The sequence below is a fragment of the Tinamus guttatus genome, unplaced genomic scaffold (genome assembly GCF_059628265.1).
Source record: "Tinamus guttatus ecotype Peru unplaced genomic scaffold, ASM5962826v1 Tinamus_guttatus_pri_ptg000153l, whole genome shotgun sequence".
In the NCBI taxonomy this organism is placed as follows: Eukaryota; Metazoa; Chordata; class Aves; order Tinamiformes; family Tinamidae; genus Tinamus; species Tinamus guttatus.
In genome coordinates, this window is record NW_028288687.1 from 686125 (window position 1) to 757613 (window position 71489).

A 71489-nucleotide genomic window follows, 5' to 3' on the forward strand; every position below is an offset into this window, starting at 1 on the left:
GTCAGGGAATAAGTCTTTAAACAGCGACGGCTCATTTTGTTCGGCTTTTTAATACATAGCCTATTTTTCCCCATTCTGCTGACAGCTATTCCTAATTACACCACCATGAATTGGCATCTCTTTTCTTGCTGCATTAGTTGTGTTCTCTGAACTACTGGTACCATTGATGGAGAGGGAAAAATTGAATAGTTGGTGACAATTTAGCCTGCAATTTGATTTATGGTTTTTTGTTTGTTTGGTTTTTGAAAGAGCCACATGTTGCTTTCTATTATGATCCGTTTAGTTCAGTTTTTATTTTTTAGCTTTTAGTTTAGTACAACTAAGTTATTTTGGATAAACTTTTTTTTCTTTTTTTTTTTTTTTTTGGTCTGGCTCCCAGCTAACATGCAAAACCAACGTACTTTTCTTGCTACACTAACACTAATATCTAACTCTGCTGAAATACCTCAACTTCACTGTTACTCTCTATGGAGTAGCTGTTAAAAACAGCAATAGGCTTTTCTAGTTTTGTTAGGAACAACTCTTGAGCCTAATGTAAGACTAATATATGTTAAGACCACATCATATCTGCTGATCTGCAGGAAAGGAAAAGTGTGCTCCAACCCTCTACGTAACACAAGGACCTTTCCCTTCTCAAAGGCTAGACAGATCCCAACTTCCAGGCTTTTCTAGGGCTTATGTTATTCTTCAGCCTTCTGCAAGTATTGGTACTGTAGAGAATAACCCATTTTAACATAAAAATAACTTTCATATCAACTTGGACAGAAGCCTGAGATGAAGCTGCTCCAGAATGATGGTCCTTACAGGCTGCAGAACTCAAGTCCGTCTCGTGGCTGGCTGGACAGATCTCCTACCCGTGATCTTGACCGTTAGGTCCTCTTCCCTACAGCACCAAGTTGGAGAAACAACTGCTCATTTAGACCAAAACCTCAAAAGAGCCACTCCAACTGCTACACAGCCCTGTCAGGAGCTTTGATAGCGCAGTGCGTTATAGGAAAGAATGAGAGAGGACAGAGACAGAACATACAAGACAATTTATGCCATAAAACAACCTCTCGAGAAAAATTGGAGTTTACAGTCAAGAGTCATTATTTAAACTACTTCAAATTGCTTATACCTTTTATACTGGGGAATGTGTAAACTTAATGCTAGCAAAACAATATGCTGTTTTGCTAAAATATCCTAGCTGATTTACTGTAAGTTCAAAATTTGGTCCTTCATTAGAAATTTTAGGCAAGTATTACAATTCTGAAGAAAACTCACCAAATACAATTTCCAATGCTCCGTGAAATATCTTTAAAACAGTCTTTAATCATTTCACGTTTAAGTGTGCGTAATGTGTTTCCTGATTTTCCTTAGAGCACTCAAATTGTGTTACATCAAACAGTTGATCTGCAACACCAGACACGATCCACTGAAAACGTCCTATCCATTTAGTTTACTCCTTGATTTTCACAAGTCAACTCATTTTCTTCTGACTTCTACTACTTTTTGAGTCCCAGAGTATAACAATGTTAAAATACAGCAAAAAGAATAAGAAGTGTAAGCAGGAAATAATGGACACAGCGAGGGGGAACAAATCTGGTAACCGCTGGGGAGGAGTCATCGCAGCACTCAGTAAAGTCAGGATGGCCATCACCATTACTGAAAGCAGAAACTGCAAGATAAAGAAAGATGGTGATTTAACAACGCCAGAGCAAGCAGTTATTTTCATTGCTTGCAGCCCTGTATTCTTAATTCTGTAGCAAGATGACACAAAAAGTGTTACAGCCTCCCTCTACACTGAGGGAACATGGCTTTGCCCTTATGAGGCCTTATACAAAATTATGGATGCTACACTGGTTCATATGTGTATTTTAGTACTACGAAGAGTTACAAGGAAGAGCTATGAAGAATTCAAGTTACTTACCAGCTTCTTAACAATCTTTGGAAATGACTTAAACCAAGAAACATATCCTTTAATAGAAAGGGAGAACGATTTCAGCTGCAAGTCCTCTGCTGAAGTCTTGTCGAATATGGAAAAGGACGTGACACAAGCGGACAGAAACGCCAGGGTTGTCACCGTGTAGGCGAACAGGAGCCCATCTTTCAGGAGCAGGGGCAACATGCTGGTAAAACAGAATTGCCCACAGGAGTGAGTTGACATTCCAAGCTGTATTTCAAAGAATTTAAAGAGAGGAGAAAAAGAACCCATTTGTACTGACTAGACTCAGGGGAGAATGCTATTTTGGAAGAAATGAGACTCACCTGAAGGTTGATACAAGTAAAAACCACGTAGCCATAAAAGGAATTTCATTTATGATTAAGCAGACCGGTCTGAAACGAAAACAGTAAGATAACAGTCGAGCTCCGCAGCGACAGCACTTTGTTATCCCAACCTTTCCCATGGCTGCTGCAGTATCCCCGGAACCAGCAGACCCACGAGTCCAACCCGCGCAGCCGGGACACGCCGCACCGCCACCCGCGTCCAGCAGACCCTGCCGCTGCACAGGCAGCAGAAACCAGCACGGCTGCTCCTGCCAGTTCCAAGTGACTCTGCAAAGTCACTGCGGGTGCTGAGCAGAGCTTCTAAAATCAGGTATATTTGTAAGAAAGCAGCATGCAGTAACACACACGCTGAAAAACCAAGAACAGAACATGTGTATGGATAAAGAACATACTCACGTTGACACCAGAAGAATGGATTTTTCATGTACTTGAAAGGAGAACAGGAAGAACGACAACGCACAGCTAACCTGGGAAGAGGAAAGCAGAGCTTTCGTGTACTTGGCTGCAGCACAAAGCACTGTGCTACCTTCGCAGCTGGCCTCAACTGCACATAAATGTACTGAGTAAGTTTAACTAAAAAAAAAAAATTATCTAAATTTAACTAAAAAAAGTTTGTCTAAAAATACATCATTTTTCTAATTCTTGTGCCATCTAAAATCACACAGTGCCGCTCCTGTAACCACCTATACATATGAAAAATAGTGTTTGAAAGTTTACCCAGAATTATTTAGAAAACATTTCACATAAGCAAAGTGCCATGTTGCTGAACTTGACTTAAATATCATCCCTGTGGAAGTAAACAAATATTCCCACACATGAACATCACCAGAGCTAAGTCGCAGTCAGAACTATGCAATTTTTGAGGTTAAATTTTGTTAATCACCATCAGTAACAGTCAATCCCACAGTAACAGTCAATCCCAAAGTAAACAAAGTCATTCTTCTTTTTCCCAAATAAAAAATACTGTGAAACACAAACCAGTTTTTAAGGAAGCTAAATGGTGGTTGTGGTTGATGCTACAATAAACACTCAAGCAGAAGTTAGATTAAAAAAAAGAAATTATTTGATAACTCTTGAAACCTCAGCACTATTTTCATATAACTTTGATTTCAAAGAGAAATCATTTTGCATTGAAGTGATGCTACTCTGCCTAAATTTACATTCCAAGATCTACGTGAAAAAGCAAACATTTCAGTAAAGTGGTACAATTCTCTCTGCAAACCACTAATGAGCTTGCAATGCCCATCGTGGGAATTTTTATTGAATTTTGCAGCCAATACCTTAAGAGAAACTATCGCTGCAAACACAACAAAACAGAAGAGAAATTTTAACTCTATACATGGCTTTATTGCATAGGGAATCTTCTAAAGGCTCTTCAGAGGAAACTAATAAAAATACAGCATTAAATAAAGAAAATGGAGGCTAAGGGAAAAAGTCTGGATTTAAAAGACTAGTCAGGCTTTGCAAGACTCGCTCTGATACTCGGCCTAAGAGCAACGAACTTCTCAGCCAAATCTTTTCAGCAGAAACAGCACAACATTTAACAGCGGACATTTGGCTGCACGTGCTGATGATCCTAGGAAAGGAGCTCCTGTAAAACACCAGCACTCAGTGGTGCATTTAAAATAGGAACGATTAAAAATATGCACTTACCAAAGCAAACTTAAATCCTCGGAGAGATGGCTCAAGGGTCAGTTTTATACAAGTCGGAAGCAAGCTCAGGAATGTCACAGCAAAACTAAAATAAAAAAATTCATCCTTTAATACATGAATATTACAGAGAATTTTCTAACTTACAGTTTCAAATTTCAAAATTACAAGTTAAGAATTTAACAGCAATTTTCAAATGCATAAAGTCACTTAAGAAGCCTCAGTCACAGGAGGGCGGCACTTAATGATCTTCAGTACCATGAGTGGTTTTGAAAATGCAATAACAGTTGTGTAGCTTAAATCACTATATAAGAAAGCAGAAAATTACTCTAAAGAATAACTTTAAGGAAAATATCACCTGGGAGAAAAATATAGCATAAGAAAAATGTTCTTCAGGATTTTAAGCATCTCTGTTTTTTTGAAAAAACACCATCTTGCAAATATTCATTCAAATAAAGAACTTGCACTTCAATCATGTCTTACCTGAGCTTGAGTTGAGTTTGAGGTGATACAATATTTTTTATCTTTATAAGGACACTTAGACTGCACCAAATATTGGCTACTTTATCCTGGGGAAAAAAAATAGCACCCATTTTAACTTATGCTGGTGACAACGAGGATGGGAGACTCTTGTTTCTTTACCATCATACTGCAAAAAGATACTTGCAGATGTATATCACTCATATACGTAACTCATCTGTAACTATTTACATCAGTTTCATCTTCATTCAGACATAGAAAATAAAAAAAGGCTTAAAATATGCTAAAATAACTGAGAAAGTTATTTGAGACTGCATGTTTTCACTCATAAGCCCACTAACTTTAGGAGAATAAGCTTTGAAATCCTCCATCTCTAGGAAATTTCTGATCACGTGATAGCACACGTGAATTTTCCTTTCTGATGTGAAGACATTCTCTATATTGTCACATTTCATTACCTATCTGAATGTATTTAGCTGCACTCGCTGCTTGCTAGCAATGACAGAGTTAACCGCTAATAAATCAAGAAGTCTAAAGACATTAGCAGTTGTGCTAGGATCACTTTCAAAATTAAATTTGTAACTACAGCTATCACGCTCATGAAACTCATCCCTAAACAGCTGCTTGAATCACAGCTGTGTAGACATAACAGCAAGAAAGCTGCTAGCACCAACAACTGAGCCATCTTCCTCGGGTGCCTGCGAGCAGCGCGGGGCCGGCAGCGGCGCGCGCGAGACGCCGCCGCGCAGCCAGCACGACCCTGCGAGCGCCGCATTTGTTACCGCTTCTCTAAATGGGAACCGATTCAAAGAACCTGTTACACGCACCCCAGTATAAATTTACTGGGCATTGCTTACGTGGACAATTTCTCGTTTTATCTACATTAGCATCCAGTAAGTCACTCCCCCGCGCAGAAAATATTTGGACTAATATTAGACTAAAATCCTCAGGCACTTTCGGACTCATCCATTCTTGTCATTTACAGATTTTGATTTTTCTAAACTTTATGCTGGATAAAAAGTAGCGTGATCAGAAATATTTATTGATAAATTTCAGGCAGTACCAAAGCAGCAGGGTCTTGTTGGGGGAAAGGGGACATTAGTTTTTTTCTGTTTTTTTTGTTTGTTTGTGGTTTTTTTTAATACTAGGGGCTACATTCTGAGAAGAATTTTATACTGCAGTCTAAACAAAATGCTGCCTTTGGTACATCAGCTTTTCAAGGAAACGAGTGCTGTCTGTGCTGTTGTTCACATCTAAAGATTAAAACCAAATTTAAAAGTTAGGCAGGCTATGTAAGTATTTGCTTCAATCCCTGGGAAATCAAACATGGAAAATTCAATGCTTCATTTTCTGTTGACATTTCTGTCAACATTTGAAGTTGAGAATCTGCTTTCAACGGATGGAATATTAAGCCTCATCCTGACTGAACACAATACCAGTCACTTTTACTTGGAAAAAGTGGATCCTTTCTCTTATGAGCCTGTGTCATTAGCTTAGGTAAACGGTAATTGCTCTGTGGGATTAGGGCTGTGGCACTCAGCACCTGCAATTGTCAGTAATCTAAGTATAAGTAAAAGCAGAGCTGGTCTAAAATCCTTGGAAAATACTGTGGAAATTTGTACTGAAAAAACCCCACGTTAGGTCAAAAAGGAAGCTCTTGGTTCCACCTAAAACACTATTTTTTTTAGACTAATCCTGTTAAAAAAGCTGAGCAGAACCAGAAGACACACACTGAAGTTGTTAACTTTTAAGGCTGCATCTTCTGACACTGTCAATTACTATGGAATCCATTTCAATGGAAAAATGTATGGATTGAAGTATGGGTTTGATGATGGGATAAGTGTTGTCTACTCATATAATATCCTGGAAGATGCCAGCTGAGCTGGGGTTAAATACTGGATTAAATAACTGGCAAGAAATGACTGCTGAAGAAGGCATCTCAAGTTACTAGCTCTGTGGTGTGTCTCCCCACATGAAATCCCGAAAGGTCACGATGAAGGTTTCTCAAGGGATCTAAGAATACGGAACATTTCCCGGAGGGAGGGGGAGAAGCAAACAGGCATACCTCAAACAAGCCTCGATCGATGGGAAAGAGCCTCCGGAGCACTTGCATGATCTGTTCCACGTCCGCGCAGAACGGGAGCCAGCAGACAGCAAAGGAAGCCACCACTGTCCCGCCTAGCTTCATTAACAATATTAATCTGCAATAAAAAGAAAAGCTTCCATCAGAAAAGATAGAGCCAGCCTGCAACAAAAGTCAGCTTCTTCATTTAGTACTTTAAGTTTTCTTTTTCTTTTTTTTTTTTTTTTAAACAGATAAGCCAAAGGTAGCAAATCTGAGTAACAAAAGCTACCAGCCCTACAGGGCAAGCCCTTCATGCCCAGCCTGGTGAGAAGAACTGTCAGAACAGCCACAGAACTACTGCTGTTGGGCTGATTTGGTTGCCCCTCGTAGCTAATTTAGATTACAAAGAGTGCAGGGGAAGGACAGCTTAATGTAACTGTTTGTTATCCAGTGGACTAAAAAGTACCATTAGATTTTTAATGAGGATCTCCTCAGCAAGAAGTACTTATTTTGCACGCAAGGAAAACGCTCCGACAATGTGAGCACCTTCCACCAGCTCATTCAGAAACGACCTTCTCACTGACAGGCTGCGCAGCTGCAGTCTGGAGCAAAATAAAATGGTTTAAAATCACTTACCCCTTTCCTCTCAGTCCCTTCTTGAAGCACTTTCCAAGTAAATAGCAGAAGAAGGGTGCAGAATGGTAGAGTTCCATTTGCTTGTAATTTAAGGCCAGGCAAAATGCCACTGAACCCAAAAGGTCCCAGTCATGAGACAAAAGCAGTATTCCCCACAAGGCCAAGCCAAGGCTCACTGAGTTGTATATGGTTTTTTATGTCAAGGACAAGATAAACAAGAAGCAACAAGAAGCAACTCTTCATACTTGAACTTAGTAAATAAATGCCCTGAAGGACAAGGATAAAACAGCATACAGAATACATTTTTTTCCAAATTACTTTTTAAAATGCATTGCCACTTGTGACTATTTTGCTCACAAACAGAAATAATTTTACTTCTAAGGCCAACTATGTGGATGTCCAAGGATTGATTCGAACTTTGCACAGACAAAAAATGAGCATGAGTTTTGCATCTGTGTGTCTTAAACATGCATGTGTATTGTTCATTTCTTTTCCTTGATTTTTTCATTATTAAGAGTAAGGCTTTCAAGAGTCTCTCCTTCCTTGCCCCAAAAGATGTGTATGGAATATTAAGATATATTACCATTTAAAATGCATTTTTCTCTAGTTCAAGGACCACTGTGTGGGGAATTATCACACTCGCAATGCGTCCTCATCCGTGCCCGATTCCCTCAGCTGCCAATACTACACAGTGAGTAACAGCCACCACCTAAAGCAGCGTTACCTCCTCCTCACTTTAGGAAAGGGTTCCCAAGCTCAGTAAGGCCTAAGGAGACCAAACTACAGTTACTATTAAAATACAAACTTTTTATTTTTTTTGTACTTTCTACTTTTAGGCAATAAAAGAAATCAGATAAAAGATACTTGTATCCTCAGAGATTTCCAAATATTTTATCTTTCTCAATATCACTATGACAATACATTCCGACAAAGTTTTTTCAACCTATCAATTTCCCACTCAAAAAACACCATATATTTTCAAATCTCCTCAGCTTCACATCAACAAACTGTTACACCAAAAGGCTGTGACCTTGCAAGGACACGCAGCAGTTAAATAAATCTACTGCCTTCTTAGGAGCAGCCACAGGTAGCACAGTTATTCATGCCAAGTCACAGGGCTGGAAGTCACCTCAGGAGACTACGTAGTCCATCTGCTCAACTGCTGCGTCGACGGTGCCTGTGTCACTCCTGGCACAGTGTTTGCTGAGCCTTTTCTTAAAGACCTTCATGCTGCCAGTTCCACAACTTCCACAGGCAATCAATTCCACCATTTCACTGTAATTACTATTTGAAAGATTTTTCCTTAGATTTAAAACCAAATATTCCCTGCAGTAGTTAACAGTCTTTACTTCTTGTCCTACCCAAGATAAGTTACAGCAAACACACTGCTGCCTTCCTCTTTGCATATCTTTGACATACTCCAAAGCTGTAATCCAGTCCCTTCTTCCATCCTCTCAGCTCCTCTAAACTGAGGTGAAATGTGTTCATTCACACTCTTTCTCCAAGTTCTCTACACCTTTAAGGAGTCAGGGCAAAAAACATAAGTTCAGAACATCTGAACTTATGCAATAATGCAAGTATCCAATAGCACTTGCTCTTACTTAATGCAAGTATACAATAGCATTTATTACTTTTTTCCTTCAAAATCTTATTTCTAAGGGACATTATTTTCTAGGCTAATCACATGCTCTCTTGGAGGAAAAAAATAAGTTATTAAATTACATGATCATCAAAACTTATTTTAGAAGATGCTGTGAATTAATATTCCCTTGGGATATTTAAATAAACCTATTTATCATAACTCCAGGATTGTGTCCACATAACATTGATTTTTTTTTTTGCAATAAAGTGACTGACACTAATATGAGCTTGAACCTTTTTAGTAAACAAAACAATATTTTGATTGATTGTCCCAATATCAACAAATTATCTCCAATGAACATCAACTAATTATCAGGGTTATAATTTTTGTTAACACCTCTGCTTTGCTCTAGGCAGAAACCCCACTCATGGCTTCATATACAAAGTTAACCTTTTCCCAGCTAAAGACAAGAACAGTGTTACTCACAAAGTGAAATTCTTTTCACTACAAATACAAGGATACTGAAAATGTCCATGGTCAATAAGAATTAGGCCTGGATAAAGCAATATACAGAGTGCACTGGAAATCTGGAAGGAAGGATAAAAAAAGAAAAGGAAAATAATTGTTTAAAGGGCAAACATATTGCAATGCATGCTACTTCTCCAGTGCAAATATTTGTCCTTCAATAGACCCTCCTCAATGAGAGAAACCTTCTCCGATTAATCTTATGACAGTAATATTTTGAAGAGTTAAAAAGAATAAAGTTTTTCTATACGTAAGAGAACACTGAAAGGAGACTGATCCTTTCTTTGCCAACCAGCTTAAAGATGAGCCCCATCCACCTTAACCCCTGCAACTGCTCAAAAATCAGGAGACTTCTTAGTTCAAATTATATGTGTCACCTTGAGGAAAATGCACAGCAGAAGCTCCCAGACTCCCCCATGTCACAGCATAAATCCTGCTTTTACTATGCAAGTAATAAATTTGGCCAGAAAAATAATTCAGGAGTTCATGACTACTAAACTTCAGTGCATCTTGTTATTGAATGCATTAAAATAATTGCTGTAAAATAAGTTAATGGCTTCTTTTAACTGAAAAGTCTTTAATACAAGATACATTGATTGTCATCAGCTTTAAGTCAACTGAAGTCATTGTGATGTTCTGTACATTAACCAACTCACAGCCTGTTAAGTTTCTCATAGTTTAACTGTATGTTTGTTTAATTTACACAGAGATATCAGATACTTGCCTTCTTTTTTGTAGATGTTTCTCTTAAGCAATTACAATATAAAACAACTGCAGGAATATAAATCAGCAAATCTGCAATGAATACTGAAAAAAGGATTAATTTCATGTTAGAATCTGCCCACATATCTTACTATAATGCAATAAACATTGTCTATTCTCATCTGACATGTGAATCTTTGGTCTTTGAGTTTGCTTGCAGTTTTACCCTGTTAACTCCTCACATCTTGGTTGGATTTGGTATAAAAACCTCAACTATAACAACTACAGAGTTGCCTCCCTTTCCCATATGAGTTTTGCACCTATTTAACCTGTAAACCTCAACTTAGTCACTCGCCTTGACTGAAATTCAAAAGCTGGGTGGGATATGATTTTACGATTTTTCATATGTTGCATTAGAGTACGTTCCATCATATTATTTTAGAGATTGTTCAGGCTTGGAGGTCACACTGGAGCTGCTTTTAAGTGTTTTGCAGAAGAAAAGGGAAAAATTAAGCAAATAAACACCACAACATCAGGAAGATCATCAGAATGACTGGGTAGTCTCCCTTTAAAGGACAAAGAGAAGCAGGTCTACAGAATTTGATCTTGTTAACATTTCTATGGCTATCATTTCTGATGCCCCAAAGCTGCTGCTTCCATGCGTTCAGCTGTCTTGGCTGCTGGCACAACCTCAGTCAATAAGGGAGCACACGCTAGTTCCTCACATGCCGGAACGAGGGAAGGCATTCTGAATTCCCACAGAAACCAGCTACAGTTAAACTCAGGCAAGTTGTTGGAAGGCACTGGTAACACAGAGAATTAAGAAGCTCTCAACTACGGCAATCTCCAATTTATTTTTGTGTGAACGTAAAGTGGTCGGTAGTTTAAAATTAGTCATTTGTTTTTGATTGTCTGCCGATAGCAAACATATGCTACAGGGCCAACAAGATAACTGGACCAGAAGGTTTGCCCATCTGGAATTATGGAAACTCCTGTTTGTGCTTAAACCACCAATTTAATTCTCAACTGTCCTCTTAAATGCTTGTCAAATTCTTGGATTATTTCTATAATTGTACATTTTCAGAAAAATGGATTATTATAAGAAGAAAAGCATACTTTAATCTTTTTCTGGGTCATAATCTTTCAGAGAAGATGCTTAAAGATACAATATTTTATCCATATGATGATCATTTTGCAGGCTCAAGCCACAGCTAAACGAATGTACCCAAGGCATTAGCAAAATAAATATACCAACACTTAATGCAAAGGTGTAGCACCAACAGCTGCCACTCAGCATTCCAAGCTATTTTAATGCGGGATTTTAATGGCTATTGTTGACAGAACATTATCAGTTCCCCTAAATTATGCATCAGTGGTATGTCAAGTTATCTGCAATATTAATAAAGAATATTTCAAGGGCAATTTAGTACTACTGATTTTTTTTCAAGTTTGTTTCCATCTTAATCAATTATTAGGAGCCAGATTGTGAGGCTTGTGAGGTTCAGAACTGCCTTGATGACCATCAAGTTCTGCCAACATAATCAGTAAAAAGGGGACTCGACCAAGAGAAAGCATTTTATAGATCTCTACAGTCACATGTAGCAAATGACAGATCTAGAATGAAAGAAGACAGTAAAAGGACAATTTGGCATCTGTCATCACCCAGAGAACTAGAGTTCACTGGCCACATCATTCATTTCTCTACAGATACAGCTGCTGAATTAGACTATTTACATTTTTCTGCACTTGTTTTATCCTTTTCATTGCAGAAGCAGATCAAAATAGTCAAGTGGTCAGAAAGTGACAGAATGAAAGTGAGATTTAGTACAGAACTGGTAAAACATACTTCTATTTTTCTGTTAACATATTTTTACTTTTCTGTTATTATGAGTTTATTTCCAGAAACTTGTTAGCATTTGATAAAAATTACATCTTTAAAAATATAAAGTAAGTCCCCTTTTCAGATAAAGTATAAAAACTCCTAATAAAGATCTCTGAGAGCCTGCTAAGTAAAGTCAGTGAAGGCCAGTCAATTTGCTAAGTAATTTTACAATAAAAGCTAAGCTAAACATAAAATAAAATCTGTAACTCTCAGAATAGAAAAAAAAAATGGGTCTGAGCTACCAGGAAGTAGCATTATTTTAGAGTTCCTACTAAACCAGTCTAGTTGAAAAATTCTCTGTACATTTAACATTATCAGTTTCACATATGAGAGCAGAAGTGAAAAGAGCAGCTCTGTTCATAACACTTATATCTGCAAAATCACCCAAAGAATTGAACAGAAATTAGTGAAGAGAGAGAAAAGTTGCAAAAAAAATTAAAAACACTAAATTTGTAACCTAGACAAATTTGTAAGATCATCCTAAGGAAATAAAATTTTCCTACCTGTTGCACGCATAAATAACTTATGTGATTGACTCTCATACCCCTGAGATGTGTGCAGAGCAATCCAATCAGGATTTATTAACTTTGCACTGTAAAACAAAGTACAGGCACATCAAAATGTAGACAGTTCTCATTTCCCTTTACATTCCTTTCGGCAATAAAGATGACATGTACAAGAGCATATTCAAAGAATTAGGATGAATGAAAAGAAATATTTCAAAGAGCAATAGTGACCAGTGAAAGGTTTCCCTCACCACTAGATGAGTTTACACTACAGAGATTAGCTGCTATGCCACAATTAAAAAATAAAAAGTTGAAAACAGGAAAAAAATGGAAAAAAGGAATACAATATTTATCAGGACAAGATAACTACTTCCAGCCTAGTCCCACTGACTTTAAGAAAAAACAATTGTAAATACCTTTCATATTCAAGTATTAAATATAAACCATTTACAGTTCACATAGATGTCCCACATAACTGTGCTATGCACTTTAACCTACATTCTTATTCCATAAGTCTCATTCCAATAGCAGTAAAGCCCCTGTGGAAAAAGTATTCCAATAACAGAATGCTATCTACATGGTATCCAGTCATCAAATGTCACTGCAGCTCTCAATACAAGGGAGGTTTCCCATGGGATGCACCCGCTCCCTACAGCCCTCTTCTCCCTGCATCACTGGCCTCACAATGGCTCATTTGGAAAGCTAAAAATCTAAGTCACACTTAAATCAACTAATATTTAAGAAGCTGACAAAAAGAACCTACCCCTACTGTCCTGCCACAATAACTTCAAGACAGAAAAATAGCAGTATTAATTTTAAAGCTGCAAGGAAACATGTGAAATCTATTTCCCTAGCTTTAAAGAAGCAAAAAGCTATTTCATCAGCTGTCCCAAAATGGCAATTTCTAGCTAGCAGTTTCTCTCCTAAGATGGGGGCAGGAGGGAAGATGTAGGGGTGAACTTGATGTTTTACACTCTCAACAAAAATAAATATTTTAAATCATGAACTTACACATAAGCACAGAGAAAACTGTGATAGGCAGTAAGTGGTGGATAATCAAGGCCCCAGTACAGTAGATTGTTGTCACTTGTATTGAAGTACCTAACAAAAAAAAAAAAAAAGAGAGAGATCTACATTTCCAGCATAGTTTCAGACTGAGAAAAGGTTGAACACTAAAGCAAAGTTGGTGTGTGTGTTTTTTTTGTTGTTGTTGTTTTGACCAATACACTCCAATGGAAGTGAGCACCTTCTATATCTGCCCTATTTTCCTCTAACAAAAAGTCTCGAGCAAGAGAACAAAAGCAAAAATGATGCAAAATACTTACTTGTGTTTGCAAAACAGAACACAAACACACAAAAACAGCTAGTGCCTACTTGTCTGAAGAGAAAAAAAAAATCTTAAAATTATCAGAATTTGAGAAGAACTGAGAAGCTCTTCCACAAAATGAGCTTTGCACATCTACTGTAACTCTAGGTATTTTTATTTCATGAGCTCATCAGATCCTCACCTCCATCTACCAAAAAAAATCTTTATCTTTCTATACGTGCCATTATTCCAGAAGATAGAAGTCAATTTGCCAAATGCAAAAAGAAGATACAAACCATTTCCATTTCAATTGAGAGGTCAAAATGATTTTAATTTACTAGTGATTTATAGTAATCTACTATACTATACACTACTTCCTTATAGTAATACTGAATTCCTTTTCGGATGGCACATTTCCTATGCTACAATGACTTCTGGGCAGCTAAACTTCACCTGCTACATTTTCAGGCTACATTTTCAGGCTACAATGTATTGTTGTCAGTGAGGAACACTTGGGATCCACTACCTCTGTTCCATGGTCTTGATATGAAAACTTGGAAAAAAATGTTCATGGAAGTTAAATTACTGAGAAGTAACTGAGCACTAGGGAAGCAGGAAAACATAAAGGTATTATACGGATGGACGAAAAAAAAAAAAAAAAAAAAAAAAAAGCATATATCTGCAGGAAATAGTGCCACAGCAGGTATATCGAGATTTTTTTTGCCTAAAAGGAAAACTGAGTTATTGGACTAAGGCCCCCTGACTAGCCAGCAAACATGAGGTTGGGAACCCGAATGAGATCTGCCATCTGCAGCCACCTTATCTAGTCCTAGCTGGGAAGACACCCAGGAGAACAAGAGGGATGGGAAGGGTTTTCCCCTGAGCAGTTCTGCTGTTGCTATTTCCATGAGAGGTTGGCTGCAGCTAGAATTAAGCCACCTCTTCCAAATGAGAAACAGAAGCTTTTTCCCAAGGAAAACAGAAGTAACAAAAATAAGACATTGGCCCTTTAAAATCTCATGGTAAAACAGATCGACTAGTCTACTGTGATTGCCAAGGGGCAAGGCTCTTGGCTTTTCCAGTTCCTCCGCTCAAGTGCAGCCCATTTCTGACATTTATTATAGTAAATGATATTTCTTGAATTCCATATGAGCTGCCTGAAGAATCTTACGAACAACTGATGATAAATCATATTTCTTTAAGATGCATCTCTACTACTTATCCTACTATCCAGGATTGCTCATGCCAAGGCAGTTCAGATTTTTCATACATTTTTAATATTCAGCAGTAAGCTCTCCAGTTACATTGTATGTTTCTTACTTTCACCTTCCACAAATTCAGAGCTCCAATAGAAAAAAAAATCTATATGCAATAATATTTAGCAAAAATCTATCTCCATTTTAATTAATAAAAATATCTTTTTATTATACTTTTAAAGTACCTTTTAATAAATATGCCATGCCTGTAAAAAGCAATGAAAAAAATGCAATTTAAATTCTGTCCTCTGGCTCAGAGAAATCTCATACAAGGAAAACAAATACAAATCATGCTGTAGTTTACTGTAATATGTTTTAAAAAACATAATTTGTTCTGAATATAAGAAAACAAGCATGGAATATGTGATATTATTCCCTATATATGCCTGTTTAATATTAAAGTGATACTGTAAATATCAGAGCCCAGTCAGTAGGCAACAACTACAGCAGAGACTAACACAGATAACAGAGTTTGGTAGCTAATAAGATAAACTTCTGAACATTAGTATGTTTCTATTGTGAAGAAAACTGTACCTCAGTCTAAGAACAGGGACAGCATTACCACAAATGGGTTTTTAGAATAGCTCAGAGTGGATAGAGAAAGAAAAAAAAAAGGCAGAAATCTTAAAAGTGCTACTTTTACACCTTTGCAACCTGGAATATAATAGCACTACGTACCATTGCTTGATGGGTAAATTGTAAGTAACTTCTTGCCAGTGTCTCTGAGCTTCATAGTCTCCATACATAGGTGGCTTCCCTGCACCTAAAGAGATGACAAAAAGTATTTATAAATTTATTTTGTTTACGCACACTGTTTTTCCTCTAATTCTGTACCTGCGTATTAATATACCATATTTTATTCTCCATTCTTCTGTTATATTTGAGAATTAAAGAGGAGAAACAACCTGGTAGGGAGTCTAGAAGGGAAGAAAAAAAAAATATTCCTTCAGCTTTCAGCGTATTTCTGTGATGAGCACTTATCAAGATATTCTGCTGCAAATGGAGAAATACAGTGGCTCGCTCATCTGCCAAAAATATCACATGGAAGCATAGTATGAAAGCTGAGGCACTTATTTGAAATAAGAAAATGCACATAATTGACATCTCATACTGATTTTGTGTGAATATGTTTTCTGCATACACAGGACAGTCTTCTCAGTTGCAAACATGTCATGGCACCTTGCCATTAAAATTAGCAGCCAGACTTGTTTTAAAATTTACTTACCAGGAAACAGAGAAGCAATAAAATAGGAAAAGAGCTGAAGCAACATTTTACTTCCTTTTATGATTTTGCATATAAGTTTATTTTAACTTAGCATAAGCTCCTTCATCTGGCTGTTTAACAAACTATGGTATCTGTTACCTGAGTAAGAGCCAAGGGATACAGTCCAGCGTACAGTAAGTCCTAACAAAACAGCAATCGTCATTAAGCTCCACTTTTCCATGGCTGGTCTTTGTAACAATCCAGATGGTTCCTGAAACGACAACAGAAATATTTCTACAATACTGTCTCTGCTTTGGTTCCTTAGATAGTTAATGACACTGCATAGTCCCAGTTTTCTCCCCATCCCCAGAAACACTGTTTGCTACCTTGTTTCTGCAAGTATGTTCCAAGCAGGAGGGTTTAAATATTGAAAAATTTCTAATTACAAAGCCAAGTAATGGCCAGAGGCAATCTTACACATTTCTGAGTCACAAGCTGATCAGAAATCTGACAAAAAAAAAAAAAGCAGAGAGTGAAAGATTTCAAACTACTTAAGAGAATCCTGATACAAAATCAGCTACATACTGTACATCCATGCTTCATCTTAATGTACTTAAGCTTTATCTTAGTAAGTTCCACACAAACTGTTATGCAAACATGTTAGGTGGGTTTTTCTCTATAAGTGGTAACTGGAAATCTGCAGATTAGTACCTACATTTGGTTGGCTTTCTAGTGAATTAACTGCACAGATTAATAAATAAATAAATATCTGCATTAATGCCATCTATTTTCTGCTTATGTCATTTGTCTTACTGTATGCCTGCCCACACATTAGCTTTTCTGCACCAGACAATGTATTTTAATTCTGTCTCCTTAACAGAATGTTCACATTGTTTCTTCATATTCTCCCCCGACTTGGTTAACTTTAAATGTGGCTAAATCTGAATTCCAAAGACCAACAAATACTAACACTTGCTGAAAGAAATGACAGTTTTAGGCAAAAATATAGCAAAAGAGTTTCTCTATCAGAAAAAATGAGAAGCAGGAGGCATATGGGGAAAAGCCCTCAATAGGCTAAAACAGATAGTAAGGTAAGTAATGAAACATGAGTATATAAAGCAACAGAATTATGTATTATTTCTCCACGCTGAATGCCGACAGCTTCTGGCTGAGCAACAAGAAAACACAGGAGCGACGGCAGTGTTATGTGAAAAGATCTCCCCCCTCACCTTATTAGGAGGGCAACTAGACTCATCGCTGTCTTTAAGCTATAGAATAAATCCAACTTTAGGGTTCCATACACTCTGTCGGTTCAAATGCAGCCAGAAAATTATTTACTAATTACCTAGGGACTGGCAGGCTTCTCCTGCAGCCACTGTAAAAGCACATTGCCAGGATAAACTCTGCCTCATGTGCTCTAGCTAGTTCAACATACAATATAATCATCAACATAATCAAAAACAAATTTGTACCACTGACCTAGGAATGAAAAGGTACGGCCTTTCTGATCAAAAATCACTGATTGGAACCTTCTTTCCATCTCCCAGAAACTCAAAAACAGGCTTGAAATTCTACTCCTCCATTCCCAAATATAAGCACACTAATCATCACAGATTCTTCTCCCTAAAGGGTTCACCAGCTGAAACCTTCTACCAGGCAAGAGAAAACCTATTCTGCATCCTTTTACACAAAAAGGCAGAACATCTGATGGTCTGCTTGACCATGATCAGATACAGTGAGAATAAGGAGTGTTCCTAGATTTGTCAAATTAAAGGCCCCATGCACCAACTTCAGAATTCAGCTATACCAAAAATAGTGATGCTACTCTGTGCAAAACAAAAATAAATAAATAAAACAGTCAAAGAATATACAAACCTTGACTCAGAGGACCAAAGATATTTGGCCAGAGTCTGGAAAGGTGGCAGTAAACCTAAAGGCTGAATGAGCAGCCCCAGTAGCACCATTCCCTCCTCAGTCAGCAACAGGTATGTTCACACAGTGGACAAGTCTGGAAAGAACTGTCAAGGACTTCCCCCTAAAAAGGGGCATCACCAGTTCAGGCGAGTTCAGCATAGCTATCCCACCAAAAAAAAAAAAAAAAAAAAAAAGAAAACCCACAGCAGCAGTATTGCAGCTTCTATTTTATTAACAGACCAGAAGCACCATAAGGCATCCTCAACTAAAGTCGTATTCATTTGTCACTTACTGAAAGCTGTAACTCACCAACTCCAGGGGAAAAAAAAAAAAAAAAAGGGAGAAAAAAGTTCTCTGAAGAACATAAATCTGTGACAACAGTAGACCATCCTCCATAGACAGCAATATGGACACTACTATTGGCATGCTTTCTAGGTTAGGCACGTGCCTAAGCCACAGGATAGGCACATTTAGCTAAAAAGATACTGTGCTTTAGATAACTGACTTGCAAAATTAAATGTGGGCTTTCCTTTTCATAAAGCACCCGCATCTGCCCTTTCTATCTCCAGCTAGAACCAATGTCTTCTCACCTATTTTGGCACCGGCAACCGAGACCAAACTCACCCACTTTTCTCTTTTCCCAGGTTATTTAGGCTCCCCCACTGCCCCCCTCTTCACTCCACACGCCCAACCACCTACTCCAACTTCCCCATCTCACCTTTCTCTCTCTCGCTAGTTTTTTACTGCTTACCAATTCTCCTAGTGCCATTCCCACGTGAACAAAGCCTCCCACTTTCCCTGTTCCTCTCATTCTGTTGCCATTCCCTGTTTTTGGAATTGCCATTTTCCCGCCTTTCCAAAGATTCTTCTTTCGCTCCTCCCATCAAGCAACTCAACCAAAAAGTACTACTTTTTTTTTCTTTTAATTTCATTAGCAATTCCTCCATACCTCCCGAAACAACCCAGACCAGGTACTAAAACTGCGGTCTCTAAGCTTCACCAGGTAACAATCCTACAAACCAAACCCCACATTTCAGGAGAGGGCAGCTGGTTCCAGGGCTTTCCATTTAAACAAACAAACAAACAAAAAAAAGCTTTTGGCCTGCGGACAGGCAGCACCGGGGGCTCTCCGGGGCTGCCCACGAGCACGGGTGAGAATTCACCTCGTTGCTTAAAACAGCTCCTCGTTTCCACGGCCCCGCCGCTCTTTCCCTCAGCGGGATCACTTATCCCTCAGGATCCCTCCGTCTCCCGCTCCCTGTTTAACGGGCGGCGCGACAAGCCCCTACGCTGCCCGCTCCGCCCCAACCGCCGCCCCGCGCGCTTCCCAGGGGCTCCTGTATCCCAAGGGCTCCTGTATCCCAAGGGCTCCTGCTTCCCAGGGGCTCCCGCCGCGTCTCCTCACGGGCACAGCGCAGCGCGCGCTCCCCGCCGCCACACGCCGCCGCTTCCGCCTCACGCGCCGCTTCCGCCCAACGCCGCCGCCGCCGCAGCGCGGGCGCCGCACTGCGCATGCGGGGGCGGCGGGCGCGGCGCATGCGCGGCGCGGGCGGCGGGAAGGCGCCGTGTGCGCACGGCGCGGCGACCGTTGGGGCCGTTGACGCGCCGAGAGGAAATGGCGGGCGCTGCTGAAGAGAAAGCACCCTGTTAGCACAACCCCCGGTTTAATGAGGGGAGGGCTCCTTTATATTTTTTTTTATTATTACTACAATTTTTCACTGAAGGAGCAGAGCAGGTGGAGGTGGCTGGGAAGCAGCTCCTCTGAGGGGATGTCTAGGAAGCAGCTTGGAGAAGGAAGATCTTACCCAGGGGCCTCTCTTTTACTACCCTTGGCTTCCTATACTCTTGTTTTACCCTCAGTAACACTTTTAAATATCATAAATAATCCAAAATAAGGCTTTACACAAGTTACCCTTTAAAAGAGGGCAGCCTGTGACAAGCTTTTCATTGCAATGTTTTTCTCCTGGCTGCATGTCCAGATGAGTTTGGGTTTTGAAGTTGGTTGAGCACTAAGCATTTTTTTAAATGTTGATGTTAATGTTAATATTGAGGTTTTCGTGCCCAGACCATCCCAATCACCTGAAATGACACTGTCTTTGGAGTGGGATCTCAGGACTGAAAGATTTAAACCATTTAAACTAGGCTCTACAAAACAGAAATACGGTCAGTGGGTACCTGGTGGGTAGCATGTATCGTATGTCAAAATAGAAACATTAAATGAACTAGGTGACAGGAAAACAAAACCCTTCATAGATTTTCTAGCATGTACTAGCTCTTTGCAAAATATCTAAACATGAGTCAACGTACTTATTTGCGCTGAGTGTTTGCTTCAGTATTGTGAACCACTAGCAGTGGCACTCAACAGTCTCAGCTATTGGCGCTCCTGGGTCAGAGAGCGCCTGTAGGTAAAGGAATAAGTGAATGCTTTGCTGGCCTCTCAAGGGGTATCGCTGTGCGTTTGGAGCCCTATTGGAAATGGCAGATGAAAACCATCAAGTCATTTTACAGATTGTACACAGATCTGTTAAATTCAATGACTTTATTGTCTCAGATATTAGAGAAAATGCCATGTGAAACGAACACAGACCTACAAATCCATCGGCTACAGAAGTAAAAGTAGAAGACATGAAGTGGACAAGATGCTTTGGGGCATGAAGACCACTATCTAAACAACTGGCACGCAGCTCGAACTCACATCTCTATTCTTAAAATGACTTGACTTCAGTTGTAGGAGAGTTAAGCCTCGTGAATCCCACAGCTGCTTGACCGTAGGGTGTTATGCTTAGAAAATGCACTATGTGAAATGAATTCCCTGTCCATCAGCCTCGCTCCCTCGGCGTTACCACGTAAGCAGGAGTCGCAGAGCTGTTTCTTCCCGGGAACTTCCTAAAAAATACATGGACATTTGCCCAATGGATTGGATGGAAGATTAGCGAAAGGGAGAGCATCCACGGTAAATCAGGATTTTAATTTCTCTTCCCACCTCCTGTAGGCTTCCGTTCTGCTTTTCCCTCAGTATTTCGAATGTCCACAACTCACTGGTGCCTATTGCGGGGAGACCAGGGAATGCAGCAGGATTAAGCGAATCTCCAGACCCAAATTCCAATTGCGCCCCCCCCCCCCAAAAAAAAAGGGCAGTTATGTTTTACCTTACCCGTTATTGAGCATTTTCCCTACGGCTTTTCGCTGTGGAGCAATCTCCAAGGAGAGCTGGCACCGGAGTGCGCGCTGCACATTCAAGTGCATTATTTCAATTAGCTCGGCTCTCTTTGTTGCAAGGTGAAATCATTCACTTCCCGGGAAAGCTTTTTTATTGAATGCTTTCTAAATACTCGCATTGGTCACGTTGCCTGAAATTGAGTCTCTGTCACTAGTATTTCTGCAGTGACTTTGACCAGATCAATGACTGGAAAAGGCATTAAGGACACATTGATACAGCGGGGTAGTAGACAAGCGGGGCTTGATTTTGGTTCTCGGTAGTAAGGAGAAGCCGATAATGATCACAGAAAGGGCTTTTCTTAACCCTTTACTTCCTCGGGAAGTTTGCAGGCTCTTTCCCTTCCTTCCAGCTCCAAGGGGTGATGTGAAACTGAGCGGTGGCAAGTCAAATATCTCCCGGCTATTCCATAAATCCGGAGTGAAATGCGATGAGAATAATGCAAACGTCTTTGCTAGGGCAGGCGGGAGCCGGGGACTCTTGGAAGCATCTCTGGCTGTAAAAAGTTGCTTCCCAACTCTGCAAAGATTTAGTTCCCGGGCTGAGCCGCGATACGGGAGCGAGTGGGGAAACAAACTCCAGGGACGTTTCCAACTGCACATTCACAGCCTGACCTTTTCCCGGGCTCTCAGCACTATAAAATCGCACGTAAATTAGCGGGCACGTTTGGCAGGCGGCAAAGGGAGCTGGTTCAGGCGGAGAGCCGCAGTGTGAGAGCCCTCGCACTGACACGTCCTTCCAGCCCCAACCCCTTCGCGTCTTCATTTTTGGAGCAAGAGTAGGAGCAAATATTTTATTTTCGGAGCCACTAGCACAGCCTGCACGAAGAGGGATTTTTGTTTTGTTTTGTTTCTCCCCGAAGCGTAAGCATATAATAAAGTAGTTGAAGAGGCTCGGTTTTGTTTTCTGAAATCCACTGTAATTCTCTGCACCAGCCTCGGCCGAGGGACTTCTCTGTCTCACGCTGGACACTGGGAGCCCTTCGTGAGACAGAACCTGTCTGAGACCAGAAATTTCACCGCTTCGTTTTTTTTTTTAATATATATACATATATATATATATACGAGCCTTTTCTCCTTTTTTTTTCCCCCTCCTCGTCTTCTCTCCCCCTCCCCATGTTGTTGAAGCCCGAGAGAGCGGGGATTTAATTGAACCCGGAGGTCAGGGACTCTCCTGCTCACATCCCGTGGTCTTAATAAAACATCGAGGTGCCTGTCTCCCCGGCGTGCTTACTAAACCCCGAATTTATAAAGTTTACTTAGTTATTCAAAAAGATTAAATATCACCTTTTTTGATGGAAGGGGAAGGCTCTACCTTACTGACCTATTTTTCATTTCCGATTTAGGAAAAAAAAAAGGCAGGATTAGCATGAATATTGCATTTCCAAGGACCTCGCCGCTATTAAATAGACTGTTAAGTGCATTTTATGGCTGGAGAGCCTGTTCCCTGTTCGGTCGGGGGGACGCGCTAAGTTCATCTCTAGCTGCTACATTGAACATTCACTGCTTAAAATACTTCCTGTGCATGTAATGCCCATGCTCTGCGTCTCTTAAGTACATAACGCTTCATGTTTTAGGGCGAGGAAAGCGTAATTCAGGGGAATCTCGGCAGCGACACCGTTGTCGCTCGAGGAAACGGCCGCGCAAACGGCTGCGCTCGCCCAGCCGGGCGTTTGTCGGCGGGAAACGCTTCACAAACGCGGCCCTTTCCCGGCGAGCTCGGAGAGAGGCAGATCCCGTCTCGGAGCGGCTGGAAAAGGGGGAGACCCCGGCTCGGAGCTGCTCGGCCCTTCCCCAGGACACGAGCAGCAGTGACCAGGGCCGGGGGGACGGCGGGGGGGTCCAGGCCGCCCTCATTCCCCCGGTGCGGAGGATCCAGTTACTTTTAATACACCCGGGAGACCAAACATGACACGTCTGATACTAATAGGCATCTGTCACCAGCGCTGTCAAGTTTTGCCATATGCGCCGGCCTCTTGGTGGAAGTAAAAAGAAAAGAGAGAGGAAAAAAAAAGAAAAAGAAAAAAGAAAGAAAGAAAATAAGAAAACGGGACTCTCCGTTGTCCAGTCGCGGCGCGCCCGCCGAGGGGCACGGGGGGCTCCCGTGCCGGGGATGCTCCGGCCCCGGGATGCTCCGGGCCCCGCCGCGCCCCCTGCAGGTCCCGGTTCGACACTGCAGCGGCGGCCGGTGCTCGCCTGCCCCGGCCCGGCGCGGCCCGGTCGCCCGCAGCGAGACCGAGGCCGGGCCCGAGCCCGGGGCGGCCGCCCTCGCAGGGTCCGGGTCCCGCTGCGGCCTCACTGCTATGCGCGCAAAAATGAGGGGTAATTTTATAAGGAACAAAAGCCCGGCGCAGGAATGAGGCCCGGCTCTCCGGTGTCGCTGGGAAGCACCGGATCAGCAGCTTCCCGAGCCCGGCCGCGCACTCGAGAGGAGCCTCTGCCCCTTTTCCCATGGGAATCGGTTAAAAATAGCGGCGGCCCCGCGCGCGTTGCGCGGCGCGGGCTCCATTTGCTGCTTGTGCAAAACCGATTAGCCGGACACAAGTGGGGAGCGACCCGCGACGTTTATAGCCGCCGAGCACGAACGGATTTAGACCCGTCGAGTTTTTCCTTGCGAAGAGAGATTAAGAGGGTGCCCATGTAGGGCCCGGCCGCGGCGCCCGGGACACCCAATCGCTCCCCGCTTAAGATGACGGTTTTTCCTTTTCGTGTCAGATGATTAGCGAGTCCTTATTTATCAAGTTCAAGCAAGCTCATCGCCGGGCTGCTTGTTTTATTTTAGAATACACGTATGCCGAGGTATAAATATTTACTTTGGAAGAAATAATATTTACTGCTTTTGGAAAGCAAGGGCACTTCCCCCCCCCGCTTTTTCCCCCTCTTTTTTTTCCTATTGTTTTTAAATGCATATCTCTGCGGATATAATACCTGAAATAAGTGATATATTCTGCACTTTCGGGAAGGAAAAGAAAAAAAAAAGAAAGAAAAAAAAGATAAAAGATGCCCGCTTGGTCTCGCATGCATTTTATGCAACCGATTTTTTTTTTATGCGACCGATTTTTGTTAACAAAGCTGGCGTGTTCCCGGGCGCAACCGCGGCATCCGCGCCTGTTCTCGGAGGCGACACAAATTAAACGTTTCGGGAAAAAAATGAGCACGGAAAATTGCCAGTGCGACACTAAAGGACAGATTTCCCAATATCTCGCCTTCGTTTTGCCGAACTATAGTAAAAAAAAAATCGGTGTTTTAGACACTGTAAGGTGCTGCAGCGAATTACTTTCCTTTTGGAGTCGTGGCCCCGAAAATGCTGGGAATCCTCCCTTTTGGCGGCTCGCCGGGCCCGCGGCGGGACGGAGCGCGCCGTTCCCTCTCCTTTTGGTCCGGCCACCAACGAAAAATCCGCGCTCCGACCCCGCATGAGGCGCCGCTTCCAATTCGCCTGCAAAATAAAATTAGTGCCGTCGTTTGGGTGGCCCACGGGGAGTTTATTTAAAACCGTTTCCCTTAGAAAGAGCGGAGAAAACTGCCTTGGAAGTGCCGATATTCCGGCTGGGAAGCGGCCGCCGAGATCGCGCGTTGCTGATCGTTAATATAGAAACCTGAAGTCAGTTTTGGAAAAAAAAAAAAGAGAGAGAGAGAGAGGAAAAGGGGGGAAATAAAAGAGTACATTTGAGGGAATATTACTCCCCGTTTTAGCGCTGTCTCAAGGCTCCCGGTGGGAGCCAAGGTTAATTTTAAGCCGCCGACCCGATACCGCGGTGGCCCGAGCCCAGTGAACTGCAGAGATTTCTCCGCCCGCTTCCCGGCAAAGCTCCGCGCCGGAGCTGGGACCCCCAAAACACCCAAACGGGGAGAAAGAGGCACTGGGGGCGAGGAGGAGATCCCACGGTTCCCCCGGCCCCTCGCTACGCGCCGGGCAGACACACACGGAGCAGAGCGGTTTAAAAATTTATTTACAAAGTTGTGTACAACACGAAGGGATAACATTTAGAATACATATATTCATTCATATATAAACAGACTTCTATAATAGAATGACAGGGTTTTCGCCTTTTTTTTTGCATTTTCTCCAAAATTCTTTTTTTTTTTAAATTTCCCCCACCCTCTCTCCTGTTTGCTCGTTTGATATTTAAAATCTCCCCCTCTTTTTTTTTTCCCCCCGATACCACCATCCGTTTAAACCTGCTCGCTCGTTTCGCACGAAGCAGCCGGGAGCGTCGGAACCTTCAAAAAAAGCGAAAGTTCGTAGCCCCCTAAACCCCTAACCGTGATGCGGCCTCATCATTATTAATTATTATCATTAATTATTTTTTCCTTACAAAAATAAAAACCCCCGAAAGCGACGTCAGCGGTTTCCCATACAAATATGTACAAGGGCCGGCGTTGGTGCCCGGCGTTACCTGTGCCGCTCGGCTCCGCGGCGCCGTCGGGGGGGCGGCCGGGCCGGGCCGGGGCAGGCCGAACCGGGCCGGGCCGCGCAGGCCCCGGGGCTCCCTATTGCGCCGGCCACTTGGCCTGCACGGCGGCGGCGGCAGCGGGGGCTGCGGGCTGCAGGAACTGGCCCGAGATGATGTTCGTAGGCACGCTGAGAATGGGCGCGATGGCCGCCGTGGTCCGCGCCAGCGCGAGCGGCTGGTGCGCCACCAGGCCCGACTGCACGGTGACGGGCGGCCGCAGGAAAGTCTGCGCGCTGGCCGCCGAGCTGGCGGCGGGCACGCCGATGATGTTCTCGATGCTGAAGGACGGGCGGCTGCTCGGCTCCGACTTGATGATGGAGCCGGCGGCGCCCAGGCTGTTGAGCTGCAGCTGCAGGCTGGGGCTGAGCTGCGAGTTGAAGGCTTTGCGGCTCAGCTCGCTGGACGGCAGCAGCGGCACGGCGGGCGGCAGCATGGGCCCCACGGGCGGGATGTAGGGGTACTGCAGCGCGGCCGGGTGCGCGTAGGCGCCGGGGTGCAGCCCGTAGGGGCGCCCGTAGGGCCCGGCCAGGCTGTAGGCGCCGAAGCCCTGCATCATGAGCGCCGTCTGGTCCCGCAGGTGCTCCTGCTGGTGCCGCTTGAAGCGCTTCCTGCGGCGCAGGAAGCTCCCGTTGTCGAACATGTCCTCGGACTGCGGGTCCAGCGTCCAGTAGTTGCCCTTGCCCGGGTTGCCCGGCTCGCGGGGGATCTTTACGAAGCAGTCGTTGAGCGAGAGGTTGTGGCGGATGCTGTTCTGCCAGGCGGGGAACTTCTCCCGGTAGTAGGGGAAGCGGTTGCTGATGAACTCGCAGATGCCGCTGAGCGTGAGCTTCTTCTGCGGGCTCTGCAGGATGGCCATGGTGATGAGCGCGATGTACGAGTAGGGCGGCTTCACCAGGCTGCTCTTGGGCTTGCTCTGTCCCGCGCCGCCGCCGCCGCTCGCGCCCTCGTCCCCGCCGCCCCCGCGGCCGCCCTCGGCCCCGCCGCCCGGCGCCGCCTCGGCCGGGCTGCCGCGGCCACTGCTGCCGCTCTCCGCGCCCGCGCAGGGCTCCGCGGGCAGCGCCGCCTCGGCCGCCTCGTCGAGCGGCAGGCGCGGCAGCGCTCCGGGGCTGCCGGCCTCGCCGTCGCTCTCCTTGCCCAGCCCGTCGTCGCCCTCGCCCACCACGTCGATGTCCACGTCCTCGGCCGCCAGCACGGTCTGGCCGGACATGTCGCCGCTGCCGCCGCCCGACAGGGTCATGCCGGGGCCGGGCGGGGGGCTAGAGCGGCGCGGCGGGGCATGCGGCGCCCGCGCCCCTCACCGCCGCCGCGGCGGCTCCCGACGGCGCCCGGCCCGGCCCGCGGCGCTGCGCGGCTCCGGCGCTGCTGCCTCTGCGGCCCCGGTCACCTGCGGCTCCTCGGCCCGCTCCTGGCCGCCGGCATCCGGGAAGGCGGCCGGGCGCCCGTCACCGCTGCGGCGGGGCGGCGCGCATGGGGCCGCGCCGCCTCCGCGCCCCTCCGCGTCTCCTCGCGATTATTATTATTATTTTTTTGGTGAATTCCTCTCCCCTGGCGGCGGCAGCGGCGGGCGGGGGGGGGCGGGCAGGGGGTGAGCGCAGGCGGGGGCGGGGGTCGCGCTCGCCCCTTCGCAAGTGCCGGTGTCCGGAGTGCTGATAGATTACTTTGCCGTTAAAGATATACTCGGCGGCGGCGCCACGTGACGCCGTGACGTCACGGCGCCCCGCCGTGAAGTCATGCAAAAACTCGGGTGGCTTCGTGCGCTGTCAACAAAGAGCCGCGGCCCCCGCGCCGCCCCCTCGGCTGCAGCCACGGCGGGACCCTCGGCGACGACGAGCGAGGCAAGCCGCAAAGCTGCGCGTTGCCCTGGCCTTCATTTATTTATATTTTGCCATATTTTCCTCCTTTTTTAATTTATCTTTTCCGCCTTCCCCGCGGGGCAGCGCGCTGAGCGGGTGCGTCCCCCCTGGGAGCGCTTAACCCCCCACCCGCCGCGCTCTGAACTCACTTTTCTGCCTTATTTTATTTTTCTTTTTTTCCCCCAGACCTAGCCCCAGCTGCCGACGGCAGGTCCGAAAATGGCTATCGATTAATCTATTAGCTTAGGTGCGGAGAGAAATAATAATAAAAAAGACGTAAAATAACAAAGGGAAACTATAAATAAAGAAGCCTCTAGCCGCTTCCTTTTTCTGTGTATGTATGTATGTAGTTATTTATTTGTGTCCCCCCCTCCCCAGGTGTTAACGACTTAATCATTGCGGGCGTTAGCATGAGAAAAAGTCGGAAATGAGGCAGCGCGGGGGGATGCGCGGCCGCTCGGGGCGGCCCCAGGTGAGCGCGGGCCGCGGAGGGGGCGCGGAGGGGCCGCGGGCTCCTTTGTACCGCGCGGGCCCATCGGAAACGCACCCCCTCCCCAGCCCCCCGCGTTATTGCGATGGCCGCACGTGTTGTTGTCGTTTTGGGGGGGATTTAAGTAAATACAATGAATTAGGGAGAAGGGGGAAAAAAAAGTCGCGCGGCCGAACAATTTCCAATGTGTGGATTTGTTTTTTGGACGTTTAGAAAAAGGCAAATTGGCGCCCCGCTCCAGCCGGGTTCGCTCCGCGGCAGCGCAGCGCCAGGTCCCCTCCTTGCGCCGCTGCGCTTCTCTCCGCGCCCCCTGCCCCCGGCTCATTTGTTGCGCTTTTCCTCGACACCGTAATAAATAAATAAATAAAGTCCATTAATTAATTCGCGCTGCTAATTACGGTACCGCGGCGTGGGAAAGCGGCGCTTCCCTCCGAGCTGCTCCGCACCCCGGACTTCAGCTGCCCGGGCCAAGTTTACAGAAGGATTTAGGAGCCCTTCGTGGGGGTCGGACTGGACACGAAGGATCCTTGCTGCTAAAACCATCAATTCCCCTCAGCAGAAGCAGGGAGAGAGGAAGGAGGAAATCGCCCCACTGAAATCCAGACCCCAAAGTTTCCCCGCTATAACGCGGGGGGTGAGGGGGGGAGACAGCTAGAAGTTTGGCCCTAAAATAATAAAAGCAGAGGTGGGAACCGCTGCCCTGACAGCGCCAGGGAGCGGAGAGAAATATGGATAGATGGATGAATAGATGGATGAATAGATGGATGGATAGATAGATGGATTTAGCAACAGGAGAAAAACAAACTGTACCCGCGGATCGATATGGAGTCAGATAGAGACGCGGCTCGCACCGGGGGAAGAGCAGCCGCAATAAGTTATGATCGAGAGGGGGGATTAATTGCAACTCGATTTGACTCTGCGATTGTAAAGCCGGGGGGCGAGAGAAAAATAAACCCGGAGGCTGCAGCGTGGCGGGGCAGAGCTGGGGCAATTCCTGCTTCTCTACTCGTTGTAAAGGCGGGAGAGAGCAGAGGTGCCCCCTGCCCTCGCCTCCAGCCGGTTACTTTCACTAATGACTTATATAAATCGTTGACCTGACCTGGATTAAACCTGCGCTGTGGCCGGGTATAAACGTGCGAGGGAACAGAGGCGCTCGCGAAGCAGCAGGGAGGGAGGTGCGAAATCCTGGCAAAACAAACAGACCCGAGCGGGGAAATCCCCAAATCCCTGGGCCGGCGGGAGCAGCGGGACCAGTCGGGCCTGGCCGCCCCCCGCACCAGCCCGGTGTTTTCCCAAAATATGCAGCTTTCCAATCCCCTTCTATAGATGTTCTTTATCTATCTATAAAACCTGCTATTTGCAACCAGTGTTTTTTATTTTTCCCCGACTCACTTGTAAAGCAGGGCGACCCCGGCATTAAAAAAATAATAATAAAACAACAAAAACAAAACCCCCCAAACGAAATCGGCCGCGTTTCCAAAACAGCGCCGGATTTATTTGTATTGGAGATGTACAAACACCCATTCCGCAAAAGGCAACACGTTTAATTAACGATGAGAGAGCAGTTAGGGGGCAGAAAGCTAGTAAAATTGCGTGATAAATTTATGGCATTGTTAGCGTGCTTTTAATTATGGCTATTATGTTAATTATTTCGCATTAGCATGGAGTTATCAGCGGCGTGTCAGATTTAATCAAAACGAGCCTTTCTCTCGGAAATTGCGCTTTTCCAGCCGCCGCGAGGAGGACGGGGGGTCCCGCGCCGAAGCCGCTCCCCTTTTATTTATTTATTGAAAAACGCATAAATGAAGGGTTGTGTTTTACAGCGAAGCGAGGGGCTGCGCTTGCAAGGAGCCGAGCGGGAGCGGGCGGGTTTTGCGCTCCCGGAGAGCGTCGCTTCATCATCCCGGAGCCTCCGGCAAAAGCCGGGAATGGGAGAGGAGGAGGAGGTTGGGGAGGGGGGGGCTCAGGATCCCCCCCGCGCCAGAGGGGGCCCCCGGCTCAGCCCTGCGCGCCCGCGGGGGTTGCGCTGCCCGGGACACCCGCGATGTTCCCCGCGGGGGGTTTCCACGCACCGGGGCCGCCCCCGTGGCGGGGGTGGGGGGGGGAGGTCTCCGCAGCGCCGCCCCCCCCGTTCCCACGGCCGCGGCGGGGATGCGGCCCGCGCAGCTGCTCGCTTATTTTTAGCGCGTTTCCATTCGGCCGCGTAATTTTAGAGCGATTCATTATTTAGCCCCAGGTCGCCGGCAGGGAAACCCAAGCTGGGGGGCTGGCACGGGAGGGGGGGTGTTTGCTGCTCCCCTCCCGCATGTCCCCCCCCAGTGCCACCACGGGCCGAGGCGACAATGTGGGTGACCGTGGACCCGTGCACATGAGCCACGTGTCCTCACTGCCCCGCGCAGGGCTGGGCCCCCCAGGGCTCCCCCCGAGCCCCATTTAGCCCGTTTTGCACTGCAGGTTTTCATGCCAACACTGGGGCCTGCAGCAGCCGCAGCCTCAACAGCAGCAAGGCTGGGAGTGACAAGGCCTCCGCTGGCTTCGCTGTCCCCATCTGAGGCATCGCTAAGTGACAAAACCCCTTGTCCCTCCCAAAGCTGCTCCTGCCCCATCCCGTCACCTCTGCATGGGGGCAAAGCCCCAATAAACCCATCTGCCAACACCAACACACTGGAGTTTTACCCATTACAAGGGTAGATTCCCTGGATACCCACCCAAGAAACATTCCTGTTGCATTCAGGATATGCCTGTGTTACCAGACCCCCGTGCGCTCATGACTCCCGGTTCAGAAGGAGCCTCCGCACGTTGCTTTCCCCGCGCTGGCTTTGCAGCCGCTGCTCTGCCTGGCGCGCAACACCCCCGCTTCCCTTTATTAACCACGGCGAGGCGAGCAGTGAGTTATCGCGACCGTTAATAAAGTTACTCCGATAATATTTTTCCCCAAGACGTCGACTATTATCGATAGGGAGCGGCTGGCATCCCCGCTCGTGCTGGAGGCCAGCGCAGGGCCCATGCATCAGGCACGCGCCGCAAACGGCGCCTTGGTGGGACGTAAGTGCCGCACGGGCCTTTTATGGGCCTTCTGCCGGCGCCTCAATTTTACCCAGCGTGCAGGTTAAAACCCAGCCTAGGCATTTATGCAATCAGGTCCGTTTGGAAAACTCCCCGTGCGCCTCTTCACCTGGCAAACCAGGTCGCTCTTTACCTGGAGAGCACCGTAATGCGGTTTAGGGGACTCTCTTTTTCTCCGTAAGGAAAACACAAGCTGCGGAAGGTCTGCATGACATGGCTTGGTGGCAGAGCCTTGTGGGGACCCTTCCACCCCTTTCACGGGCTGGTCAAACATTGTCCTCCCCCACTTTCCAAGTAGAGAATTGGGTTATTGCAACCATTTTTCTTTTGAAAAACAGATGCCTTTGGAGAGGCTGTTTCCAAGGGTCTTGGAAAAAGAAATGGCAGCTTCAGAAACAAAATCTCTTTTATTTTTTTTTAGTCCAAACCACCCCTTTTTTGGCCACCGTTGATGGTTTCCATTGGAACTGCTTCCCACCGTTCCCCAGGAAGCTTCAGTGTCCCTTTGACCATGTCGATGCTTCCAGAAATCCAATTTAGATCCTTATTAGAGGAATCTCGATTAAACGGTTTATTAACGTGCTTTAACGCCTTCCAACGAGTGCGGCAAAACGCAGCGGATTCCAGCAGCCTCCTGAGGCCTCGGGGGCATCGCACGGCCCGGCGGGAGGCTCTGCTACTGCTGCCACCCGAGCAAGACGAGCAGCTCAGCCCGGGTCTGGGATACAGGGAGGCGTTCCCTGCCCGGAGAGGGAAGGTGGGAAGAAGCAGGGTTTATTCCTTAAAACACATTATTTTTTGTTGTTGTTGGAGTGTGGAGGCAGCATTTACAGCCTGCTAACAGAGCTTATTTAGTGGCTCTTGTTAAAATATTGCATGACGGAAGAGTTCAACAGGCTTGCTTAGATGGAGCCCGAGCAACTGGACAGAGAGGAAATATGCCTGCAGGACCATGAAACATTCATCTGCCCAGGAGGAGATGGGGGGGAAAAAAAAGAAAGAAAGCCGGGAATGATCTATCATAAGGGAGGAAATCTGCACCTTGGTGTTTGCCAAAACGTCTTAATTGCTTTGTAAACTCATCTAAATAAATAAAATGCAGCGGGCTGCCGAGCTCCGTGCGCGTGCCGGGGGGATGGAGCTGCCTGCGAGGGCCGCATCCTGCCCGGGGCTCCTCGGCGGAGGGTCCGGAGCCGGCGACCGTCTTCCCGGCTGCCTTTGGGAGGAGGATGCGTGTCCGGCAGAGCTCTCGCCGGCACGGCCCGCATATTTTACATGTTTCTGATACGTGTGAAATGTAATATACAGCTCTGTTTTCGAGTCCTGCCTATAGATATCGTCTCATACAAGTTTGGCAGATTAATATGTTCCTATCATGTAGCGCTGACATATTTACTTTTCACGTAGGACTGCTTGTATGCAAGGACTTACTGCTGCGCTTGGTGGAGCCAACGGGAGCCTCGGCAACGGCTTAGTCCAAATTTTCCCTTCCACTTGTTGCCAACCGTTTAAAAGAAAAACACATTAAGGAATTCCATGCTCTCAGAAAAATGTTTTTTTTTTTTTTCTCCAAAGAAAGGCTCTTCTTTACATGATAAAGCTGTACATTGAGCAAGGGTGAGATCCTCAAGCCGAAGGAAACCCTTCTGGGACATAAGGGATTCTCCACATTTACGTTTGCCTTAAATGCTAGCGTTAGATATGAAGCCTCTCTGTCAATGGCAAAAAGATTTATGCTTGTCTATGTGAGACTTTGGTGTAAAAATAGTCGAGAGTGCTTTTAAACAGGGTCAGGATTTAATTTTCCAGCTGCCAGGATGGGTCAGTAAGCGGCTCGGGGGTCCGGCGCCTTTGCAGCCGGCCCAACGGGACCATTGGTGCAATGTTTGCTCTCAGTTTCCTCCGGGAAAGTTTGTAGATCCAACTTCAAGGAAGAAAAGTTTTTCCCGTAACGCCGTGCTGACCAACCTGCTGCAGTGAATCGCGGCCCGGCCTCGGCCTTCGTGGCAAACGCGGAGCAGATGAGGGCCTCTTATTCTGCTTAATAAACTGTAATTTCTGGCAAAGGTAACTGTCACCTTTTGTTTCATTCTGCGCGTTTATTTTTCAAGCACCAGAGCCGACCTCTGAACTCAATCTGCACTTGCCTATTGATGCATAAATATCTGTAATATCACAGTAAATTAAATTCAGCTTTAAAGGGTTTCTATTTAACAATCTGTCAGAACTTCCACAGCATTTGATTTCTGGTTTCCTCTGTCCACTGACAGGTTTATCTCAATACGGCTTGATTAATGAAACCTTTTATTTGGCGTAAGCACGGCTGTTATTACCATAATCTCTTAATGCTTGCTTAGGCAACATTGTGTCCTGACAGCAGGGCTCCAAAAACTTCCAGCCCCTCCGCTCGGGACGGGATAGTTTTGCTTTGCGTTGGCCAACACATGTCTCATTTGTCACTGGTGTGACGCTAGGGAGCCAGCGGGTAGTCCAGAGATGAGTTCTTAAGGAGAATTTATTGAATTTAGGGGAAAAGGTGCTTTTGTGTTGCCTAAAGAAATGTAAATATCTAAATATACATATATATATGTAGCCCTGCGAGGGTTTGGAAGTGGAGTGTGCTGAGATTTCTCTCCTTCTGCGCTGCCAGAGCCTGGCGTGCCTAAAAGTAAAGTCCTTGACTCCCTGCTCGAACCCTGAAGAAGAGGTTGAATCACTTCACCTCAGAGGTCATTTAATTCTATGGAATTAATGTATTTCAGAACTTAGTTTTCATGAAGACACCGGCCAGCTTCAGGCATTGCATTCTCTGTTCTGCAGTAAGATCCCAATGACCCACTGACTTTCCTATATCAATAACCCCTCTGTGAGGATATATACATACCTGTATATATATGGAGTAGGATGAAAGCACGTACAGCATCTTGCACTCATACATTCAGTCACGGAATATTTTCCTGGTGCAAAACATCAGAGAAGCTCATTGCAGGCAAATTGTATATTTTCAATCAATAAACGCAATCCGGTTCAATGGCAGCGCGCACGACGCGTGCTCCTGGCATCGGAGGTGCGATGCCCTCAGTGGACGGACGCTTCGCTTGCCATAAAAGTATTTATTTGCTAGGAAGCCCGGGCTGCGGCTCACAAAATCCTCCTGTAGGATCATTCTTATTCTCCAACATGTTTCCGACTTTTTGGGTTGTTTCACACCCTGCTTTTTAACCTTCAACAACAAATATTGTTGTATCATGAAGACAGCAAATCCAAACAATTACATATGTAGTCCAAAGGCATACACAAGAAAATCAATATTTGACATCTTCGCAACTCCCTCTTTGGAGCAGCGCTCAATAGCTCTTATTCATTATACACTTATATCTCTTTCAGATTCGCCTTTGTCACCAGAAACCCATTTTTTTTTCTCCTTTGACTTCCACATAACTTCTTTGCCCTGTACTTTTACAGATGCCTTCTGGCTATAAATACTAATGAAATCTCTTTGCTTAATTCAATTTTGCTGGTACACTTACAGTTATGACCTAACTTTCCCACGAGAGAGACTGATTGCACATTCCAATACCTTATGGATGGGAGCAAACATTCGACAGAACTGGACTGACAATTTCCATAATTATAGAATTCGCCGCCTAATGACCTTAAAAAACAATAAAAAAGATCTCTTGTTAATTCCATTTCTGTTACTGACATTCAAGATATTTCATTTTTCACAGGACAACAAATTTACTTTTTATTTTCAAAAGAGCAGCCTATCCTTTTACCCTAGATTAAATTTTCTGAATATTGAAGGATTTCATTGAATATTTAGCATTTCTTTGTCTTTTAAAAGTTAGAATATTTATGATCCTTAGAATGCCTCTGACTGATTTATAGCAATCAATTATAAGAGTGCGTTTTCAAATAGCCCTTTTAAAAATGAAGAATAGAATAATTAAAAAGATCAGAAGTCCTCCCTTGCATATAATTATTTCATTATTTCATTACAGTGCAGAAATTGTTTTTGCTGACTGCGAGCAATTTTAATTGAGCAAAATCTGTATTAATATACGATAGCAAGCAGTTCTTCCTAAGAAATAAGATCCCTAATTGCCTAAATTTTTATTCAGCACGGTGAGCCTTAAAAGCCACATTGTAATATAAACCTAATTGTGGGGTAGAGCGGATATCTTCGCCGTAGAAGAGACATCCTCAAAGCATAACCTTGCTGTACCGCTAATTTATTCCTTCAACAGGTTTATGGCTGGATTAAACACTTGTTTGGGCGCTGAGGGGCTGAGTGCTGGGTCCCTGCGTGCGAGAGCATCCATGCAACGGGCCCTGGGATCACAGCCATCCTTGGGAATGGGTTTGGGGACGTCTGCGGGGACATCGTGGTGGGTGGCCACGTTCTTCCTCACCCCGAGTTTTCCTGCTGCTCGTTCGTGGTGTCCGGCTGTTCCCTTGGCACTTCGATTTGGACACTTGTGTTGGGAGTTTTATATACCCTGGGGATGGAAAAAGAAGTGGATGGAAATGAAATGCGGGAGTCTGATGTTGGTGTCTTGGAGAGCCAGGCCAAGCTCTGATGAGCAGGACTTGTCTTCAGACCCTTGGGCACCAGGCTGGCCAAGCTGATGTGTGCGAGCTGGGAGGAGAGTCCTTCAGCTCCAGCCCCTGCGCCTCTTTTGGGAAGGAAGTGAAGTGTTTTTAATAAGTAACAGCACCTCACCCAGCCCAGCGCCCGCCGAAGCGCCGCAGGCTTGGCCAGGGGCACAAGGCGCTGTGGCGGTGCCGGGCCTGGCCGTGTGCGTGGGCGGTGGGGAAGCGGCGGCTGCGGGACGCTCCGGAGAGCGTCCATGGGGCCGGCGGCCCCCAGGCCCGGCTGCGTGCACGTGGGTGCTGGTGACAAGGCGCCTTGTGCAGCTGCGTGAGCAAGGCCTTTGGCCAATGCCCAGCCACGGCGCCCTCCTCTCCAAGGCTCCTGAAGCCCATGCAGAGGGGGAAAGTGGGAATTAGGATGAAAATCTGGGCCGATGCATGAGGGGAAGAGAAATGATTTCTAAAAGTTCCTCAGACAGAGGCTGGAATTTTCCTCCTGAGCCCATGGCTTCTGGGTCCCACCACGAAGCCTTAAGTGCCATCTGGGTGGCAAATGGACACAGAGGTTTTAACTTCAGAGCGGCAGAAGCAGTGACAGCCATCAGGGCCGTGCCAGCGGGGCGATGTATCCGTCGGCTTGTCCGCGGTGTGCGCCGGTGACTCCTGCGAGGGCCGACGACAGACTAAATAGTTGCAATCTGTCATGACAAGTCTTCAAGGTTGGGCTAAGGATTTCGTGTCATTTCCAGCCTGGTTAGGGGGAAACTGGGAGCCCGGCCGCTGGTGCCTGCCTGCTCTGCAGCTGGCTGAGACCAAGCAAATGGTTTTGCCTTTTGCCTCAGTTTCCCAGTCTGCAAAGCAGGCAGAGATGCTGTCTTTTCTGTGGAATGATTTTGACCTCCACTTTCAAGCTTCTCTCCTGCCCAGAATTGCTCGAATACCCTTTGGAGTGTTTGCTGGAGCTGCACTGCTGGGCATTTCTCCTTCAGCGAGCACTGTCGGTGCTTCCTTGGCCACACTGGGGTCCGTAGCAGGTCACTGGCCTGAGAAGGGCTGGTCCTGGGGCAGCTGTGACCACCACGCTGCCCCTTACAAGGGTGGCGAGTTGCCATCTGCATCCTTGGTGCTCGCTCGTGGCTTCGTCCCCATGCCCTGCATCCTGGGGAAGGTTATTTCTTAGGAATGTCTTCTCTGTCCCCCTCCATCACACAGCAGCCTCAATGAGCAGTCACTGGTCCCCTTGGCTCCTCAGGTCCCCACCAAGATGCTCTTGTGCTGCCTAGTGCAACGGGGTGCTTGGAAAGATTGGAATTACTCTCAGGACAAATGGCTGGGGCAGTGCAAGATGTGACCGGCTGTGGGACACACATGGGGTCTGAGGTCTGGAGGGGCTGAGCTGCTCCGAGGAAGAGGAGGAGGGTGGAAGGGCCCCATCTGCACATGTTGCAGCCATCAGCACCCAAACCGGCTCCTCTACAGCTGACCTCCCGTTTGCACATGCTCTATTGCCCTGTGCAACCTTCAGGAACACGGAGCAGCTTTTCCTCTTTCACAGCAACGATTTGAGGCTTAATTCATTAGTGTCTATAGGGTGCACAGATGCTCTGTTGGTGTAAAATCCTATTTTTTTGGCATGTTTTCCACTCCAGTCGATTGGAAGAGAGTTGCAGTTTCACTCTCGTGGATGCAACGAGTGCATCCCCATTGCAGCCAAAACCTTGCGATGGAGAAAGGCCTCTGCTTTGGGTCCAGCTTCCCGAAAGTGACTTTGGAGGTGGGAGACTCCGTAAGGGCCCTGAGATTGAGGGAGCTGCCAGCTCGATCCGCTGCATGCGGCCCATGCAGGACAGGCGAGACTTGGTGGCGATGCACAGGGTTCATCATGGTCATCTCAATGTGGATCCATCGAGGGGGCCAAGAGAAAGCTAGGCAAAGGCAGAGCAAAGACCACGGCATGGATTTTAGCAGCAGGGCTAGCAATTTAGCAAGAAGGCCAGCAGATTGCTTTTTTTCCACCCATTTTATAATGAGGACCTTCCTCCTTGCCAACACGGCACAGAGAGGTGCTCGCGCTGCACCCCCAGCAGCAAAAGCTGCAGCACATCTCAGAGAGAGGCAAAAAAATCCACTTTTCTTTTATAATAATATTTCCACAGGCCAAGCAATTGATGGCTGGGCTAGGGGAAAACATACATCTCTGCTTCCGAGTAATAGGCTGCAGATTTGCAAGACTAAATCCTTTTAAAGAAGCAGAATCACATCCATTCAGTCCATAAAAGAGAAAGAAGTCTAATTTGATAACATTATACGTAAAGCGCTTTCTTGACTTGGATGTATTTTAGGCGTGTCAGTTATATAATACGGAACAAGCAGGGGGAAAGGAGTTGATCACATTCGGATGATACTAAATTATCTTATGACACAGGCTGTATCTTTTTTATAACAGAAAATGGAAACAACTGTGTCCTTGACCTTCAAAAAGGAATTGACTCCCCTAGCTTAACTATTCAAACAAACAACTGTGTACTCTCCTCAATTCCTGTGATAATTTTGATTTACTGTAAATGACTGAATTTAATGAACTAAATTATGCTATTTAAATGCATTTTGTGAATGGTAGTGTAGTTTGTTCTTGAGCATTATGTCTATGCTAAAGTGTGCTGTAAATGATATGATATGGAACATATGTGCCGTATTCATAATTTAACTGTTGCTATGGAGTGCCTTCTTCAATAGGTTGCCTTGAAAAACGAGTCCTGTATTTACCTGGCGAAATGAAGGTGATTTCTCAGCAAATCTCTAGGTCTCTCTGACCTTGCCAGAATTACAGTGCTAATATTTTCACATGGATGAACTGTTCTTCAATATATTTTTCTTTTTTCTTCTTCCAAAATAGATGGCACAAATAGGTTTCCCATTAATGCCGGGACGCATTGCATGTTTTCTAACCTCGCTTTTCTTTTTTTTTTTTTTTCATTCCCTTGGAGCAAATGTGTATTACAGCTGTTGCAAAACGACTCTCATCCTCATTAGTGCCAGCAGGTTTCGGAGCGCGGCGCCGGATCCCGGGGGCTCCGGCACGACTCCCCCAGCTGCCCGGAGCTCCGCTGGAGCCACCAGGTGCCCGGCTCCTTTTTCCGCCCCGCAGGAGCTGCCGCCGGGCACTTTGCTCCTTTGAGTCTCCCTCTTTGGTTATCGAGCAGAAGCCCTCGAAATCCCTTGGTATTGTTTTTGCCAAAGCTTGGAATCGCGTATTCCCGGACGGACGCGTGTGGTCTGTCCTCCTCACCCGCTATCGCTTTTGCAGCTCCGTTCCTAGATGGCAGCACAACTGAATAGCTGAGGTGGGAAAACAACCCTCTCCTTTGGGAATGCACACTAGAAATTAGGAAGTAAACACAAAGACCCCAGTGGTTGCTCTGGATAAGTTTTTATTTTACAATCCTAACCCTGTGCTTGAGCCTTACTTTCAGATTCATCAGTGACCTGGTGTTCAGAGAGGGTGGAAATGTGCTCATTAGACAGGCTATCATTAATAAAAGACCAAATCCGGATCCCACCCAAATTAAAAAGTAATTGGATGTGGCAGGAGCCCATTTCTTTAGCTAACTAGATGATTTACTAGATGCCAGTACGTGGAGTTTGGTTAGAAGTTTAAACAAAACGCACAGCAATCCAAATATAGCAATACATGGGGTGCGTTTCCTTCCCAGCGGCTAAATGCACCTCTTTGCAGAGCTCCTCTCCAGGTGGATGGGAATTCAAGCCTGGGAATCCAACATGTGGTTTGCAAGCTGGTGTTATGTACAGCAGAAATGTTACATGTCATGAAGTGTCACATCTCCAGAGTAAGAGAAATGGATGTTTTGGAAACTGAAGCTTCAAATTTGACCCTATTTTGTTGTTATTGCTATTTTTTTTTCCTTTAAAGCCCAGGTTCAGCGGAACTAAATTCAACATTTCTCTTTGGTCCTACAAGTGTTCGCAAATGCTCTTTAGCTACACAAATGTCTTCCTTTAATGCTTCTGTGTGAGAGCCACGTAGCCAGCCCTGACTAATTAAGTACGTTATACGTAAAATCATACATAAAATTAATTCTAATACTTGCAGAAAATGATGAGAAGTTGAGTAAAGTCTCTAGGACTTCAGTGGGTATTTCAAAAATCATCATTAAAATATTACTTAAGAATTTTCTTATTCTTTTTCTCCTTCCAAAGGGAAAGTGATAATACTTTCTGGCAGCTACTAACAACACAAGAAAATCCTGGCATCAGCAGGAAAGGATTTTTACACTGTCCTGGAACACACCTGTCTTCAAACAATGTGCATTTAATAGGTCAAATAAGGACACTCTTTAAAGTCCTGGTGAAACACTGAGCCATATATAATACCGCCTTACAACTAATTTGAGCACTCACAATAAATTATGGCTGGATTTCATAACTGTTCATCAACCATCAGCTCCCAAGGAGAACAGCTGAATTTTCTGAATATTGATTCTTTTAGAAAACCTGGCTGGTTTCAACTATATTTTGTGTGCTACCATTGCAAAAAGCTGTAGCTGATATTGTGAGCTTTTTTTTAATAGCTATATTTCAAACTGTGTATATCACTGCTGGCATTTTTATACGTGCAAAGGCTCCTCCTGGAGGTCAGTCGTGTTGTTAGATGCCCCCTCTGCAGCTTAGCATACTCGCATGGAGTCTTTGCAAACCGGTCTGGCCTCCTGCACAGGTTGGAAAATGTGTCTAAAACTCAAAATGTCAAAAATATAAGATCAAACACATGCTCTGCTTTTACAAAACTTTCTGAAAGGCACATTCCTAAATCTTTGCTAACCAAGTGAAAGAGGGTCTGTCAGTTTGGATGTGCCTGTAGAGGAAGGAAGATCTGAAGGCAGCTTCATATTCTAATATTCTCTTGGAAGAAATAAGGGGAAAGACCTGCTAAAGGAATCATGCTCTGCATTCCCAGTGAGATAAATGCGGGAAATGTTTCCCAAGGCTGGGAATTTTGTGGAGATTTCCAAGCCGTGCGTTGCTCTTGCTCCTTTCCCGGCCTGGTCTGCAGCCCACCTGGCTTCGGCGCTGGAGCTGGCAACGCGGTGCGGCCAGCGCTGGGAAAACGCTCGGTGGCAGGGAAGGCTGTCACCATCCGACTGGGAAAGCCAGAAAAGGCAAATGGGGAGAAAAACTCATGCTTGTTTGCACTGTGTTTTTCAGTGGTAGTCATCTGCAAGCCTCTTATACAGGGGAAAATGTTGCCTTTTGGTAAGAAACGTGGGTATGGGTTGGACCAGCCTACCTGGCACATCAGTGAAATCCCACCCGAGCCTTTAGGGTGGACCTTAACGTTGGCCCTTCCACCAGCACCAGCCTGAAGAGCAGGCTGGAGAGAGGATGGAAACCCCGCAGATCCAGGCACACCGGGGCTGCGCCAGGGATCGGGGCTGTCGGGCTCTCCCTTCCCCAAAGGCCTGTGTTTATTTTGGGTTAACAAACCGCAAGGCCAAGTGCAGAGCAGGAAGCGGCGAAGGCCTCTGCAGGCAGGAGTTACGCGAGCGCCGTCCCCCGGGTCCCCGCTCGTCGTGGCAGCGGGAAGGAGCTATTTTTCAGCGCGTGGCTACTGGATCCTTCCCGTGCTGCATATCAACAACCACATCTTGACCCAGAAATGTCAGTCCCTGCTCAGAGCAGACAAGGAAGCATAATTAGAGATGCTCTGGCAACGTATTTTAGCACTGATGGTGACAATGTTTAAATTTTTAATCAGGCATGTAACATAAAAAGCACATAACATGAAATGTGAAAAGAAAATTGGCAAATACCAACGTGCTGTTTGACACTTTATTTCACTGAAGGAAGTGAACATCAATAAACATTATTTATCATAAATGACAGAGAGGAAGGCGTGTTTCTAATAAAAACGTTCACGTCGCAAGAGGTGAATCTCATAAAAGCACCCTCGCAGGACTGTAAAATCCAAGCTCGTCCACAGCTCCAAAGGAGCCGTGGGGACCTGAAGCTGCATGTGTAGCCACATGTGCTCCTCCGTGGTGGCTGCACCAAAGGGACAAGGACCCTCCTGCTTTAACCACACATCCAGATGCGGCCCAGCCCCATGGGGTCTGAAGGGACGTTCTGCTCTGTGCCGATGTCACCGGAGCGCATGGTGCAGCAATGGCCCTTGCAGCACTGAGGCTGGTCCCTCCGAGAGCTGAAGATCCTGCATCAGGCACTTGGGTAGTTCTGGCAAACACCGAGCTCCCCGGCTGGCTGTTTCTGCCTAAGATATTGCAGCGGGATCTAAGAGGGGCTCTACGCAGAGACGAGCGCAGGGGATGCAGGATGCTCTGCCCAGCCCGATGCAACGAGCTGAGGCGCAAATGGGAGCTGCTGTGTGACCCCTCGCTGCTGCAAAACCCTTGCTGTCTCTTTCTGTTCTCGCACAGAGAACAGCAGTTCTCAGCAGTCTCTGTGCAAAACTTTTGGCACTTTCTCCTCCCTGAGCTGTGTCCCATGCACCGTGAGGCCACTGCGAGCTCTGCCGAGCAAGGTCCCGCACACACGGAGCTCTGGGAAGTGCTGAGCCCTCTCTAGAGGGCTGGAGCGCCCAGAAAATGACACCAGGGAAGTGCTAAGGTGGCAATCTGAGTCTGCAGAAGTTAGAGGAGGACTCATTTAGAGCTATTCTTCTCACCTTAATTTGTCTCTGTCATATGCATGAATAGCAAGAGAGCCTCTAACTGCATGGTTCCAGCTTCTGCAACAAATGAAGTACAAATTTACTGACAAGGGCCTGCAGCGTGCGGTCCGTCCCGTGGCAAGAGGATGCGACTGTTTCTGATGTCCGTGGGAATGTGCACACACTCGCCTCACCTCCCGATGTCCAGCCCTCCTCTCCCTGCTCTAGCTGTATTTCTCCCTCACTTCCCACTTGAAAATCCTCTTTTCTTTTAGTCCTAGCCCCTAACACCTGCCTCTTGTTGTTCCTTCCTTGCCTTTGGTCCCACTGTCTTCCTGCCCAGTCTGACTCTTGTGGGAAGAGTCCAGGCTTCATTCCCAAAGGCAATGTAAGGCCTGTGTCCAAACCATAATGAAGCAGGATCTTAGTGAAATGGCTATTAGATTCCCTTCAGTGTGGGCAAAACAGTATTTTGCTCTATCCTTGCTTTAAGGAAGAAGTTAATTCTCTTTTTCCTTCTGCTGAAGAAAACCCAGCTTGAGGCAGATGGTCATCATGGGACATTTCAACTCAAATAGGTGAAGGCTGGCAAAGGTACAGGCAATGGAAAACAGATTTTTACCAGGGGAAGCGTCTGATGAGCCTAACTCTGGGCACTGGGATCTGCCCCACTTCTCCTGGGACTGATAATAGGGCTTCTCATGGGAGCCTGCCCGGGCTCCCTTCGGGTAGACCACGAGTCTGCAGGTTGCTAACAATAACAACATTTACTGAAATATCTGCCTGTTTCCCAAACTGTATATTCCAAATTCATGCCTCCGTTTTGTTGTGCTTTTCCTCTTTTGTTTTCCATTCCCGTCATGCTGTTATACTAATATTTTCCATGCCGCTTCCAAGAGCTGCCATCACTAGCAACGGCACCACGTGGACATTCGTGTCCGTCCTCGGCGGTGCGGGCGGCTGCGGCGCCGCCAGCTCTCGTGGCAGCGGCTCCGCGGAGCAGATGGCCCCGGTCGGCGCTGCCACCCTGGGTCCCTCTCCTGGCAGCGCTGCTGGGGCTGGTGCACGCGTTCACGCGGAGCACGGCTGCCCCGGGCCAGAGAGTTGGGGAGATTTGCCTGGGAAAGAGGAATAGGAACTCACTTTTCCTCAAGAAAAGTATCTATTTGGTTTAAATTAAGGCAACAGATAAAACGCTCTGTTGGCAGCCATCATTGCCCAGCAGCAGTAGTGGTTTCTCCTATCCAAAAACATTGTTCCCTGGTGCCCCAAGCTCAGTCTCCTCACCCATTATGAAGGATAAAATACCTGTCACGGAAGGAAATAAGAGGCTTTGTGATCAGACTGTTAGTCTTTCTTTAGCCCCCATGGACTTGGTCAAACAAAATAGGCATTTTCTGCTGGACTGAAATCCAGGAAAGCCAGGAATTAGTGTTCATCCCAGCTCGCTGCCAAGTTCGGGGGCACTGGAGAAGCCTACCCAGGCCAGATCCGTACATTGGATTTCACTGGGATTTAGACACTGAAGGATTTGGATCTTAATCTCTGCTCTAGTTTCCCAGCTGGAAGGTGGTAGCAATATTTCTCTGCCACGCAGCCGGCTTGCAGTGAGTAATTATTTCATATTTGTAGACTACTTTGGAAAGAATGTGCTACACATTGCTGACTTTATTAACTTTGGGAGTCTAAGATGGAGCTATAGTGCTGTTCTTGAAACCCAAAGAATATTTAGAGATTCTGTCAGGGAAAATGCTCAGCAACAAAAAGAAAGCAGGAATTTGGGGAAATCGCTGAAAACTATCAGTGCTGTGTCGATTGCAAAGTGAGCTTGGGTTGACAGCCCAGATAAAAGCCCTTCTTACTGGTCGCTCAACAGATGATTTTGCGAGTGTGTTGGAGAGGGCTGGAGAGTGACAGTAACCGAGTTAACTTGCAGAGAGGCCACACGCAGCTCACACGTAAGCAGATGTCAGGATCTGCATGGATGGGGTTAGGGTTTGGGGAGCAGATGAGGTGTCCAGGAAAACAAATGAATGTGACGTGGGACAAAGTTTAGTCGTATGCTCATGTATACCCCTCTGCGCAGCCTGTTTCAGTGCTCTGAGGGTGGCAGAGCCCTGGCTCAGGCTGCCCAGAGAGGTTGTGGAGTCTCCTTCTCTAGGATCTTCCAAACCCACCTGGATGCCACCCTGTGCCCCTGCTCTGGGTGTCCCTGCTGGAGCAGGGCTTGGACTGGATGATCCCTAGAGGTCCCTGCCAACCTCAACCGTTCTGTGAGTGTGTGATGGCTACAGAGCTCACACCTCCCTTGCCCTCCTAGTTGTGTGTGTCAGAGCAGAGGGAATTTGGGGAAGAACAGACCTAAAGGAAGATAAGTTGGTGGCAAATTTCTGCAGTTCGCGAGCAATGGAGCTGTCATCTGCCAGCTCTGCGTTGGGAGTGACCATTCCTGGCTCCAACACGAGTGTCGGGGCTGCAGGGGAGGACAAATCCCGCAGCAGGCTCTACTGACCCTTCCTTTCCGACAGCCACGAGCGTGACCTCTTCCGAGGAGCGCGGCCTTCCTCCACGGAAGCGCCTACAGCAGAGGGGAGCCCTTGTGAAAGGACAGAGAGGCTGAGGTTTCCATGGCTCTTAAGAGTCATTTTCACTTGAACCTTTCTGCCAGGGTGAGAAGATGACAGCTTAAGTGATCAAAATGAATGGGGGAATTAGAAAGGAACATGGTGTTGTTTTTTGTTTGGTAGCAGTAGAACAACCCACATTTAAATTTGAGGAGAAGGGGATCCCAAAGCTTAGGTTTTGGAGAAATTAGGCTAAATTCTGAAAGGAATATTTGAGCTCCAGCTTGTCAAAGCCTGTGTATGCTCCAGCTGTAATTAATGCTTAAGGTTACGTTAGTGCTTACTGATTTTCCTCAACAGGAATGAATTCAGGAATAGACTCCCTCCGGTTCCAGATTACTGTTTTAGAAATGAGAGGTGTATCCTGGCCTGATCACTGAGTCCACTGGTGAGGGTGGGTAACAAAATTGCTTACTAAATTTAACATTTTCCCCCCTTACAGTCATCTGTATGTATATGTGTATATGCACACAGACACGTGCACAGGTGGATACTCAAAATTCTATTAATTTGATATATCCTATACAGCATGTGAAAAAACAAAGTCATAACTCTACATACAGTGCAAAGAAGCCTTGAAGAGTCCACACAGACCTGCCTTTTAAAAGTACTACCCTCCTCAGCAAGCAGCCGCTCTGGCCATGCCCGTCAGTACTCGGTCTGGCTCCCGTTCCTTTTCCTATTCCCACTGAGAATCAGTTAGCCAGTGTGAGCTTAAAATCTCGATTTCTGGTGTTTGCAGGGGAAATCTTGACCTGGCTCCCTTTGAGGCCTTCAAAATGAAAGGCTTCTTTTTTTTCCTTTTTTTTTTTGTTTTTATATCATTTTTGATAATTTCCCCTTGGCTTGTGCTATTTTAAGATGTTTAACTAAGTAGCTCCAGAAGAACCATTCACAAATACTGTTGATCTGTGTTTTGAAAGTTTAACGTACACTATCCAATGCACATTTACATACACCACTGAAATCCGACATTTGGGAAATTAAAACAACAAAACTTGATTGCATATCATGATTTCATATTTTGCAGATGTTAATATTTAATCATATGCAGAGCCATTTAGCTTAAGTGCATTAGTGTAACTCATTTAAAAGAGGCCAGTAATTGTCCTATTAACTCCCAGCCTGGATGTTATCCATGCTGCCCTGCTGGTAAGGCCAGAGGGAGAGTCTCCTATTGGCACCCACAGAGATTGCTCTGATCTGTTGAAAATCCTGTTAAAATCTAATTACTTAGGAGAATAGGCCAGGGAATATCTAATGAGCTTCAGGAAACCCACTGAAAGAAATTCTCTTTTAATACAGACTGAAACATCTTCTGTATTTCAATTACAGTGATACCACATGAACATAATTATACTTGTATGGAATGCAGCTCTTTTTTGTTGTTTTAATTATGTATCACTAGATTTTTCTTAGTCACGGCAAAAATAATTTGATTCTCCATAAAGGTTAAATGTTGGTGAAAAGCTTAATGTTGAAGTAATTTTAATCTTTGTTTATGATAATTTCTTCATTGTTTTGCGATAATACGTTAGTAAAAGCAAGCCACTGAGGGAAGCTGGCCAAGCAAACGCATGCTGGGGAAATGCAGGGCAAGCAGCAGCCTTGCTCTACCTGTGGGAAAGCTTTTGGAGAAGGTCATGCAGCACTTCACCTGCATGAAATTTGGCCTTATTTTGTAATGGCAGTTTAAGCTGTTACAACATTAAGTCAACAACAATGTCATCTGATAGCAGAAATACAGACTCCTCCTGTCCACATGGGGACTATTTGCAATTTCTTCCACTCCTTAAGACTCCTAATTCTGTTCATTTGAAGATCTCCTTGTCGCTCTGCCCAAAATTATCATGGAAGGCTGTCGGTAGTGATTTGCACCGTTTGGAAATGCAGAGCGTGGGATTACACTACTTGTGGATTTGGCCCATTTGGTTGTTGTGGCTTGTGAAAACCTAAGAGCCGGATCAGCTGATCCAAAGCAGTCTCAGAAGGTCTAAGGCCAGTTCTCCTGATCCCATCAACACACAGGAGGTCGCTATTAATGTTTTACATGCTTTCATTGAGTTTATTTTTGCTCCTGTAACTGCTTCCATACAAGTTTCAGTATGACCCAGTATTATGCTCTGAATACCACAGAATTCATAAAACCGGCCTCTATGTTTCCCCACAGATTAATATGCTAATTATTACTGTGACTGTAAGAAGACTGTGATTCTGGTGGAGATAGCTCTTCCGAGTCAAAAGTGCCTGCAGCTATCTGTCATGTGTGGCAGAAAGCAGTCATTTCTTTAGAAAAGAACCATCTAGGTGGACCGAGCGACCCACCAGAACCCCCAGCCATGACTCCCTGCAGATTTCTGCCCCAATTTATCCTCTGAATTGCTATGAGGGAGGCAGTAATGGAGCATGACTCCAAGACGCTCAAACTATTGATGTCCGAGCGCTGTATAGGCACGTCCATCATCCCACTCCTCGCTGCTTCGGAAGAGCCACACATGTCAACGCGGGGCCGGGCTATTTCTAAGGGTTGTCCTAAGTGTGATTTGATTCTCCATCAGGGACCAGCCTTGCTGAGATCCACGGGACAGTAGGGCCCGGTTGAGCTGCACCATCCATGGCCATCGGGGAAGCATACGGAGGGACAGCTTTCCCTTCAGCTCTTGGAGAATGAAGTGCAGAGAAAACAACCTGCATCCCTGCCTGGCACCATAGGGCAGCCCCAGTCCCTCACCCCTGCCTGGTGCCATAGGGCACCCCAGTCCCTCACCCCTGCCTGGTGCCATAGGGCACCCCAGTCCCCGACTCCTTTCCTGCCCCACAGAGCTGCCCCAGGCCCACAGACCCCCCCCAACCCTATTCCTGTCAGGCCACCCCAGTCCCCTCACAGAGGTGAGGGACAGCAGGGAGGCGGGAAAACACTCGCTTCCCAGCCAATCCCCATCCGCCACCTGTCGGTGCTCTGACCAATCCCCAGCTGCCACCTTTGCTTCTGACCAATGCGGTGCGAGCACCTGCGCTCCTGACCAATCAGCAGCTGTTGTCTGGCTGTGCTCTGTGCTGAGGTAAAGGCTGGCTGAGTTGGGGTTTCTGAGGCGGCCGTGATGGCAGCTGTGGGGCTGGGAGAGGGGCCGTGCTGGGAGTGCCTGTTCCTGCCTCGTGTTGGCACCCGCCCCATGGCAGCCCGTGCTGGAGAGGTGGAAATGGAGCCTGGCTGTGTGGGTAGGTCCTTGTAGGGTACCCCTACACCTTGTGTTGCCGCTCAGGTAGCGATACTGAGGGTGGCACCAAGGTGTGAGGGGAGTTCTCCCTCCTCACAAGCGCCCCAAACCTGTTAACAAAGAAATTTTCACTGCTTGCTGATTCAGAAGCCTGCCCAGCACTTTAAGTTGTGAAGAAGATATTGGGTCAGTGTGGTGGAGAGTCAGGGCTCCAGCAGAGGTTTAAAGACATTTAGAAGAGGCTGTTATGAGTGGCAGTAGCTCTCGGGGTTGCTGTTTTATAGGAAGGTGGTCTAACACCTCTCTGACTAGGGACCCAGGTAACAGGGCATGGATTTTGTCTTCTTTTTTAGGTGGTGGACAAGCTGAAGCCTGCGTTGATGTTCCTGCTTCGGTGCTGCAGCTCATGCCTTCCCTTCATTGTATTTTGATACCAGCAGCATTTTAGTAGCAGATAAAAGAAAGGTGACAACACAGGTAATTTACTCAATATTCTTTTTGTCCAATGCATAGCCCTGTTTCTAATTTCCTTAAGTTATCTTTTTATCATCACTGAATGTGCTTTACTAGTATCATTGTCTTGTATTGAAAATAATCCGCTACCAATGTCAACACACCTACAAAAATGTGGAGTGTTCACAAAATCCATTTTGAATGAACCCAGCAGACCATGGGGACCATGGTCTTAATGGGGATCATGTAGCAGTGTTTTCTTAAGATGTTGGGAGCTGAGTGTGAAGGGTCAGAGGATAAGCTACCACAGGAAAATTAGAATTCAAATGTTTATAAAAGGTAAAAAGGTTTGAAAAACCTCCTTACAAAGCTTTGCCTTAGAAGTTAACATGTCTGATCTTAGTCCAACGCTTTGTTCCTGCTGCTCTCATATTCAGCTAAGCTTTGATATAGGTATTTGCAGAAATAAAATTTCATCCACTATATTTGGTATCACCAGAAGTGAGATACTCAGCTGACTATGTCCAGGAAAAAAAAAAAAAAAAAAAAAGTGCTCCCTTGAGCTAAACTCCCAGTCAGCTACCTAGAATTTGAAGGCCAGGTGCCATAGAAGTGCCATATAAAATCTATCTGTAATATTCCACAGGAGCTCCATTCAAGTCCTGTTGCTACTATTAAGATGCACGTTTGGCAGGGAGAAGGAAACAAGCTGAGGGAACATGCTAAGATTTGGCTGAACTGTAAACTCTGTATCAGGAATTGATCCAACTTTGATTCATTATAAAGCCCAAAACTGAGTCTAGATTTTTATCCAGCCATTCTCAAACTCCAAGGGAAGCCCAATTTGGAATGCAACTACACAGTTTTCAAAACTCCAGTTTTATATGCTTAATCCATGCCTGTGCATAGGAAAACCACTGGAGGTGACGCTGGCACAATTTGAGTTAGCAAGGGAGCTAGAAAACCTGGGCACTACAGTCTCATTCACTGAATAGCTGTTGTTAAAACTTCCGCTGTCTCTTTCCTGAATCTCATCCCTAAGAGGTGTCACATAAAAATGGGGTATTCTGTCTGTGGAATAAGCAAATGCATTTGGGAATTATAGAGAAATTCAACGAGAAGGAAAAATAATAAAAAAAAATGGGTGGAAAGTCAAAAGGAGGTAAGAAAACAGCTACTGCCAAAGACAATGAAAAACCCTGGAAATGTAGAAATGTTCCCACCCCCACCCAGTGTCCTGGCTACCGCTCTGTCAAATTGCTTCTTTGGAAAACGAGCTGGTCGGAGTACATTCGTCCTCAAGCCCGAACGGGTACATTATAAAAGTGGAGAGTAGCATGTAAATCATTCATGGATACAGGGAAATAAATAATCCTTTATGTCCATATAAATACTGATCAGATGTTCATAAGGGAAATTTACATGGAGCTTTATTCACTACTGTCAGCCATTCCCCGTCTTCCATCATTTTTGCCGTGAAGACAATTCAAAATATGGCGGCAGAGCGAGCAGCCTCTGCCACGACTGAGCCACAGCACATCATGCAGAAAGCTCTGAACCTGCCCTCCGTACTGCCGTTATTTTTCTTCCGTCTCATAGCTGAGTGAGATCATTCTTCCTGGGTTGCCTCCCAAGAAATAATGGGAAGCAGTATGTTTAGTCAGTGGATTGATTCAGTGATCTATTAGTCTAATCCTGACTCTGCCAATCATCTGCTAGGTGACTGCAGGCAAATCACGTCACTTCTTTGTGGCTCTGTTTCCTCTCTGACCTTCTGTCTGTCTTGTTTGTTTGGATTGTAAGTTATTGAGGGCAAGGGCTACCTCTTGCTGTTTGTATGTACGTACATGTCTAGTGCGCTGGGGACTCTGCAATAGTTTCATCTCAAACTGGAAGTGTCAATAATAACACTCAGCTCCTCCTCCAGGAAGTCAAAGAAAGAGTCCAAGTTAGGGACCGCTGCAGCTTAGTCTTGCCTGCAGCTTAGCCTTGCTGCTGTCTGAAGTTGCAGAGACTCTGACTAGATTAAGATTCCACTGTTTTAAGGGCCTTCCATGTAATGGCAAAATTCATGCTCCTCAGCAGGGCTGTATCAAAAGTGTTTTTCACTTGTGCGCATCTCACCTCTCCAAAATCCATATAGCTGTTGTTCTGGTTTTGAAGCCCTTCCTTCCAGAGTAGGGGTGGCAGCAGCACTGGGTGAGTGCTGGTCATGACTGGCATCTCCTGAGAAAAAAACCACTTGTGTTCTGGCACCTCTCACCTCATCCTGTAGCTTGCTGCTCAGGGATAGCATGGAAAATTTGTTCATTTTTTTAACTATGAGTTTTCTGGCAGGCCTGGTACTTTATCAAGGACATTTAAGATGCACAAGCTCTGAAAATATCTTTAAGTGCCTTTTTTTTTTCTGTACTGGTGGAATCAGGCATAGAGATGGGAGCGGTCAGTCCCAGAATGGAAGATAGGATATTGTTTGCTAATGTGCTCATGCCCAGCTACCTCCTTTCTGGTTCTTGGGAAAAGGATCATCCAAATGATAAGCAGAAAGAAGATGATCCTGCATTTTGCTCTCTAGCTTTGAACATGAAATTCAAAGTGTTGCTTTGTCTGAATATGTCCTAAGCACCAGATTCAGGCTTCTTTTAATCCTAAATATAGCCCAATAGTTGACATGAGCTTTTCTTGAATCACGGTGATTCTTAGAGAAAAAGAAAAAAAATGTGATCCACGTATTACAGATAAGTAGCAACTAGTGTCCTTTGGTTAAAATCTTGAAATGACAGACCTAGTTTTCTAATGGGTGATCCATTAAGGATTGAACTAGGGATGCTCAGAGGTAAGGGGAAAAGCTCTCTATGTCCACGCTGCTAGATTTTTCTCTATGGGGTGACCACTTTTGAAACACAGAGAGGACTGTAAGCTATATTTACGCTATTCTAAATGGCACTCTACTCAAAATACAGTGGAAAAAATAAGTAAAACTGATGTTTTAATTTCTGTGCGTCAGTGTTAATGACCATTTCAAGAAGATTCATAAAAAAAGACCCTAAGGTGTATCCCCTATACAAAAATATCTCCCCCTGTCCTCAACTATCCTTCAAAAATATCCCCGATGCTTCCTAGTGGTTTAAGCAGCAACAACCATTCTAGCTATTTATAAAGACCATGACCCCAATTCTGAATTCTGGCATACCCTGTTCTGCCAGCCCCCGTCACCGCTTGAAGGTGCACTGTTCTTCGGTACACGGCGTGGAGCTCCTGGAATCGTGGAGTATCAGTATATTCTAGAGCAATATATTTTGGGATATGCCCTAATCTTGATGAATGGGGATTTACGCAAGCAGTTCCTATTAGCTTTAATGGGAGTAATGTGCATAAATCCGTGTGTGTCAAGAAGATGAAACTAAACCCTCCAGTTTTAAATATCAGCTAATCACATCACCTTTCTATCCCTTTTACCTTCTACGTGGTAATCTGTGAGGAAGCCTTGGTACAACTGCTGGCCCACTCCTCAGGCTCTCTGGTGAGTAAAGACTTGCAACAGCAGCTGATACAGATCACTACTGCAGGGACAGAATACAGAGCTTGTGCCTTTCGAAAGCTGCCTTCAAATTGCATGCGTTCCTTTCAGGATTTGTCTTTAGTGAGTCCTGCTCAAAGCCAGTATTTGAAATATTAAGGAAAAAAAAAAGGTGCAAAATCGGAATGTGTGCTATATTGGATCTTCAGTGAGCTGAGCTGTCAGTGCAAGTGCCTATAGTCACAGCATTCGGAGCTCTACAAAGGTAGCACAGGTCCACAGATATGTTGCTGAGACTGCACGGAGTGCAGCGTCCCAAGCTACTTCAGTTTTCTTTGGTAGAAAACAATACAGGGAAATACTCTCAACTGGCATAAATCGAAAAAACTCAATTCAAAAACGTAATTTGAGCTTACTATCTTACTAGAATTGTATGGTACTACTTTTATTCATGCCAGATGACAGTCTGCCTCTTTCAGTTATCAAAGAAATAAAATAGTTAAAAAACACACAAACATAAGGTATGTACTGCAGAACAGACATCCAGTGAAGCACTTGAAAAGAATTTATTTGGATGTGGAAGCAAATCTAGTACTTGAAATCCAAACTCTGATTAAATTTTAAGAGATTTGGAAAATAGTTTTTAAATTAATTTTGAGCATATATATCTTTGTATTTTATTTCTTGATGTTTTCTTGTAACATACATTGCATAATACCTGAATTAATTATTAGCTTTCTGAAAATCTGTGTTTTCCATTTCAATTCAGATCTTCCAGAAAAGTAAATTAGACAGAAACATAAGCATAAAATACAGTGGTTAAATATAAAAATTTGAGTACCTTGAGTCAAAAATAATAAGATCACTGCTATGAAATTAGAAGAGACTCATCAAAGTAAAAGTAACTGTGACTAAGGACTATGAAAATATAAAGGGATTAACATATGTGATAATAGGGCAATTAAATCCTTAGCTTTTCACTGTGATGATTTTATAGCATCTTCTTACTGTTGCCAGTTTGGAAGCTGCCAGCAAATATTTTCTTAATTGCAAAAGGAGACAATATGTGTCCTACTGTTTCATTCATAACATTTGATTAAGTTAAAGAGGCTGCTTTTCTATTTGAGAGAACAAAGAGTTTAGGATGGAAATAGCAAAGACACATTGTGCGTTTGAAAAAAGATCCCTGGAACAAATGATTAACCAGAAATTTTACAGGAAAAAAAAGTCTACTTGTCTTGACAGAATAGCCTGATCCTGTAATAAACCCTCCCAAAGTCAACAGTTCATAAAGTCTTTTGTTCTAGTAAAAGGGTCTTTAATTTTTAACACAAACTCACACTTTGGTATGCATGAGCTTAAGTAAAATTAGAAGACATGTATATAATAGGATTTAATGGATTATCATCTGCATTTTCCAAAGATGTCAGCTTCTCTTGGCTCTGATGGAGTAGCACTTAATGTAAATTTAATTTGAAGTGATGTATGGAGGGCTTGAGGTGGTACTCTGTGATTCCCTAACTGCCTGGAGAGACTCTGTGGGTAGCATCTGGATTTGGCTGCTCCACATGCCCAGCAGCATCTACTAACTAGGATTAATGAGGTGGCCTGTTCACCAGTGATCCAAAGGAGGTATGCTACATTTACTCCCAACAATATGAATAGGAGGGCCAGTTTCCTTTGGGGGCACACTATTTGATGAAACTTAATGATGGTCTCAATATTAGGTGTAATAAATATACGGTATAGAAAGCACTTTTGCTTTGTCAGATTTAAATGTTATTTAATCATAAAATGGTGTTTGCGTTAGCAAGGTTGAGTTAAGGAGCATAATGGCCTTAGATGACATCCTTAAAGCTAATATTTTGCTGAAGTTCGGAAGTAAAATTTCAACTCAAAAGATCTAGGATTTACCTGGAAGTCTTTTTTTCAGTCTTTTTTTTTTTAATTGATGGAGAGGGAGAGAAAATCTCTGCTTGTTTGTAAAGTTATGAGAGTGTTTTGCAAAATATCTTTGCACTTACCTAAATATGTTTATATACAAATTAACAGCTATTAACTTAGGCAAAACTTCTTCATGTACTCTCAGCCTCGTTTAGGCATCAGAATTATATTTTGCCTTTGTGTCTGACTGAGCATTGAATGAAATCTCAGCTAATTTCAAATTCCCTTTGTCATCATGGTTTTCAGCCAAAAGTCTATAATAAATGGTCAGAAGATGAGCTGAGACTGAATGAATAGTGAGTGGTATTCATCAGCCAAACATAGAGTCCAGATCCAATTATATGTATTCATTAAGTGATAATGATATCATGGTCTTTAACTAGGAAGAAAAGAGTGTAATTGAATAATAACAGTTGTACAATCCCAACGGAACACACTTTCCATCCCAGCACAGCGACCCTCGGGGATGATGCAGAATTGATGGAATTCTATTACTCTTTGATAGATTTATTATGAAGGGCTGAGTGGACTTGCTACTCCACTTTGTCACTCACACTAATCAGTATCGTAAGGCCCCGAGCGTGCAGGCTTTTGTATCCCTTTGACAAAGACAAGGTTAGGGGAGGATGACAGACACCCAGACCTTTACAAACCCATACCGCAAGATGAAATGGGCCAGCTGAGCTCTGAGCTGGGACAGAATTTTAATTTGTTTATCAATGGCTCACATGTGCAACACCATAAGGATATTTGTCAGAGGAGTAACACTGAAGCTAAACTCTTTTGTTTGGCAAGTGGAGCTTGGAAAAATATTTATTGAACTGTAAAAAACAGGGTAAATGAAAGGAAGGTGAAAAGTCTAAATGGAGTGGAAAATAACTTGCATTACTGTGCATAAAGTATAAGGAGGATGGTTACCTTTGTCTATTTTTGCTTGTTGCAGCTGAAAGAAATTTACTCAAAAACTACAGTCAGATCTTCTGCAAATTTAGATCCTGTTGTGGTGGTGGTGGTGGGGGGAGGCTCAAAAAAATCAGAAATGGGCAAAATGAATTTCATGTGTTTTTCTTCATGTGTTGTTTATTTATAAGAATCTTCCGGTTCTTTTCCTCATGCTTTCTCACCGTTAAAAAAGAGAAACACAAAGTAAATAAAATACCCTGCTCTTAAAGATGGAACTGAAAAATACAGCCGTGGATTTGTAAAAACAATCTTGTATGTGTTCAAGTGTGGCTGTTCCTGCTGTTCCTCGTTCCATTCAGATGCCGGCAGCGGGCTCTGTCAGTGCGGTCGCTCGCTCCGCGAGCCCGCTGGAGTCGCAGGAACAGACGATTTGTTGTGCTTCTCATCCGAGCAGGGCTGCAACCAGCATTGGCATAAACAAGGCATTGCATAGGAGGCTGCTGCCAGGGTTTGCTTTTTCGTCAGTGCTGTTGAATGATAGATGATATTTCCATCCTTTTCTTCCCTCTGAATTGCCTTTTTTATTTTTTTTAGTGTAGCATTCTGCATTCTGAGAGGGACTTGAAAATTCAGAGTGTGGGATCAGTGTCCCTGTCCATAAAACCAAATACCTAGAGCAGTGCTGCTGTCCTGTGTGGACTTGCCAGGCCAGCTCCTCTGTCTCTGGGTGGAATCTGTGTGTCAGCTGCGGCTGCAGCAGCGACTGACTTAGCTGGCTCCAGGCTGAGTGTGGGGGTACAGGGTTACCAGTGACCAGACCTGCACGCATTTAGGAGAACGTTACTTTCCTGCATTTTAGGCTCTAGGACTTCTCTGCCAAAGGAACTGTTTTGTTTTATGCAGCCAAAGGCACAGTTGTGCAGAACGTGCCTGTGAAGCTTGTGGGTCCTGCTAAGTATGTCTGCATGGGACACTGCCCAGTGTGCCTACACGGAGAAGTGAAGGGGCGTCTGGAGTAGGGGAAATTGGCCCACACTAGTTACTGTCTTGCCAGCAAAATCGATGACAATTAGATGACCCGCATTTTACCACCTGTAGCCACTACAGCACGAAGTTGGGGACTGGCCTGTGGCGCCACATCAACATGGGTGTTAGCTGTCCTGCTTTGCCTCTCTTGTCCCCCCTGCACAAGTAGCTCTGAGGTCTGGCGATTTATCCTTGCTGTCTTCCAGGACACCCCACATCCAAAAGCTGTGCACTTACTGGGGTTTGGTGAGGTACAGTTATTTGGTTAAGGTGCCAGGGACTGTGTGAGGTGAGTCACACAGAGATGAGCCTTCCCGAGGAGATGTAGGGTCTTGCAAGGGCAAGTTCTCTGCTGTCCTAGAGCCGTCATTCCACTGTGGCAGGAGCTATGTTGGAATAGGTTGTATGTGAGTGTTTGGATAGAGGACACCAGTGTAGTGATTATGCAGTCTGTGTTTAGCATAGTTTTATTCAGCTTGGATATTTCAGAACTGAAAATGGTCATCTGTACCACAAGACAGACCTGCCTCGACCATGACCCTGTTGCATGACTTCCTTTGAGTGGCACAACTGTGTGACTCCTCGGGTTGGCTGGAGCCTACCTACCCACCTGGCTTGCTTTCATTTCTTTGCATTTTGCACAATCATGGGAGCGATGAGCAGATGGTAGCATTTTGCAGCTGTTTTATGAGAGGCAAATATCTCTCTGTGCCCAGAAAAGCAGCTTCCATAGATGGCATTCAAGAAGAGCCGTTCTTTGTGGTGGCAGCATGGGGTTCCAGTCTGCGCGGCACGCGTGAGCGCAGTGAGCAGCCACCTCCTGCCTTGGTCTGCTCTTCTTCTCTGCCTTGGCACATGGTGATCCAACAGGTGCCATCGAGTGGAAGGGGGGGTGACGCCGGTGCTTGCACAAAGGACCCCCTCCCGCAGCACAGATGTCGCTTGCAGCGCCGTGCTGCCCGCCATGTAACCCTCTCGGTGTCTGGCCAAGGACCCGACCAACTTGCAGGCAGGCACAGTGCCTTCCAAACAGATGGGCATGAGCACAGGCAGGCCAAGGACCACATGTGAACATGAAATATGTTGGAGGCGGGCAGGAGCAGCCGCCAGGAATGTCACAGTATCTTTCACTCGGAACACTTTCAAAACAGCGGCAAGATCCGATCCAGCTCAGGGGTGGGTTAACTCTGAGTGAGAGGCAAAGGTGAAGCAGTGCAGAGCCAGGCAGAGGGACTACCTGGAAGAAAGGTGTTGATGGTGTTGCTCTATCTATCTGCTTTGGCTAATGCAGCGTGGTATTTATGGAAGAGACCAGAACAAACCTTTGTAGTTTAGCAGTATGAAAGAAGCCTGTTTGGGTGATTTGCTGAGCAAAGTTCTTGTGATGCTAAAAGATGTGCACACACATAAGCAGATTTGATGGAAGTCAGGAAGACAATAATTTTGATGGAAGATCCAGTGTTAAAGCTGTTTTCACAGCTGTCACAATGAATGCATTCTCTACAACATTTTTTGTGCAGTTCCAAATACTGAGATATCCTGCAATTAAAAACAATATATTAAAAGAGTTTTAGAATAAGAAAATGCAACTTACGTATAGTAAAAAGGGCCAAGAGTGATTGATATGTATATGTGTATATATATATAAATAAAATCTTCTCTGTGAGTTCCAGGATGGAAATCTTGCTGCCAGGTTTCACTTTCAAGTGAAAGATCATTTCCCGTGAAAAAGCAGCATATGTGAGCTCATCATGTTTTGATCTCCTCTGTTGGCAGAGAACAGATAACTGCATGAAACTCATTATATGAGTAGGAGCTTTGTCTTGCAGAGCAGGAATCACAAACCAGAATGCTAATTCATGCTCCCTGCTACCCAGGAGGAGTCAGTAGGTTGATTCTGCTGGCACTTGCTTCAGCACAGACTTCATAGGAGCTGCCCTTGGTGGCCACCATGAGTGAGAGCAGAATCAGGTCCCTTGGATCTGCGCAGACTGAACCAAAGGCAGCGCTCAGCCCGGCACACGCGTGCGGGTAGTGAGCAGTGGAAGCAGTGATGGGAGCAGTTAGTTCCACAGGATATTGGGAGATTCCGGAACAGTGATTTGTGCTGGCCAGATGTTATAGATGATGTCAAGCTCCTTGTGAAACAAGGATTCACATTCTTGTAAGAGAGAGGTTACATGTGACAGAAGGGTCCCCTTGGGCTCCTCGTGCTACAGTAAGTGAGGACACCCAGCACTGCTGCTGCAGCCTAGCCAGAGTATGTGTGCAGCAGCTGAGATCCAAGTGGATGCCTGGAGTTCTGCCAGTAAAATGGTGTGGAAGCTGTTCCTGAGTGTGTCCTGGGATTTACTTCCCACAAGACAGTACAGTGTACACTAGCTGACTTATCTGTGAACCATGGAAACATTTTGAAAAGGTAAAGCAGACAGTACACTGAAGAATCGTTTGTCACAAGTAATTGCAGGCAGTCAGAAAGAGCAGAGAGAGTATATGAATCATGACGTAAAAACAGTGAAGGGCAGGCATTTAGTCTGGTCTGTGGCTATAAGTGCAGTGACACAGGTTAGTCCTGGCATGATATACAAATGTTATGTGCAGAGGGACAAGTACAATGAATAAAGAATTCCCGTTTTCTCATTATCTCATGCAGCAGAGAGGTTTTTTACTTCACACATAACTCATAACTTTTAGTAGGCTGGAGATGGCTGCATTGAATTAGTGGGAACATTTTGTTTCCCGAATTTAAATATTCTCTCTGTGACAATTTATTTCCAGTGTAAAATCCAGACAGAATGCGCAGGGGAAGGGAAATTAGCCCAATGTGCCATTTCAGCTAGCCAAACCTGGAGCTGGGTACAGCAGATCCGGCACCGCCAAAGCTCCAGGCACACACTGTGTTTGACAACTGCACTGCTCATACTGCTGACAGACCAGCTAGATCAACGGGCAATACAGATCAGGCTTTACAACTTCCAGAACCGTAAGCAGCACAACTTAAAATAAGGATTGTTGGAAAAAGAATACTGTAAGGAATTAGAAACAAATAAATAAAACATTTTTATAACTTTTCCTGTACAAGTTAGTGTTTCTATTCTGAAATACCAAATACAGTAAAATCTGTATAACCCAGATCAGGAGAGAGGTAGATTTGGATCTAGAATGAAACCTATCACTCAAAAAATGAGCAGCTGAGAAATCATGTACAATGCTATTGCTTATGAATTTGTTATAAAGGTAGATGATAGTGGAAACTTCGGTTCTTACAGCTGCTTCAGGAATTTATTATTTATGGGCAAACCACATGCATGATACATAATAACTTTTAGTTGTTTTGTAATTCTCTTCACTCATGCATCTCAAATGATCTGTAAATGTGGGGAGAATTATTAGCTGCATTGTAGAAGAGAATAGAGACCACATTGTTGGCTAGCTGTTGTCCAAAAGGGTGGATGAAGGTAGAAATGCAGCACTTCAGGCTTCCCTTGCAAAGTTGTGGGCTGTAGATCTTCCAGGATGAGATAAATTCCATCTCTTTGCCTCTGGTTTTACATCAGGATTATCTCCATGGGGTGAGGCTTCTGATTCACAATCCCATTTGGATTTAGTGGAAGCGGCTGAAAAGGTTATCACCAGTTTTTCTCCCTACCACCCAACAGAGTCAATTTTCAGCCTAAAATGCTTGTATAATCATGTGAGTAATAAAAATTCACCAGACTGTGAGTAGACTGGGATTAGCAGACCCGCTGCTTGGGGCAGTAACCAGGTGGTGAGGACAGATCCCATGAGGAACTCCTCACGCTGTCCCTGACCGAGCAGAACGCGTGGCTGCGCTCTCAGTTCCTCACGCGACCCAGAATGCGCGGAGCTCCCCAAAGTGTGCAAGCCACATGCTCTAGGCTGACAGGCAAGGAAGCTCGGTGGGAGAGAGCTGTTAGAAATGTGGATTACTAGCACCCCATGACAGTCATTCCTAGGAACTACAGTGTTCTCAGGACATGCAACATGGGAGGCAGCACAAAACAGCTGATTATTATCTTTAATGAAGCACTGAGGAGTCTGAAAGCCCTGGCTGTCCTGGTCCTGTTTTCTTGTGGTGCTCTATAGACAGTGAGTTGCTTAGCGCATTAGGTTGTACCTTGCACATGTCTCTAAAGCTGGGAGCAAGCTGTTACTCAGCAAAGAAATGCAACCCGGCCTCACCGCCGCTTCCCCTGCAACCCAGCAAAAAGTAAATGGGGTAGCGATAGTAGGAAATGAGTGCTGGTACCTGGAATGGGGAGTCATAATGCAGTCCCTCGGCTTTCCCATTTCTGCTGGCAAGCAGATGCCCCAGTGACTCCTGTAGATGAGTAGAGCAAGCTGAAATTCTCAGTTTTGGCTTAAAATGGGAAGGAAGAAAGTTCTCAGAAAGTTGCAAGATCCTGTTTCGACATTTTCAGAGCAAAAGTGGAAATTTCAAATGTTGAAATTACTTTTCATTTCAAATATTTAAATTCTGTATTATATTTAAATGTTGTTAAGAGATATAAAGGTCAAATTCTAAAAGGCCATGTTAGAATTATTATTGCAATTTTGCACTGAAGCTACTTCCTAGGATATACAAAATTTCCTTTATTGGAAGTTTCAGGTTTCATTTCTGATCAGAACGAAGACAAATGGTCAAACTCTGAAATTCTTTGCTTGGCTGCATCACAGGTCTCTTCTTCCTTCTTCACGAAGTTGTGAGAAGCCAAACTAAGTTCAATGGATACATCCAGGCATTGTTAGGAACCAAAAAGGCTTCCTAAACCGAGACATAAATTAGCCTTTCGGGCTTCATGAATCGAACTGATGAATAAAGACTTGGGGTTGATCAATTAAAAAAAAAAAAGAGCCTAATATTCTTCAAAAGGCTAGGAAAAAAACCTCCTTTTTCTCTTTCTTATCTTTTTTAAGTATACCTGTGTTTAGTAAAGCCCAAAACCGGAGACCAGGGAGTTTTGTAGACAGGTTTAGGCATGTGCATTTTTTAAAATCCAGTACAGATTGAATTGAACATCTACTTTGCCTTAATCACCAGCCTTACATTTCTGATCTTGAGATTATAGACACCTATCCTTACATTTCATCTCCCTTTTGTTTTCTGTGGAATTGCCTGTCATTTCACCTGTCCTGTCTTCGTATATTTGTATTTTTTTGGCTGTGCCATTTATTGTAATTGGGTTATTCTCTAACTGCTTCTGTAGTGTTTACTGCGGTGGGGTAAATCTCAGTGCCCTCAGAAGAGGACCAAAACTCTGAACTTCAGTGGAACCAAAATCTCACCTTTCTTACTTTACCTGTGTTTGCAGCCTACATGACATTTTGTAACCTGTTTGATTCTGTTTTTTTTCTCATCCATCTTATGTTTCCTCCTCCTTAAGCAGTTGAGGTGGCTATCTTTGAAGTGAAGGATCAAGCTCAAAATCTTACTGTTTTACAAGTGAAAAGAGAGATTTGAATGTAATGTCTTTTTCAGCCTTAACAATAACATCACTGCCAGCAACTCTATAACAAGGACTGTTATACTCCCACTCCTACTTAGTAGCAGAAATCGGTCTGTTTTATGTTCCTGCTCAGACATTTCCATTCATCTCTGCCTTGCCTTTAATGGCCCAATCTGTACTACTCTCGTTAGTCAGTGTTTGCATTCATGGTCCATTTGGGTGGAATGATTTCTCACCTGAGAATCAAACGGCCATTGGTCTGTTTTGGTTTTGTTTATTGATTTTATTTTATGCTGAATTTGCCTATGGGTGGCCTTGTGTATTAAGCCATGCTATGGCTAGGAGTTGAGTGCTCTTGTGAAAAGCATCAGTTTAGCTGGCACAGAAGGAATAGGACGGGCAGATTGTGCTATCACATCCCTGTGAGTTGTTATGCCCTGTTTATTAGAGGGGGTCCCTATTGCCTGTGTAGGACTGTACTCAGAGCAGGGACTGGTTCTCTTTTCTCTGCAGGGCTTTTTTCAAAGGAGCTTTGTGTAATCGGGACAGTGCACAGGCAAGTAGATGAAAGTTATTCCGGAGAGCAGAACCTCCTGTCTTTCCAAGGGTCTAAGAGGGTTGGAGAAGGTGAATGGAAGAACAAAGGGGTGCAAAAAGGCTTTTAAAACTTAAATGTATCCTTTTCTGGAGACTGCCAAACACTCTGTCCTTTGCAGCTGTGTAGTTTTCAGAGTCAGCTGATATTTTTATTGCTGGCAAATAGCCTCTCAGAGAAGATGGTTTTTGAAGACCGAACACAGTGAATTACATATTCACCAAGGGTAAAAGGCTGGCTGAATCAGGCACCCACAGTCTAAAGGAGCCCCAGGAACTGTGACAGTTGAGCAATTGATCCCATTTTCTTTCAGCCAAAATCTTAGTAAATGGCTGTTAATTCAAGTATTTGTTTGTTTTAGATTTTTTTTTGTAATTGGACTATTTCTTTCATTGCAGTCAATTTAAATTATGCATCTCAACTGCAAATTTGATTTAAATTTAATCAGAGTTATCGTAAGATAATTAGATACCAAGGGATTATTAAGAATGTTTTTAAAATTTAACAGTGATACTACACACTGATGAACATACTCTTAATAATCAATTGGTCTCTAATCACACAATTTTCTTCTAAAACATACATTAAATCTACTTCTAATTTAATTTAAACAGAACCAAACAGATACTCAAGTATCTATTACTATAAAAAATTTGTCTTGCTTATCCATTGTTTACAAGGATAATATGTAGCTTCCCAGACTGAATAACACAGTGGCCTGGTAGCTACTAAGCGCTGCTTGGAAAGTGTGGTACAGTTGAAGGGTGGAAAAAGTGGACAAAGTTATGGAGAAATAAGAGATGGAAATTACTGGTGAAGCTCCCTTTACTGTCACATGGCTGACGTATTTCTAGCCATGACTGCACATGGGTCTTGAGTGGCATTAACATCTTGGTGGTGAGTAGTGCAACCTGAATGCAACTCACCTGCAGGAGAGTGTGGTCCTGTGTACCATATTTTATAAGTTACTTGTAATTTGGGAGGAAGAGGAGAGAGAAGATCTAACTTACTAAAGGCCCAGTCTTCAGAGGTAATAGCTCCTGTTGAGCAAATGTGCAGAAATAAAAAGGGTGTCTGTGTGGCTCACTGTGTGACGTATGCCAGGGCAGGCAGAGGCAGCTGCTGTACCTGGTGAAGATAGTTGGCCTTGAGGAGAAGAAGCCTGTAAGTTGTGAGACAAGAGAATGATCGCCAAAAAAGTAACTATCCACTTGCATGAAAAAGACCCACGTTAGTTAGTGTGTGGTTTATTTGCTGTTGGATCCCAACAGGATGAACTCTCATGACATAGCAGTGATGCAGTCAACCAGCTAAGGTGAAGTCGAGCCAGGCTGGCCCCTGTGTTGTCAGTGGTGTCCCCTGCAGTGTCCTGCAAGGAAATCAGCAGGAGCAGATTAATCCCATTCATCCTCACTCCACCCCTGACTTACTGCTCATGCTGAAGGCTCTTGTCTTGTAAGCGACTTAAGAATCAACAAGCAGTGCCAGATGTGTGCTGTGCTCTGGAAGAGCAGCTTCATAAGGCCAGGTGTTACATTAAACATGCAGGTGTCTGGATACACAGGCCTTGATGTGGCTGTATTAGCAAGCACAGTGTTTTCAAGGCAATGTGGAGGATGATGAGTTTGGTTGGTGCTGTTTGTTGTACCAGACAAGCAATTCAGACCCATTTCTCCTCTAGCAACCTGATGGATGGCATGAAGTGGCAATATTTGTTACCTGCTCTCAGTCTGAGCCTCAGCTGTTTCACCTCAGACAAGTTTTTCACAAATTGTCCTATTTTATTTAACAAACTGTTTATATCTTTCATTTCTGGCAGTAGAATATCACAGATAGGTGGGAACTTTTCTTAAGACTTTTCTGCAGCACAGGGCAGTTTACGCTTGCTACAATAGCCAAATTCCCAGCCTGAATGTGATTTCAATATAATGCATGGGAAGTTAGCCACCATTCAAATAAGCAGGTCAAGAGAAAAGAGGGGGCACTGGCTTGTCATGCAAGGGTGCTAAATTTATTGTTTGCCTTCGTCTCAGACTCTTGGAGATGCCATGATCCATGAACCACAGTGTGGTTCTGCTTTCCCTGTCACAAAGAGCCTCCGGAGAGCAGACCCTCATAGTAGTGGGCGCGTGGCAGCCTCCAGCTGGTCTTGAGCTCTGCCTCTAGGCCTTCTGTGCAAGCTCTGCACCTGTATTCGTCCTCGTAGGACACTAGGGAAAACATGGGCTTTGCATTTCCATTCCTTTCTCTGATTGTGGACTGCTGGGGACAGGCAGGCTGTTATCATATATATGTTCAGCACTGTATTTGTAAACGGCAGCAAGGTACAGTGCAGAATTCCTCAGTCATCTAAAGAGGAACAGAAGGTGGTCAAGGAGGTCTGAAAACTGAAAATATTATTACAGTGTATAGAGAAGCAAAAACTCTTCTTAGCCTTCTATGCCCTCATCTGCAAGCCTAAGTATTCCCCATCTGCTTTGCAGAACACACGTACGAATACGTGACACAGGGTTCCTGTAGTTACTGCTGGTGCAGGTGTAGTACCTTAGTGTTCCCTCTGTGCAAGGGTCTTACCCCAAAAACCTCCCCAAGCCAGGAAAGGAGGGAATGACTGATCGTGTGTGATTGTCTCAAATACTAACAGGCTTTCAGCCAGCAACGGTGTTTGTGTTAGCACTTCTTGGGGTAGGCTCAAGGCTTGTTATAGTCCTAAGAATCACTGGATATGAATTTGTATGAATTTATGTAAGTCATCTCAGGGTCAGAGGGGCTGCTACAAATGCAACCGATCTGGGTTACGATGTCTGCTTCCCCTGCAGGTTATCACCCTTCAGCTATGACAGCACACTGCTTGTGTAATGAGTCATTAACCCAGCTCAGTCAGAAGTGATCCTGCTTCAGAAAATCCTGTACTAAAACTCCTTAAGCTGAGCCAAATCATTTTGCAGAGTTGGGCTAGCTAATGGCTACCTGAGTGGTTTTGTTGGCTGCTCAAGTCGGGGAGGGGTAATCTCCAGTGGGTGTTGAGGGAACAGGGAATTGCAGCTGTGGACTCTTTAATCTAGACCAGCCCCAGCAGCCGCCGTTATCGTGTCAGGCGGATAACTGAAATCCTCACTCCTTCCTTCTGCACAGTGCAAAGAGACAGAAACTGCTTGGTCTCCGGATGTTGCAGGGCCTGGCTGATGAGCATTTATGCTACTTGTACATCACTGCCTGAAGGCTGTAGTTACTGCAAACCAAATGTGTTGTCATTCCATGTGCCAGGCTCTTCCTGAAGTGAAGGGGTCTCTCATGCTCTGTAAGATGCACTCGCTGTCAGGCATTTTGAAGAGGGAGTATTTAGAGACAACACACACTTTGTTGTCTCAGTCTGGGAGGATCATTGAAGGCCAGGGAAATTTGGAAGGATTTAGCCTGTTTTACAAATTAATTTACATAGAACAAATGGTGACATTTAGAAACTGTTGCAGAGGGTCCTAAAATAAAGAGAATGGAGGTTGAAAATATGAGGACAGCCTGGAAGCAGATGAGGAGGAGTGATATTAATAGCAACCCCCTCTCTGAAATGTAGAGTAATAAAAGAAGTCCAATAATATTCATATATATATATATATATATTTGCTATGGGCCTTCCCAGAACTTTTCATTCAGTTCTGCTGCTTCCCAAGCCCCCGTTGTTGCGGAGCTGGGGTGTGTGTGGCCGCAGGAGCAAGGGCAGATCTCTGCAGAGCAGGGCCTTGTAGCGCAAGGGAAATTCCCCCCGCGTGCGGCCACCATGGTCCTTGGGGTAAAGGCTGCCAAAGAAGATGAAACTCCAGTTTAACTTCATAAACAGAATTTGTGGATGCTGGGATATACATTTTTTTAACCTGTTTAGCTTCAATTTGAGAAGCACCAGCACCCAGTAAACATCAAGTTTGTATACTGGCAAAATAACTTGGCAGGAAGGAATCACAAGTTTGCATTGAATTCTAGACATTTTTATTAATTATTTAGTATAATAATATTCTATTTTTTTTAATAAAAGCATTTCATATGTGACTGAAAATTCCCTATTATTGTGGTTGAAGTAGGGACATTAGTGTCAAGAGGTCATAGTCTTCCTTTATTAGTGTCCTAACGTCCTATTGGAATACAAACAAATACTGTATGGCGAAAATGTCTTCACTTGAGATGTGAAAGCATTGTCATGGAGGAATTAAGTATATTTTGATTTTGTTTGAGATAGCCGTGGGATGCAGGCTACGACTGGATTATTGCATTCACTGCTCTTGCTTTCTTTTAGAGGTCCCTGTTAAATACATTCTTCATTTTCGCTTCCAGATACCTGACATTATTGTGGTATCACAGTATGCTGCTAAATAGCTGATTCCTGCTGCTCAGTATGTGTCTGTATTTCTGATAAATCCCAAATAAATCTTCAAATAGAAAATGTCAAATTATTACTATTATTGTTATCATTACAGATTTGCAGTTTCCAATAACAGTATCATAAAATACCAACAATGTGCCTGAGATCCTGTAAGGCATAAAATGAGTTCCCTTGTAATGGGGTCACTCTGCAGCAGATGAGCTGGCGGTGAGGAGAGAACCATGCGCCGCAACGCTTTGTTGTTCCCCAGTGAATCCTATTTCCCCTGAGATTCCAGTGTAGTTTAAATAGCAGTTCTCTGTAGTTTCCAAGGCCAGTAACTATTTCTTTTCCCATTTTATTTTAACAACCAGTAAATCATAATTTGGGGTAACCAGAGAGCCTTGTAGCTATGGGGCTTGTAAGCACCATAAAACTCTCTGCTGCTGGTTAGCACAGATGGGAGAAGCAATCCAGGGCCTACATCAAAATCTCTCTCACTCTTGGGTGGATAAGCTTAATAAGGCAAACACTGTTGAGGGAAAGCACTGAGGTGATTCCAGAAACAATTAGGTAATACAGCAAACAAATAAGCCTTGATGATTTGAATGACTCAGGTGATGCATCCCATCCTCTGGGTAAACCATATTTGCCTTAGGTACAGACTTGCTTTTGCCTCATGGAACTAAACAAAAGCTTTCAGGAAATCCCTGCCATTGGCTCTTGTTAAGAACTGTCACAGGAGATGCTGGTAGCAACCATAGGCTGCTAGAAAATGTGCTGATCAAAATGAGCAGTGAGTTTGGTGGTCCAGCTGGAGGAGTCCTAAAAGAAACCTGGCTTTTTCATGAAGTGCCAAGTCCTTGATTTCTGAAAAGCAGCAGCTTTAAAGGTGCATGCTGCTTTTAGGAGTGCATTTGGAAAGGCTCAGCCATGTGATCTGACTGTTACCTAATGATAATGTGGAAGTAGTTTTTAATTTTCTCTAAAATAATTTTCCCAGCTCCTTACGGGTCACTATTGCATGGGAATTGCTCAGGGCATCAGGGAGGCAATTGGCAGGCAGTTTGCGATAATCTATGCGTAGAAGCCATCTTGCAATATCTTTTGTTACTACATCTTGTAAGGAGATGCCGTTCATTTTTCTTAAATATAAAGTGCACTAATATATATACAGCAAAGAAGAGGCAAGTGAGAATTCCACTGTTTGATCAACAGGCTGCTCTGCTGCCAACTCTGCAAAGATCACTTGAGTATCCAGGGACCTAAAATGATATTACAGAGGCATAATCTCCTTAATCTACTTTAAGAAAACAAGCCACTTTATATTACAGCCAAAATAACCCCCAACCCTACATTAAAAGGACATTAAGGGCCTCTGCAATGAGAGATGTCCTGCAGAAAAAATGGCAGGTAATTATGTTCCTAAATGCTGTGCTGTAATATAATTGAAGAGGGTACTGAATTAGAGCTGTCTGAAGCAAACTTAATTCTGGTATTCCCGGATGGGAGTTCTGGAGTTTGTTCTTTGAAAGCTGGATTTATCTGTGCAGTTTCCTAGACTGTTGTACAGGCAAACTGAATCCTGCTGAAAAATATTTTTAATGCAGCATTTTGCAGACACCAGCTTAGTTTGAAGAACTGGCATCTTTAGATTCACTAGTGTTGGGCTTTGAGTTAATGAATTGATTAATAACACACGGTACCATCTTGATGTGTGAACCAGCACGATATTTAAATTAGACATATTTTAGCACTGGATTTCAGAGATACTTCCCAAGAGTGGAGGAATTTTGACGTGCAGGAAGCCTGAGTTTCCCTCACATCTCAAGCTGTGGCCACAGCCTTTTTGCCCCGTTCTCTCACCTCAAACCCTTCCATTTCTCTACTTGACGTTTTCTTCTTGGGTTAGGCCTCTCCCACACATTTCATAGTTCTCATCCCATCATTCCCTCCTTTTCCCCTCTGCTTTTTCCCAGCTCCTTCCCTTACATGGAGAACATTCACTAATTTAATCTCAGTTTCTCTGTTAGATCTTAACCGCAGCTAACGCAGCTGCTAATGTTAGTCACCTCCTAATCTCTCCCCACTAGTTCTCTCCCATCCTGTCTTCCCTGTCCAGTTCTGCTTTTTGCCAGCAGCTCCAGGTGCCCTGGACTATCGCAGCGGATGGTGCCGCTCACTGCAAGCCGGCGCTCCGGGCTGCTGCCTGACTCCCTGCTGGTGCAAGGAGTGAAAGCAGTGGTACTAGGGGAAGGAGAGGGAGAATCTTCTTTGCACTGATTTCCCAAGACTGGATTTCAAATCCTGTCTGCAAGATCTATGAAATGCTTGCAGACATTTAGAGAGTATCTTTTTAATTCTGTATTTCAAACTTGGCTGAATGCCAAGTATTTAATGGCTAAGGAGTCTAAACACACTTCAGCAGAGGAAGAAAAGCCGTGAGCGTGTCAGTGCCCTTGGGGAGCAGGCCAGGCTGAGCGGGCTCCTGCGGCCCCGCTGTAATGTGGGTGCTCACCAGGAGGGGGGGATGTTCGGTGGAGGAGGGGGCGCGGGTGCCGCTGCACAGCTGAGGTGCTGCAGCGAGAAACGGGTGAGAACGTGAAGGGCAGAGTTGGCAGCCGCAGGCGTGTCAGAGGTATCCCCAGGCTGCTCAAGCCATGCCTTTTTCTCTTTTTTTTTTTTTTTTTGGTCATTTGGCATAAAATTTGGGTTTAGAGGGTACTGAAAAATGAAATAATTTGTGTCTGCAAAAGGGACATGGAGACTAAGTTAGCATCACAAGTACCGGGGTTTGCCAAGGCTCCAGGACTCCTGTTACTGTTGCGGTATTTGTCAGAGTGCTCAGCACGGGTCCTTTTCAGATCCAGAACTGCATCCTTAATAGTATAGTCTCCTTCGGCTTTATTACGTTCTTGGACATCATGGATTAAACTGTCCGTGAGCAACCTCATGGTACAACCCTTAGCCATCCTGGGCTCGGAGGGCACAACTCTGCTTCCTTTGGCTGCCGTAGCTGTGCGGGGCAGGGGGCAGTGATGGGCAGAGCGCTGGTGGATGTGCTTGGTGTGCTCTGTGTAGCCCAGTCCTGCCCTCATGTGATGGTGAAGCATGGGGGAGGTGGCAGCTTCAACACGCACCGGGACCCGTGGTGCTGCTTCAACACGCATGGGGACCCACGGTGCTCCCTGCGCAGACGGTGCCATTTGGAACCTTTCACAACAGGAACCCCAATGCAAAGCACCCCGTTGGGTCCTAATGCTGCCATCACATGTATTAAAGCCAAATAAAACCTAATTACAAAGTAGGTAACCCAGGGTAATGATTCAGAGAGCACATGGGCTCATGGAGCTCTCAAAACAACGTAGCTAAAAAGTCATAAAAACCAGTAGTATTTGATTAGATCCGAACCAGTGGTATCAACTGGCTCTGCTCATTTAACCTGTCTCCTGATCGCAGTACAGCCGTCATTTAGCTGCAGGGTGGATGTGTTCATACTGAACTATTAATCTGTTTCAAAATGCCATAACATTTCCATGAAGAACTTCCTAATTTTTTTTTCAGAAATTAAATGTCTGTTTAAAGTTCATTCCCTCCTGCTGCAACTAATTGAAATGAGATTTGGTTTATCTTTATGACATGAAAATGAGATTGAGTTTCATAATAATAACAATAATGATAACTCTATAGATTTTAGGACTAGTAGTTAATAATTGTAGTAATATGTAGAGATTAGACAAGAGTAATGCAGCATAAACAGACCATTGGTATTTATTGAGAAGTGGGATTGGGTGTCAGTCAACATCAGTTTCCTTATTTGGGACCTATTTTCTGTTCTCATAGATTTTAAATGCATTAATTAACTTAGCCCCAGTATATTATAATTTAAGAAGCCTTCTTGAACTAGTGAATGGGTTAATAATACAAAAAGAAATGGATTTTAAAAGTGGAAAATTCTTGAAAAGCCAAAACCAGGGTGTACAGGTGTTCATCAGCCATTGGTCCTCCCAGCCTCCCCGGGGGTAAATGCCATAGGAGTCAACCCTGATTGCGGCTTCTGCTACCAGCTGAAGGTGAAGCTGAAGGTCCTTCTTGCTGTGCTGAGGCCCTGAAGTCAGGAGAGAAGTTTCAGAGGGATGGAAATGCCCAGGGCCTTGCCCAGTGCCTTGCCCAGTGGCTGGCCCCATGGCTACTCCGTAGCTTGCATGCCACACCAGAAATCCTTGCTCTGTTCGAGGAAAGGATTTTATGTCAAGTATTTCTGATTACCTACTGTCAAAATCTCAGTAAAACACTGGTGGAATGAGCTCAGCTTAAAGGTCTGAGCCTGGCTCTTGTGTGAAAATGGTCTGTTAGAAGAAGGACTAAGTTTTAGAAATACCAATACTAAGAATATATAGGTGTATTTTACTAATAATTTTACTAAATTTAATTTTACTGATAACTCACAAATGTGCTTGCCATCTTGTGAACAAGCCCAATAGTTTTATAACTGCTAGGATTTTGTAAATTTTAAACCATCTACCTATCAAAAGGATAAAGATTTGGGGAAGGAAAGGGGCAAATACACGTCCATGAAACTGGGCGTAAATTCCAGACGAGATTTGCATGTTCTCTTTCCCTATGGCTGTTCTCTTTTTCGTTTTACTTTCTTTGGTTGCTTTTATTCACCAGCACAGAAAGTCAAATAGCGCTTTATGTCTGGAAAGACTGAACTGCCTCAGAGTGTGTTGCCTTTGCCAGTGCTGAGCTTCACCTTACAATATAAATAGCTACGGATTACAACGGGCTTTTGGTAAGCGAGGCAGCTTTTAATGGAAGTCAACAAGAATCTGGTTCTTAGTGCTGTGAATAATAGAAGAGATGGAAAAAAAAAATCTGAGCAGCAGAGTTGAGACTCCTGAACATTTTTTTTTGCCGATGAAACTCTTATTTCTCAGTCACATCAGGAGAAAGAAACAAATCCTCTTGTGACTCTTCATCCATGTTGGGTCCATATCAGAACTCACTTAGGTTAAGGAACTTTTTGCTTTTGGGGTGACATA

The 71489-nt window shown here is 44.8% G+C and overlaps 2 protein-coding genes across 2 annotated transcripts; both read right to left on the reverse strand.

Annotated features, from left to right (window-relative positions):
• Positions 1-1135: 1135 nt before the first annotated feature.
• On the reverse strand, positions 1136-16329 carry ALG6 (ALG6 alpha-1,3-glucosyltransferase). Its single transcript, XM_088522403.1, has 14 exons — positions 16222-16329; positions 15537-15621; positions 13308-13397; positions 12294-12382; positions 9931-10013; positions 9204-9268; positions 7100-7285; positions 6464-6599; positions 4402-4487; positions 3922-4006; positions 2665-2735; positions 2248-2316; positions 1910-2108; positions 1136-1657 (listed from the first exon to the last, which is right to left on the reverse strand). Exons 1-14 carry the CDS (start codon positions 16301-16303, stop codon positions 1460-1462), a joined length of 1524 nt encoding a protein of 507 aa, XP_088378529.1. The 5' UTR covers positions 16304-16329; the 3' UTR covers positions 1136-1459.
• Positions 16330-25678: 9349 nt separating this feature from the next.
• FOXD3 (forkhead box D3) lies at positions 25679-26886 on the reverse strand. Its single transcript, XM_088522392.1, has one exon. It carries the CDS (start codon positions 26884-26886, stop codon positions 25687-25689), a length of 1200 nt encoding a protein of 399 aa, XP_088378518.1. The 3' UTR covers positions 25679-25686.
• Positions 26887-71489: the final 44603 nt, after the last annotated feature.

Excerpts from the sequence above, each read along its gene's own strand:
- FOXD3 (XM_088522392.1), bottom strand. The coding sequence starts at position 26,886 with ATGACCCTGTCGGGCGGCGGCAGCGGCGACATGTCCGGCCAGACCGTG.
- ALG6 (XM_088522403.1), bottom strand. The coding sequence starts at position 16,303 with ATGGAAAAGTGGAGCTTAATGACGATTGCTGTTTTGTTAGGACTTACT. Across the intron at positions 6,600-7,099 it reads AAGGGACTGAGAGGAAAGGG|ATTAATATTGTTAATGAAGC; the intron begins GTAAGTGATTTT and ends TTTTTATTGCAG. Across the intron at positions 1,658-1,909 it reads CAAAGATTGTTAAGAAGCTG|TTTCTGCTTTCAGTAATGGT; the intron begins GTAAGTAACTTG and ends TTTATCTTGCAG.